The sequence below is a fragment of the Telmatherina bonti genome, assembly GCF_933228915.1.
Source record: "Telmatherina bonti genome assembly, chromosome: 10".
NCBI lineage: Eukaryota > Metazoa > Chordata > Actinopteri > Atheriniformes > Telmatherinidae > Telmatherina > Telmatherina bonti.
Window position 1 is genome coordinate 15,056,891 of NC_136628.1, and position 68,032 is coordinate 15,124,922.

At 38.6% G+C, this 68,032-nt stretch overlaps 2 protein-coding genes across 2 annotated transcripts in view; both read right to left on the reverse strand.

Annotated features, from left to right (window-relative positions):
* fnip1 (folliculin interacting protein 1) overlaps positions 1 to 16,306 on the reverse strand; it is a gene marked incomplete at its 5' end in the record, with an annotated part of 35,977 nt that extends 19,671 nt beyond the window's left edge. Inside the window, 4 exon segments of the mRNA XM_079247231.1 lie at positions 1,066 to 1,195; positions 5,723 to 5,814; positions 5,817 to 5,841; positions 16,215 to 16,306. Coding sequence (XP_079103357.1) covers positions 1,066 to 1,195; positions 5,723 to 5,814; positions 5,817 to 5,841; positions 16,215 to 16,306 — 339 coding nt within the window.
* An 8,741-nt stretch (positions 16,307 to 25,047) lies between these two features.
* Positions 25,048 to 60,468, reverse strand: acsl6 (acyl-CoA synthetase long chain family member 6; the record flags this gene model as incomplete). The annotated part of the gene is made up of 21 exons (XM_079248101.1): positions 25,048 to 25,188; positions 26,646 to 26,717; positions 26,802 to 26,903; positions 27,049 to 27,192; positions 27,285 to 27,401; positions 27,620 to 27,708; positions 30,380 to 30,452; positions 30,987 to 31,082; positions 31,553 to 31,687; positions 32,041 to 32,175; positions 35,034 to 35,111; positions 35,301 to 35,374; positions 39,216 to 39,267; positions 39,761 to 39,793; positions 42,268 to 42,446; positions 42,898 to 42,997; positions 43,159 to 43,260; positions 45,174 to 45,238; positions 46,342 to 46,456; positions 47,403 to 47,623; positions 60,423 to 60,468. 21 exons carry the CDS (start codon positions 60,466 to 60,468, stop codon positions 25,048 to 25,050), a joined length of 2,169 nt encoding a protein of 722 aa, XP_079104227.1.
* Positions 60,469 to 68,032: the final 7,564 nt, after the last annotated feature.

A 68,032-nucleotide genomic window follows, 5' to 3' on the forward strand; every position in this document is an offset into this window, starting at 1 on the left:
ATGCAACATGAGAGGACTTTTTTTAAGGATGAAACTAAATGAATCAGATAAAAACTCAACAAATAAGAGAAAATAAAGTGAGAGAGTGACAAGCCTGTCATGTGAGGATGAAAGAATGCTGCTTACACAACGGCCGTCAGCTGATGCTCTTAATATTAGAGATAATCGAGGCGCAGCAAACCGGTCAGGGTCAGACACCAACACACAGCAGGGTTAGGAAAACACTTCGCTTGTTATTCACAATAAAAAAAAAAAAAATTTTTTAAAAAGCGGCCAGGGGGGTTGGCAGTTTCACCAGTCAGGTGCGCTATGGGTGAGGCCAGGAAGCTGGCAGTCTTAAGACGAACTAGCTTATTGTTGCACATTTCCTGATAATGATGGCTACAACGTAATAAAAGTGTGTCATGCTTTCATCAACTCAAACAAACAACCTGCTAGACAAACTGGTAATATCTGTCTTCAGGCTTGCCCTGGGAAAAAAAATTATCACAAGATTTGGAGTAAGTAATCTTTACATAACTGATTACTCAACTGGTTTTTGTGGCTAACCCAGTTTTGGTCAGAAAAAAAAAAAAAAGAAAAAAAAAGAAAAAACTCTCACAAACTGGGCTAGTGCACATCCTAAACGGAATACCTCCTTGCATTACGGCTTTGACTCCACAGATGCTGTGCACAGTGGAGCAGAAAGGATTCCAGTGGGTTAAGGTGCAGCTTCTGTCCCGTGAACTTCAAGAATAAGGCACATGACGAGTTACATGCCACACCTCTGTAATGAGTCAAAGTCTGTCCCTCTTATCTCAGATCATCAGCTCTGACTGCCCAGAAGCATAAAAGGGAACAGATTCAGTAGATTATTCAATTAAAACGGACCATTTTAAAAAGATTACACGAGCCTGACCCAAACTAAAAAGAAACGGCACCATGAAAAAAAATTGAGACGATAAACAAGTTTACTGAAACAGGAAAGACAAAAAAAAAAAAAAAGCACATGAAATTAACCAAAGATGAACCTGAAAAAGACAAGATCCACACACAAAAAAACAAACAAAACAACAAAAGACTCACAGTAATGGGGGTTTCCTCTGTGCCCCTTTTCTTGGCATTGGAATCGAAGAGGACATTTCTGCCACGCCTCTCACAGTCCTGGTACACTATCAACCTGATCTGACTGGGCTCCAGCTGGGGAAGTGGCCAGCTAAATGGGAGGAATGGTGGACAGAGGGAAGGGGCATCACAGAGGAAAATAAAGGAGATGGATAAAGTCATGTTGAAAGATAAAAATGGAGGGAAAAGGATGGAAATGAGGAGAGACAAAAAAATTACATTAGCACATATAAACTATCAAGCTGTGCTGGTCAAACCATTCAACTGAATGGAAAAGTGACTATTTGAGCCAATATGGTCGTAGTTTAGTGACAAAACACATCCCAAAACAGATTCTGCATTTTTCTAATCAACAAGTAGAGCACAAAAATTATTAGTCCATTTTACTGACATTTTCCAAATATAGAGAAAAAAAAACATCAATTTTACTACAAGAGCTTGTAAGATGCAACGTTATCCCTAATAGACAAAAAAAAAAAAAAAAAAGACAAAAAGTAATGTTTTTTTAAATCAGTAATTGAATTTATTGTATCTAATATTTTTAAAGTTTCACGTCATAGTTCCTGCAGACTATGTATCATCAGCTCTGACTGCCCAGAAGCATATGTCGATATGGGCAAAAAACTTACAACAAAACTTTATCAGAAGAGAAATGAAACCTCAGGCAAGTGCAGTTGCCTTTGCTGACCATCTAAATATACCATAACTTAGATGAGTTGAATTTGCACAGATCCCAAGCATGAGGAGAAATGTAAATATGATGTACTTGCAAGCTTGTAATAAACACTATTTAAGCTGTCACCCATCCTGCCAGGCATGGCAGAGCTCGTATAGTCCATGCCGCAGCTGCCTTTCATCGGTTTCATACCTCAAACAGCAGGGAATTATAAAGCACGTCATAAAACTTGCTGCCCACCTGCCTCACATCTACAATACATCCAAAAGGCAAACAGTTACACAACTAAACCAATTTTTAAATTCATTCTCAATATCTTGGGATATTGGTCATAAGGCTTGCAGCTCCCCCCTCAACAAGCCATTTTACTGGATCTCCTGAGTCATCATTAAAAAATGTTCCTGAGTCACTGAGATTTAGGAAAGTTACAACTGTGGAGTGACTAAATAGTCATGAGCTTCATTTAAGTCATAGGTGGGGAAAACAAAGCTGGAATAAAGACAGTAAATTTAGCAAATATCCTGTGATGCTCTTCATTTCTAAGCTATTCAGCTCATCTTATTAGAAGTAAACATCCCAGATTATGCAGTAATGTTCCATATTTACACCTTACAGTGGGTATAAGTGGCTTTGCAGTGAACTCAGAGCCCTCATTGTGAGTAGAAGCTATATAAATGACAGAAGACTGGACAATAAAATGATGGTGAAGAATTTCTATCTGATCTGGCAGATAGCTGGGTTGGGCTGATGACACAGTACTGGACCTAAATATAGCCTTTTACTGGGGAGCTGGGAGCATCTCCAAACAAAAGGGTTATTAGTAAATGGGTTAGTGGGGAGCGGTCGAAAAAGAACGGTTAAGTCTCACATTTAAAAGCAGCATTTCAGCTGCTGGTCAGTAAACATTGTCTGCGATCGGTGCAGCAAGAGTGTATGTGAGAAGTTTCATGTGTATCACTCCAATGCATTGGAGTTTCTGTTTTCTAGGGTTGGGAAATCGACAATCGGGATTTTTTTTTTTTTACTTAACAATTTTAAAATAGATTTTTTTTTTTTTTTTTTTTAAATAATGTATTTTTCAAATAAATAAAAAGAATCCATTTTTGTCATTTTTATTTATGTTTTTACTTGTCTTCTTGGGCATTATAGCAGCAGAATGATGGTCTGGGTACTGTGTTGTTTTTTCCTAACTGAAATAAAGAAAAATTACAAGCAAAAATAATTTTGTACTTTCCTTTTGTTTTTAGTCTACAAAATTCAGCAATTTCAAAGAATTGTGACAATCTGCACCCAAAAAATTGGAAACGAATTGAATGGGGACGAAAGCATATGGTCACAGCCCCCACTGTTTACCAGACACTGGAGTCAAAGTATGACCCACTTTTTTATTTAATTCAGTCATGCCGGGGAGAAAAGATTGAAGGAGTAATAAAATACAATATTTGCCTTAAAAGATATCAAACTATTGTTCTGAGTGTGTTAAAGGGCAGACTCATTGTACAATGTTCAGTTAGGTGCCTCAGTCTTTATCATTCCCTACCTTTCAGTCTTGCAACATTTAAAGATCCTGCTTACCAATACAGAGCAAAAGAAAAAAACACCATAATGCAAATAAATGTAGTTTATTTAACATAAAAAAAACTGCATTTACCTTGCTATTGCTAAACTGTGTCCCTTTCTTCTAGTATAGTCTTCAAAATATTTTTTTTCTTTCAATTAAAACAAAGTCTTTCATCTTTGCATTGTTTTAAAATCAGAAAATGGTGAAACCATCTAAAAATGCATTACCTGAGTCTTTAGTAGCCAGTACATAAACTTTAACACTACTAAGAGTATTTCCACAACAGATGCCTAAATCTGCAATAAAATTACTTGACAGAAATGGTTAACAACTACCTATACTTTGCTTTTGGCATAAAAAAAAAAAAAGAATGTAAATTCAATGGCTAAATAAGATTATATCTGTTTTGTTTAGATGCACTTTCAGAAATATACTGGACTCAAGTCCTCTGCAGCTTGAAACACATTTTCCATCTATTCAGGGCCTTTCAAATGGCTCTACCCACTTCCACTGATGTTGAATTAAAGTGAGGTTTGGTTTCAAACTGGGGGGTGGGCGGGAACATCAACACCGATATTATCTTGGGGTCGTGGCTCAAAAGGTTTAAGAACCACTGGTTTTAGTAACCAAGTAATCACATGAGCACGCAGTACGCTATACCAAACATGGACTTCCTGAGCCAGTGTCCCGCAGGTTTTTTGAATGTGTTCCCCACTCCAACACACTTGACTCAAACTAAATGCAACCAACTGCCTGTGAAGTTCTGCACAGTGACTCATTAAGTAGTCACTTAATTAAGTGTGTTGGATCAGGGAAACTTTGAACCTGCAAGCAAACTATAGTTTGATAGAGTGTTTTTATTGAATTGCTAGACTATTTGAATTTCCCTTTGGGGGATGAATAAAGTTCTATCCATCCATCCATCTATCTATAAACCGAAAACGTCCCAATTTTTGTCTTCTTGGCAAGGAGTACTAACGTAATGCCTGCTGGGTTTACATAATGGGCTCAAATTGCATTGTGTAGAGTGGGGTCAATACTCAGATCACAGACTTGAGTGCTAGATTACACAGGTTGTTGTTAAAGTCTGTCACATGCCTCTCTGCAGATGGACGACTGTTTCTGATGAGTGGTTCATTTATGATATTGGCATTTGTTTGAATGTATTGAGCTTTTGTTGAAACTGCAAAACCACCACCTTAATTATTCAACAACTTAGATATAAAAATGCTGGTAACCAAAAAATGTTAATGTCTAAACCAAGCTGTAATGACTCAAATTCAATACTGCTCACACATTTCTTTTAGGTAACAAGTTTGTCTTTATAAAAAAGATAAAAATATGTTACACCTATCAAGTAAGATACGAGCCAAATAACTGGCAAGAAGTTCAATCTTCCCTTTGTTTTAAAGAAAAGTGAGAAAATACAAAGTGTAACAGAGGAAAGGAATGGAAATAAACAAGGCAAGAAACCAAGAAAAAAATGGGTAACAAAATGATAAATGTTTCATGGAGAGGAAGAAAGGACAATCCAAAAACAAAAATGGGATTCACAAAAAGAAAAGGAATGAGAAGCAAAGAACAAAAGAGAAACAAAACAACAATTTAAAAAAAAGCTAATCATTTTTTATTTAAAAAAAAAAAAAAAAGCCATAGGTTGTATTCAAATGATGGCGGAAGGTCAAAGATAAAAAATGTTAACAAATAACAAAGGCAGAGAAGATCAGAGAGAAAGATGAGGCGGAAGCAGAGTGGAGAAGGAAGTATCTATCGGTGAGCGTGTGACAGTCACAGCACTGACAGGGGAAAGAGGAGAGTCATTCATAAAAGCAGCACATGACTTCATGACTGTTACATACTTGTACCGGTCACATCTTGAACGCCTATGCGATACTGAGACAAGTTTTCTCACACAAAACAGGTATTAAAAAAAAAAAGTATTCATTTCCTTGTACAACCTGTTAACTAAAGAATAAAAAAGCTCCTGAGTTATATCAAAAGTCCCAACAAGGATCACGATTAAATGAATGACAACCAAAAGTTATGAAGTTTAACTGGAACAATTTGTAAAGCAGACTGAACTTAACTCCAACCAAACATGTATATATTGAAAACAAAAGCTAGGCTTCCCCACAACCCAAGTAATCCACATGACTGCAGCTGATAAAAACCAATCTCGACGTTCATCACGCTGCGGTTGACTGAAAACTGATGCGTTTCGCCTTCAAACTGTTTGTGCCGACCAGATTAATTAAGCTGCTAGCACTCAAAGAAAGTTCACATGTAAGACCGCAGTTACTATTTTCACACCTCCTTTCACCAACATATTACAGTGCCCGTTAAAATGCATGTAAGCCTGGTTAAACATTACAGACTCCTACCTGAGCATCACTGCGAGTTTGCCAGTCTTTCCCCAGCCCTCTCTCTCTCTCTCTTTCTCTATTCCTCTTGTCTCCTTCCTCCACTGCCAGCTAAAGCAGGGTCTAAGAATAGCGGTGAACTAAATTCACACAACATGAGACTATCAGGTGATCCCAGCAACAGTGTGTGTGCTGGACAGTACAGAGGCGGCAAGAGCAGCAAGACTGGACTGCTGACAGCCAGAAAGCACTGTGATAAGAGAGTGACAGTGGGGATTTGTTTGTGTTCTGTTTCTTAATCCCACTCTTTTTGCTCTCTCTCTCTCTCTCTCACTTGTGTTCCCTCTTCCCCTTCTTTCTGTGTTGCTTTGTCCGATATATGCAAATGCACAATTCATCCTCTCAACAAAGAATTGTTGGAAGACACTGATAAACAGAAGAGCTACAAGACAGTAAATCCTTAAAGAAAGAAAAAACCTTTCCAAGCTGTTGACTCATTAAAGACAACATTTTCTTTTGAAGGTTATTGTCATTTACTTATATCTGAAGGTGGTCATTGTGTGGATTTTTTAAAAACCACTTTTGCCATCAGTCAGCTTGATTTTATAGTCAAAATTAAGCGAATTCAGGGCTCTAGATAGACACAAATGATGTGTCAAAATGTTGCTTAAAATGTCTTAGAAGGCTGATAAATATAACACTGTTTTATGGAGTTGGACTGTTAAACAATTCCTCCATCTGTTTTCTGCCCGAGGACTTATGGTCAGGTTTAAACTTGTAAATCCATAGTGCAGGGAGTTGAGCAAAAGCTTCCCCAGCCCAAAATGTCATTTACTCCCACAACGCTCAGTTTTACACAAGCAAATGTGGCAAAAAAAAAAAAAAAAGCTAAATGTTTGACCTTCATCACATACACAACTGGCCTCATTTACACACACACACACACACACACACACACACACACACACACACACACACACACACACACACACACACACACACACACACACACACACACACACACACACACACACACACACACACACACAAGCAAATAGCCATCTAACTGATCGGTCTTCATTTTTAAAATGGGTCTTCCCTGGATGCCAGATTTACAGGACTTGGGCTGTCTATTTACACTGCAGGGGAATGCTTAGACCGTTTTTTATCTTCTACAGATACCTCAAAACATCATCACATTGTCTGACGTTCAAGAGAAATTCTATTCTTGTTTTATGGGAATGTAAAGAGCAGAACCAGGAACACACTCATTAAGAAACGAGAAAGTTAGTACACTAGAAAAGCAAACAATTACGTTACCTATGAGACTAAAAGCAGGAAAGCACCAACACCTGCTCCTGGCCACAGCATCATTTAACAAAGTTGGATACTAAACAAGTACAAGGACAAATTTTAAAAGAACAGCGAAATGATCATTTATAACTTATTCTTTCTATATCAGGCTATGTTTCTCATTAATTTCTCCTAGATATGTTCCATCACAGTCAATGTTAGTGATGCTTGTTGCCAAAGCCCTCAGCATGCAAGTTGTAGTCAGCTGTAGTAAAAGTACAGGTCAAACTCATTGTGCAGATATAGAGCGATATGAGAGGAGAGGGGATAATGTTTGCATTTCTTTTTTCTTTTTTTAAAATAACAGTTAAGCTTATTATGACACATGCAACAAAACAAACCTGTATTTGTTTTTGTTCCTCTGAAAAACAACAAAAATAAAATTTAAAAAAAAAAAAAAAGACAACACCACCAGATCAATAAACTGTATCAATAACAGTACCAATACGGCTAAAATCTAAAGAACCAACCACAGTGATAACAAAGCTGTCTAGTTTCCTAGACTGCTACAAGTCTGACATCAGCCTATACTGACCTCAAAGAGCCCTAGCTCCCTCTCCGCTGCCACTGAAACATCAGGGCGTGTGTGTGTGTGTGTGTATGTGTGTGTGTGTATGTGAGTGTGTGTTTGTGTCAGAGACAGAGGGACAGTTACATAAACATCAGCCCAAGCTGTGTGACGTTCTTCCGGCTGTATGACAGAGGACTCTGTTTGGTCCAGCGACTCAACATTTCTGCTGCAGAGGATCAACAATGTCCCAAAACTGATTTGCATTGAAAATAATCCAACTAATCATAAATGACTAAGACTAAATCTGAAATCTTCTGCAAGCTTTCCACAAGTGCAGACTCCATTATGAATAATATCTTCACACCTGTCACACAACAATATTTTCTAAGTACCATTTAGATTTCCTGGTAACCATTTAGCCACATCCTTGGTGCCTGTGCTTTGACAAACACATGCATCACATTTAATATACATGCACAAGTGTATAAGGAGCATGTGGTCACGTACATCCTAAAATGTGTAGAATGACTAATATTTCACATGGTAAGCTCAGTAACAGTCAATTGGTGGATCTGTGAAATACCATGCTTGCTAGAAATTACCCTGGAGAAGTTGGTTAATAATCAGAAGATTAATCAGCAAAAATTTGATGATCAAGCAATTATTTAGTCATTTTTTGAGGGAAGGATGGTTCGACCTTTCAGGATGGACCATTATAAGCTTGTTTTGGTGTAAACAAACTGTTCTTTTAGACTAAACATGACCTTTGAAGAAATTATTTGTGAAAAATCTTATATGTTGGAAATTTCAGACATTTTTCTAAGAAAAGGTTTATTAAATAAAAAAGAAAGTGGCACATCTGGTCTGTCTGCCTGCATTAAACACTGCTGCATTCCAGCAATCATATGACACTAAAAAGGTTGAGATGCTCTAACTGAAGTTAACATTGTCACACCTACAGTAACAATTCACTTATTCTTATAGCCAGCAGCGGTGAGCTGATATAATATTTAATCAATCATTCATTCATTGCTATGTGGCAGCTGCCAATTCAATAATGATTCGCAAATGTTACACAGCATTCAAGATCCTGACAAGTATTTAACAATCGGATCAAAGCATCTACGATCATAACTTTATTGAACTGTGAGGTACCAAACATAGCACCTCCCAAATAGCCAGAGGTTTATGTTGTCTGGGATCAATCTGTTCGCTTTTGGAGTCACCGTTTTTCTAAATAATAGGGCAAAAACAATTATTGCAGGTATTGAAATAAGAACACCGAACACATAGTTTTTAATATTAAAAATTTATAAATACTATATAAAGAAGTTCAAATCTAAGAAATGTTTTGCAGTAGATTTGAAAAGTCCATTATTCAGTTTCAAGATGAACATTTTTATTTTATCTGTGTCCCTACAGCCTTTTCCCACTTTATAACCATATCACCACTCAACTTTACTCTTTACCCAATAAGTGAAAATACACTTTTGTTTATTCATGTGTCATAACTTTTGAATAAGCAACTCATGACAGAGGAGTGACAGGAGTGCTGACAGTAAGAAGTCTGTCTCACACAATATCACATGAAAAAGTCATCAAATTCAAAAGGCATGATGACGCTGTGTTGATATTAGGAGATATGGAATATATATATATATATATATATATATATATACACACACACGTATATTTTCATTTTTTATTTAGTTTTTGTAAGTGAATGCATTTATTTTTGCGTGAGATGGAGGATTGCCACAAGATGAGATCAAACTACGAAAGCCTTTATATTCTAACACATGGACTACATAAAAGAATGGCTTCACTTATCAGAACGCAACCATGCCAAAAAACCCTGAAAGCTGATGGTTACATTTCCTCTAAAGCAGGTTCATCATTTGTCCTTCTTGTAAAAAACTAAACAGTTATATTTAGCCTATTTATACCACAGTGTGTCATTTCTCTCTACATGCTTTCTGTACTGCTTTCTGTACTGTTCCACCCCCGTGCCATACATGCAGAGATGTGCACGCACTCGCTGGTGATTAGGGCAAACAGAAAACGCACATCAGACAATATGTCGCTTCTGAAAGTCAGACATAAATTTGCATTTTCTTTTTTAACTTTCCCAAGGAGGTGAAGATGTCAAAACTATTGTGGCCTGATGTGCCATGTGAGCATAGAACTGGCACCTTTCACTTTCCATAAATGTCCACTTTCCATAAGAGTCAGCTTAATAAAAAAATAAGTTGTGATTTTGAGCATTACTACACCTTAGATGGATATACAATTCTTAGTAAGTTTGATTGACCTAAAACATGTAAACTAAGATCTGAACTTTGAAAGTATTTAGAGTGACGGTGCTCTACTCAGTAAACTGTCTTATCAGGACATGTCAGAAGTTGGACTGCATCTGTACTTGATGACTTGGTGAGGAATTTTGAAAATGCGTCAGGACTTGACAGCTGAGTGAAGCCATCACATGATGTTTGAATGACTGTAGAACAAGAAAAACGGGAATTACGACCAAAGAGAGTGGATTTATGAAGTGGTGGATGCTGCGGGTTTGAAACCAGTATCAGGCACTGTGTAATAGAAATGAATCGCTCTCCATTACGATCTGCCAACTGCAACATCTTTCATTGCTATTTTAATTTAAAAACAACTAATCATTCAGCCTTTAGCCCAAATCCTCAAATGTTAAATGTTACAGATTTTAAAAGAAAAAAAAAAGCTAAAACTTTCTTTTTTTAGTTATCAAAAGGACACATTGTATGACTGAAATGATTAACTGCCTGGCCTTGAAAAGAGGCACTAACACTGTCAGCTAGAACAAGCCTGTAACTGTGTCAAACCAGAGCTTAAACGTCACCCCACGTCATCTCGACAGGAGACTGAAAGCAGGCTAATTAGGTCATGTGACAGAGTCGACTTTTAGGCTTGATTTTTAGACTACAAGAGAGGCCTCATCAGAAATGTTCTCTGTAAAGGAGCCACTCATAAAAGGAGAGAAATGAGAAGAAAAGGTCGAAATGAGGGAAAGTAAGTGGTAAATCCTGTGACAAACCCTCCCCAGATCTTGGAACTTCAAATCATTAAGGCAGAAGAATAAATCTTGTCAAGCCAAATAATTCCATTTAAGTTGGTCAGAACTGGAGAAAATAATTTTGCCTTATACTCTGCATTTCCATTATTCCTTAGGAAGACGTGGACACGAAATTTATCACTTTGACTTAATTTTTTCTTTTAATCACGGTATTATTTTACATTATTTTTAAAAGGAACTTCCCAAAAGTCTGTGGAAAAACATTCTTCCTTTATTATAACGTATCATCAAAATACTTTTTTTTAAAAAAAGAAAATAAGTTTATTGATACATCAGCAGCAACAACTGAATTGATAACCTCAAAACAAAAGAAGACGTAGACTTATCCTTTATAAAGGCCAGTACACTCAGCTTTACAAGCATGCAACCAGGAAGTCACAGTTACTTTATTTCTCTATTAATCACACCAATAAAATGCCACAACCAATTAATTGTAAAGATTCCTCAATAGGTCAATCCCCAGCAAAGATAATGCCCCAAACTCAAAAGAAGAACAAGTATTACAACATCTGTGATTACCAGAGGTGTATAAAGTAGATGAAGTCAAAGTAAAGTCAAAGTCCTGCCATGTTTTTAATCTACGTGTGCATTAAACAGGTGTTGTCACTAACAGGCTCATCTACCTCACAGCGGAGCTGAGCTCATTAAATTCAGCTGGTTAAGTGACTGGTTGGAACAGCTGCCAGACAGGACTTTTACTTTACGGTACCTGGATTATACACCACTTGCGCTGCTTTATTTTTGCTTCATGTTAGTTATAGAAGAGGCACATTAGAAGGGGTAAATATGGAGGAGGAAGAGTTCTTTCCTCCTAACAAATGCATTAAGTTTTCCATGTCACATTTCTTTAGCTGTAGAAAAAAAATGACCAAGATGTCACTGTGAAGCTTCTCAGCCTGTAAAACAGCAATGAGGGAAAAAGAAAAAAAAAAAAAAGTTGCTGTCAAAAGGATCAAATGTGTTTCACTACGGGCCTGTGATGGACTGGAAATGCATGCTGAGGCCCGACTCTCACCTGCAAGTCACTGGGAATAGGCTGCAGCACCCTGCAACCCTGCATTGGAATAAGTTGGAATAAAAAAATGGATAGATGCTTCATGACCTGCAGGATAACCACCAGCTTTGTACGCCTATACAAGACTTCAATTAAATGCTACATAACTGCAGACAACTAACAGCACAATGTGGCAACTACATTAATTAAATGTTATGCAAATGAAAAAGGTAACTATGTCTCAAACTTTTTTTTTTTTTTTTGGATAGTTTCGCTAAAAGACAATTAACTAACTATTTATTTTTCATAATGTAGTTTACTGAAAGAACCCTAACATGTTCAGGTGGCGGTCATGTACAGTTTTGCTCCTGTTTTCTCTGAGAGAAAGACTGAATTTATTTCTAATATTTATGTTTGTTTCTAGAGCAGAAGAGATTTTGTTGAAATAGTTACTTTGTTGAAATGTCATCTAAAGATAGAAATAAACAGGACTTAAAGACCTATAAAAGGGCCGTTCCAACTGATTTTACACATTTATAATCCTATCAAATGAATTAATCCATAACAAACAGGACAATCATGACATCCCTATTTGTGCTGAGCTTCAACGTAAAACTATATTTTTACCATGACCCTGCAGTTCTGAGAAGCCCGTGTGGCCACTCGAAATATTCCTGATAGGAATCTGATGACAGCTGCAGTCTTTACAAACCCTTGTAGGGCCTGCAGATTTCACACACAAAGAAGCGTGTAATATAGAGCAAAAAAAAAAAAAAGCCAATAATTTTTGTGATCCTCACAGTGTGTCAGTGTGCACAATTAACTGGAAAGAAAGAAACATTTTGAGTTATTTTCATAACTTTTATGTGAATATCACTCAACATTTAAAGCACTTTATGATCACAGTTGAAAGATAGTTCACAAGTGTACTTTGTGTACATAAGAATCACTATGTTAAACTCACATCTAGATATTATGTTATGACAGGCGGCATTAATGAAACGATTGATGAAATTAAGAGGTTAAAATAAGATGGGAAACTAAAGGCTGTAACATACTTGGAGTTACCATAATGAATGTAAATTCATTTAAGATACAGCTGGTCCGTAGGTTTAAATTTGTTTGCTATATACAGAAATGTCTTTTTTTTTTCTTCATCCTCTTTACAGCTTTCTACCTGCGACAAAGTGTGCGGCCAAGTGATCCTTCCACAAACATGACGGCCTGAGATTAATGAAAGCCCCACATGACACACCACCTCCTAAAAGCATGCAGTGGAGGAAGGATGTCATGCCATTCAGGAACCTGAGCCACCCTTTTCTAGAACTGTCAAGAAGGAAGCAATTACTATCAATAAATCTGATGTGATATAAGATTTTGAAAATCAGCGTGTAATATCATGCATTGCTATAGTTTGGGTGTCTCCATGTCAATTTCCAAAGCCGAAATCACATCATATTTTACATTCACCAGCGTTTGAGCATCATTCCAGAGAGCTGATTATTGTGTACTGAATAGAAAAAACAGGCAAAAACCTGGGTTTAACTTATATTCACATACCATTGAAAAGCTTTATATATATAATATATATGAATAAATAAAAGGCATAAAAACATTACTCATGGTTAAAAAAAAAGTAAATAATAAAGAAATCAGCAACAAGCAAAGTCTCCTAAATGAATGCACCCTCACCCACACTTTTGTAACTACGTCTGAGGTTTAGATTTTACAAATTCCTTCCTTTGCATATCCCAGTGCAAACGTATTTATGCATCACCGTATCCCCCAGGTCAAGAAAGAAGTTTCCTCTGCAGGCTGCCAGGACAGGCAATCTGAGTGTGGGTGAGGAGGACAAAGCTATTGCCTGACGGGCTTGAGGATGAGCCAGAAGCTCTCAGTGTAATGTACTGTATGCTGTCCCAGTCAGGTGCTGCAGCCAGATAAACAGGAGAGGCTTTTTAGGCTTTCCTCCATGGGGTTAGCCAGCCTGCTGCCCTCTGTGGTATTCTGAAAGCCACAGAGATGTGCTCCGACAATGTTTTAGTTGGGTTGTGCATCATCATCATCATCATCAGTGCAACAGGACTGCAAAAGTACAACCTTTTTTTCCCCCCCCTTTTTAAATTTGCAGCTTGCAAAGTTTCTATAAGAGCTTCTGCAACAGAATTTCTTAATCTTACATCCTGAAATGTTAGATTTTCTTTACTTGAAAATTCAAATTATTCAGGTAAAAAATTAAAAAAAATAGAGATCCACTTTTGTCATCTAAATCGGGTAATTCTTTAATCTTCCCTCTCCTCTGTCTACCCTCCAACTTTGGAGGGTAGACAGTTCCTGACACTTAACTTTTTTCCATGATGACTTAGGTCATATTAGTCCCATATTTCACAAATTAAATCATTTACCATATTCCTCTCATCGTGAATCTTTTATCACTAAGTGACGCACTCTCGTCAATTCATGTTACTACCCAAGTATACTCCCCAACCATGTCTCCTCACAGATTTCCCTTCAGAGTTGTTTCATGCTTGTTGAATGCGGAGCTTATGCCAGAGGTATGAAGAGCACAGCTGACCACTGAGTTAACAGAAACGCCTGCTGCCTGCCCATTTGCTCTAGGACTGATGCCAACCAATCCCTCCCTCCATTAGCCCAAACACACACACAGCATTTATGTCACCGGGTACAGGCCACCTTTAAGGCCACAGAACGTGCTCTGGCACCAGTATGGGCAACCAGCACCACAAGGTGGTGAGCTTTCAAGTCTACTTTTAAATGTGTCCACCGACAGTACAAGGGTGGGATCAACATTTTCCAAAGAAAAGGCTATTTACAACTTAAAAAAAAAAAAAAAAAAAAAAAAAAAAAAAAAGACAGAATGTGTGCAAGAACATACCAATGAGCACAGAGACTACAAATTAACTAAGGGAGTATAAAGTTTGTCTGAAGAATGCAACTACTTCCAAGTGATTATACAGTTTGGTACTATTTAAGGACATGTTAAGTGTTGGTGTTGCTGCATGGACTAATTTGAAATAAAAATATTCTGACCTCAAAACAGTGTTTAAATATTCCACTAAAACATTGCAAAGTGATTTCTTAAGTGTCTTCTTTTCTGTTTTATTTTACAGAAATCAGCTTTTAAAAAAATACTCACTAGCAAAATGTTCTTAAATAGTCATCCAAAAAATAAGGATGCTACTTGTTACATTTTGTTGACTTATAGTCCAAGAGATGTTGAATTCATTGCATTTGTCAATTTATAAAAAAATAAAAAAAAAGTCTGTAACAGTTTATGATAATGAATGACAGTATTGTGTATGTATATATCATTGTAAAATATATTTTTAATTCCCATATTTCTACCTGATTTCAACAGGTACCAGTATAAAACATCTTTATTATTTGCCTAAAGCAAAATAGTACAGTATTACTGAAATGATAGTTTTCATTTGCAAGTCTTATTAATGTTATGTGCTAATTTCCACAGAAGTCAAATAGACAAGAAAAATGTGCCTGTTGATGAAAATCCAAGATCACATGTGCTCTAAATTCCTGAGAATTTCTACCTTTGAACAGCTGCAAGAAGTCCAGCAATCTTGCATCGTTTTAAGCATCACTTTAAATTTTACTATGCAGTGATACCTTCACACCAGAGAGCTGAACACATCAGGATGATGATCACCATGTTCTGTCCGCCCACATCGTGATGGACAGGACATAAAGTAAAACAATTAACCTCAACATAAAATCACAACTGATCTTATAAATTTTATTTTAGTGCCGTACATGTGTGGTATGGATGATTCAACAGCAGATGCCGGTTTGGCATTGATCTACCTAGATTAAAGTGATTAACTCAAGCAATTCCACGTTTCTCCAATACAGAGAGCACACAGTGTCCTACTCTGCTGACTGACCGCCCAGACAATACAACACTGTTGGCACGACGAAGACAAACCACACTTGTACTTTGCTCCAAGTTAAGCTAAAGATAAGCTGGGGGAGAGTGACTGCTGTGTGGTGCTTGCCCTGTTTCCTGACAACCATGCTTATCTGTCGCTGCTTGTAGCACAAGACTCAGAAACATGGGGTGAAAACAAAGGAAAGCGCTGAACGCGGCTTCTGCAACTTCTGAGCGGTCAAGTCTTATATGGAAACACTGCAAAACTAGGCGTTTACGATTTGGTTGTCATGGACAGTAAAAAAATAAATAAATAAATAAATATCTACAATGTGTATGTGTAAAACACAAAAGAGCGCTAATGAGGTAAGTCCCATCTAGAGAGCGCATGCAGCAGCCTCAATACTGGCTAGCACTAGCATGCTAGCTGACCGCACTAACAAGCACGTCTCCCACGTATCCCTTCACAGATACCAAATAACCCCAAACTACAAAGTGCTGACTTATAAAGTAACCTCATGCTCACAACATACATCATTCCAAAAGTCTGTCATGATTCCAGACAACACAGCGACAGGGATAGATAACGTTGACATACACAGCGTTACACGCAAACATGCACGCACGCACACGCGAAACACCTACCTGAAAGCTGGATCCTCTTTGCTACATCTTGGGGGCGGCGATGAAAGCGCATTTTTCTTGTTAAAAAGTTTCTGCAAGAGAGTAGGAGGCATTTTGTACCAAAGTAAATTCGGTACAGGTTTATTTTCCTTTTCAAATCCAGGAGCAAATCTTGTTCCTTGTAACTGTCTCCATGGGTGTCAGAGTCATATGACAGGCATTAGTCACAGGAGCTGCTTGGTAACCCGCTGCATTTTTCTTATTGGTTGAGCCAACGCGGCTGCTACAACGAATTACGTGATTGGTTGATATTTTTGGCCGGGAACCACGTGGTAGGCGCGTTAGCTGTGTTGATGTTTTGTCCGGAATCGTGACAGCATGTTATGCTTTTACAGAAATAATACAGATGGGATTTCTGACTGACTAGCTGACCATTAGTCGATATTTGTTAAAGACCAGTATATGGAAAAAAAAAAAAGGAAAATAGAGTTAAGGAGGAAACCCCTTTAAAGTAATGAAAGACTGCAACAATAGTTATTTTATTACATTTCTATTTATTAATTATGTTGCCTGGTGTGTTTACGTAAGTTTACTTTGAAGACAAACACAAATGTAAAAAAGAATAGCATCTTAAACTTTAAAGCACATTTGAAAATTACATCTAACTTAGACTTACAATAAAACAATGAGAATTACATGGCAAAATGATAAATACATTTTTTTTTTCTTATTCTGCACTCAAAATAGGAAAGGGAAAAAACAAAGACGAGAAAAAGTAATTGTCACGCAATAAACAAAATACAGATCTGCCATCTAGTGGTCATCTTCACCAGACACTGGTGCATTTAAGGACCATTGGTTCAGTTGCTCGCCACTAGAAAAAGGCAACCCTTTCAACTGGACATTGTTGATTTAAACAACGACATTCTGATCTGATTTTTTCTGTTTAAGGTAACAATTACGTGAAGAAAAAAAATCAAAGATGTATATATATTTAAATTAATCCTTTTTTGTGACTTACACTTTTCCTGAGACTTCTATGATAGCACTAATACATTCATAAATAGTGTACTACATTTGAATTGAATCAGCTTAAAATGAAGATAAACATTTATATTAGTTACCTCAGAGCACCTTTTGATCAAATCATCTCACCTTTCTGTGGTAGGTGCAGTAATTCATTCCCCCATCTTCCAATAACACATCAACTGCCCATCTAGTCTGCTGTTATTGGCTTATGCTTAAGAAATAAACACCTGTGTGCAAACCTGATGTCACAAAACAGAGGGTTCCTGTGCACCGAGCATGAAAGGAAATAAAACAGGATTTTTCAGTTTGTTGCATCGCTCTTTCATCCACTGAAAGTAGGCATCCTTTTCACTGTCACTGCCAAAGTCGAAGAACTTTGCTTTCACTGGACTGGTTTTAACTGGCCTTTTCAGCTTCACCATCAGCGGTAATGTTTCTTCTTTACACCCAATGTCACCACTTTTGGGTGGACCTGCATCTTGATCTGGTGTCACCTGCTTAGGGAGGTTTGAGAACTCACTGGTCGAGGATTGGATGGGTTTTGCTTCGAGGGTCTCACCAATAATGGGGCTTTTAAACCAAACCTTCTTCTTATACAAAATTGGCTTTCTCACAGTGAGCTACAGAGAAAATATACATTTCATTAGAAGTATTTAACAGGGACAAATGCATCAAACATTGCTTCATGAAATTATACAAAGTCCGTGCCAAAACAGCATTCTGGTAAACTATTAAATAGGTATGCAATAAGATTCGAGTTTCCAATATAAACATGAACACATTTGATGTTTTTGAAAACATTTCAACAGATATTCAGAGTTTTCTTACTCTTGGTGGCGTCATCCTTTGGAGGTCTTGTATACAAGAAATAGCACACACAAAAAGAAACAACCAAAAAAAAAAACACTAGAATAAGTTATATAGAAAATGTTTGATGAAGATAAGCGTGTTATGAATTTGTATATCTCACCTGATTTGAATAAGTCTGTCTGTATTTCACCACTGGGCACTGTTTTTTGGTGGTAGCTTGATAAAGAAAATACACAGAGTTCTGGTCAGTACACTGAAACACCTCTACTAATTGTTTCAATGACCAGCTTAGTAGTTTATTTTAAGAGTAATTCAGCTCATGCACTCACCTGCTAGAACAGTTCTTTTCAATAAGAATGGTAGAAGTATCTGCAATCAAATAAGTAGCTGTAATTATGTGGGAGTCAACAATTAAAAGATCCACATCAGCACAAATGACTTAATTCTCAATCGCAGTTTTCAAACCTTTAACCATAGTATTTTTACAATAACATTTTTATCTAATAAACCAAAACAATTACAAACATGCACTTCTCCTTCAGTATCACCTATGATGGCAGAAAGGTTGGGTGGTTGTTGCATCTGGATGTTCTTGGCATGGCTAACGTCCAGCAAGGTGGAGTTTTTATTGTAAAGATAGAGACTCAACTCCTCTTTACCAAAATAATTCGTAGATTTCTCTGTGAATAACAAATATATGCACACAATTATATATGCACACACTTAAAAAGACAAAATCAAGCAAATGAGCACAAACGCACCATTTTCTTTTCTGAAGATCTCTGGGGAAGGAAGACTACTCAGTGTTGCTGAGCCACAGGACAAACAGTTGCTGCTGTCATCATCTTTCTGATCTTCCTCAGAGCTTAAAGTCGTGTCTAGCTCCATGCTGCAAGATGCGGCACTTTGTGGACTATCACCATCTTTAAAGTCTTGAAGGATGGGTGTCTTCTGAGTGGTTGGATAAGATCCTTGTGACATTTTTTGGTGTCTAGTTTCTTCTTTAGCGAGTGTAACACATGAGGCCGTTTGGTTTATGGGGTTTTTAGTGAACGTATGATTGTTCAAGAGGGATGCAAACTCGCAGTTTGACACAGGTTCAACCTGTGAGTGTAAAGACTATGTATGGGAAGAAAGGAAGAAGGGAATGAAACCAATTATGGCACCACAACAACAATTTTCATTGTAAAAATTATCAAGTGATATTGAAACTTAAATATAATGGCTGAGTGTTAAGATTATCATTGCTTCAACCCAATGTTACTAGTCTTTAGCCTATAAACATGGTTCACAATGGTTTATAAGACTACATTCCTGTACTGATGATGATAAATACACTACTCACAAAAAGTTAGGGATATTCAGCCTTTGGGTGTATTTTCACAACAAGCCTAAAATGCATTCAAACCTGTACAGGTGAACTTAATGTGATCTTCTCTAAGCTTTTAAATGCACATGTCCAACTGTTAAATGTTTCAATAAATTTTGCACAAGTTGCTGTTCTCTAACAAGGAGCTTAACGGCAAAAATCACGGCAGGTGTGTGATCCTTGAATTGACCAATAAATGTCCTGGTTCAATTAGAGCTGGTGTTTAAACAGTTGTCCTCATCATGCTGTTCACATTTTGACATCATGAGACCAAGACGACACCTAACAATGGAACAACAGTCCCTTGCCATTGCGATGCTTCAAACAGGACGATCTCAGACAGAAGTGGTCACTGAGCTTGGAGTGTTACAGAGTGTCATCAGCAGGTTGCAACAGAGATAGAGAGACTGGAAGAGTCACAGAAAGGCCTAGAAGTGGACGTCCTTTGGCCACATCCCGTGCTGATGACTGCTACATTGTGAACACTGCCCTGAGAAACCGGATGATGAATGCCACTCAACTCCAGGCACGTTTAAGAGAGGTGAGAGGCACCCAAGTGTCACGTCAGACCATTCGAAACCGTTTCCATCAGCGTGGTCTGCGTGCTAGACGACCTGCACGGGTACCTGACCACACCACCAGGCACAGGCATCATCGTCTTGCATGGGCCAGGGAGCATTTACGCTGGACGAGGAACCAGTGGGCCTCAGTGCTGTTCTCTGATGAAAGTCGATTCACACTGAGCAGAAATGATGGCCGGCAACGATGTTGGAGACGTCAGGGAGAGCGCTATGCATCAGCCACTGTTGTCACCAGGCCAGCTTTTGGTGGTGGCGGTGTTACAGTGTGGGCAGGGGTGTCCACTTGGTACAGAACTGCCCTACACTTTGTGAATGGTACAGTGACAAGCCCATACTACCTGAATAACATCATTAATCCAGTGATTGTGCCCCTACATGAACAGCACAGGCCTAATTTCATCTTCATGGACGACAATGCTCCTGCTCATCGAGGCCGCATCATCAGGGAACGGCTGTTGGAGACTGGTGTACCTCAAATGGAATGGCCTGCACTCTCTCCAGACCTGAATCCCATTGAAAACCTGTGGGATCAGCTGAGCCGTCGTGTAGAGGCTCGAGACCCTGCACCCCAGAACCTCAATGACCTGAGGGCTGCCCTTCAAGAAGAGTGGGATGCCATGCCTCAGCAGGCAATAAGTTGCCTTGTGAACAGCATTAGACATCGTTGTCAAGCTGTAATTGATGCTCAAGGGCACATGACGAGATATTGAGACGTTCAAATTTTTTGTTGTGGTGTAACTACCATTGTTGTTACCTTTTGTGTTGAATGAATTTTTTGAGATGAGGAAATCAGTAGTGCATCCTTCTACTTAAATGTCTTACTTTTATGATATTATATCACTGTAGCATGAACATATTGCATTTTCCATAAATTTCACCTGAAAGCCAAATATCCCTAACTTTTTGTGAGTAGTGTATATGTAGGTACCAGAGTTTGTAAAGGATAAATAGTTAAAAACACATTTATTAATCATCCCACTCACACGCTCTAAGCTCGCTGGTTTCACGCAGAAGTCATTCATGTTTTCCTCCTCAGGTTCTTCTAGTAATGTGTTATAACGTTTTCTGGGCAGAAGTATCCTGTTTCCTTCAAGTTTATAAGCAGAAAAGCGGAGAAAGTCGTCATTCAAGCATTCAGTTAAAATTATAAGTTGACCTACATAATTTGGCTTGAAGGTATCTGAACCCTTTCTGTATCTGGTTGTCTGCTTCTTACCCCCTCGCCTCCTCTGCTGTGGTTTCACGGGTGTATCTCGCTTGTAGGGAAATCCGGTGTCCCGAAGGCGTCTAACTCGGAGCTTGTATCGATCCATTTGTATTTACACATTTAAAGATATTTCGTTTAATCTGTTTTAAATTAACCGGAACAACAAGTTAAAACTCACGACAGCACGCTGGTTGTACGTCTCTTCTTCTGGACAGGTGGAACAGGTGCCTAGCAACGGCGCGCAGCTGGGCCAATTAACTGCTAATGGCCGATTGGCTGTTTGCATTTCTTTCTTTCTTTCTTTTCTCTTTGTTTTTCTTTCTGTCTTTTCTCTTTCTGTCTGTCTGTCTGTCTTTCTTTCTAATCAATACAAAGCAGTAGCCTAAGCATGGCTAACCTTCCTTAGCCGAAATACAAATCAAAGAATATATTTGAGATATTGAGATTTTAAACCATTTATTTATGTTCATTCATTCATTTATTTGCATGCTTCTTTGTGCATTCCAGCACCATGTCAAGCAGAATGATGGTCTGACTGCTGGTTTGTGCCCTACTTTCTTTGTAAAAAGGTAGTCTTATGAATATATCGAAAATTAAGCTTGGTGGATGTGCTCCCTTTGAAATTTTAGTATTTTTTCTAACTTTTGTATATATTTCATTCCTAGCCTACACATTAATGCTGGACCTTACAGGACGGAGGGCAAAAAGAACATTACCACAAAAGGTGGAGAAAGACAAAAGATTAAAAGAACAGCAATCAAAACCCAGACAAAAATGACCATAAATCATCAGGAATACAGAGAAACACACTGAGAAAAGCACGAGAAATATTCCCCATACCAGGAACAATATGAAAACTGGAGCTTTTTGCAATTAAACCCTCAAGATAATGCAGGACATTTTATTTAAAAAAAGGATTTCCAGTTTCTTGTCCACAGTTAATAAGTATTTTTAAATACAAATTTACACAAAAACATGATCTGATATCATATACTAGACTAATTAAGGCAATGAATTCTTCGCAACAACTAAACTCTTGTTTTCTTACCCAAACTCCAAGACAAGTGGCTCCATGATGTGGCAAATGAAAGAAAAAAAAAATTTAAAAAAAAAATCCAATAAAATATTTCTGGTAGGGAAATCGTAGGCCAGTGAAACTGAACTATAGACCAACACGTGCCATCTGTCTTTTATAAAAGCCTGATATAGCATATCTCATTTTATAATATTTTCACACTATTGGCCACCAAACTATAACTCTAACTACAGTAGTCTAATGCATAGTTTTTCACTTTCATAATACTTTAATGTACCTTTATGTTTATGTAAATATGTGTGTTTTGGGAGACTGAAGCAGGCGTAAATATGCTTATGCTTCAACCTTCTCCGTTTTGGACATGTTGGGTTTATATTATTACTGTTTTCACCGTTTCATCTTATTTCTATATACATTTTTCCCTGCTTATTCTTTTGTGTTACTTGCACATACTAAAAAAAAGGCATTATTGCTGTTGACAATATTTCTATTACATGTTTATTTTTGTATAATGGTGACTGGTAAGGAAATTAGTATTCCTTTAGTTTGTCATGGCTTCTTCCACTTGGGTTGCTGTGGTTCAGGAGGAAGAGCAGTCCTCTACTATTCAGTATGGTGATGGTTCACATCAAAATTGAAAAAACGGCATACTCAGATCAACTAAAGCGTTGAAAGTATGATGGAGAGCAGGCACTGTATGGTTTAAAACAAAAACAGAGTAATAAGTGCTGTACAGATGTGTGTGCAAACAGGTTAATGTGGCTCATAGTGAAAAGCAGTTAAAGTGATTAATAAGATTAGACTCTATATGCAGTCCTTTTCCACACAAGACATTGAAAAAACAAGGAAAAAAAAGATACACCAGTATAAAATCATTCCAGAATGTCTTTTATTTCACTGCCCTTGACCTTTTCCCCACCCACCCTCCCTCTTCCTTTCTTTTTTGCTGCACTCAAGTCATTACAAGGATATGGTGCTGATTCCATTTACAGCAGAATAGATAAATAAATAAGTACAATTCGTCTTACTACACGCAAAAAGAGGAAAAAAAAAAAAAAAAAGTCCATTCAAACCGCTGATTTAATAAATATGCTTACATCTAGCTGTCCTCTATGTACATCCGCATTGTTTATGCCTTGGGACGGTAATCAACTTTAAAAGCTTATACATTACATCTACGTGTAAACCCCTTTAACAACAAAAGGTTTTTGTTTTAAAGTTGATGTTTGTTCTACTTGCCTTTATTAAGTGAGATTTATTATCGACTTAGCCTAAGTTACGCAGCCCTGCACTTGCAAATGTGGCTGTGTGTAAACAGCTTCCTTTTAATGGTCAAAGAGTTTGATTTCTGCCCCACTGCAAGTCAAATCCCCATGGTCCCAGCATTGCAGGGCAAACTGCATGCATTGCCCTGAGCCCCAGTTTAGCTTTTTTGTTTGTTTTTATTTCCTTCTTCTTCTAACCTGACATACTCTTTGTGCAAGGACGGGTTAAAAAAAAAAAAAAAGTAGTGATTGCACCAGCTGTAGAGTTTGATGACAGTTACTCTGGGCCAGTCTTTTACTAAACAAAGTGCATGCATGCTGAACATCTGACCACAACCATGTAGCGGTGACTTACTGCAATGAATGATCTCACGACATGAAGAGTGATTTTGTGGCTCAGGCATCGTGATATACCACATGAAACGGTGCAGACAAAATTATTCGAAAGGCAGAAGCTGCTGCTTTATCTTTATCATCTTAATCCTGACTCACACAGCAGGATGTACATTTTTTTTTGTCTAAGTGCACAACGTCGGGGGTTATACCAAAATTTCCTTAAATTCTTTTTTTTTTTTTTTTTTAGATCAGAAATATTCTTCCACTGGCGTCCATGTGAGAAGGTTTCTGATTGCATGAATCTCATTTTTGACTGGAGATGAAGACCACTGCTGTCCAACAGGGAGCACATTTAGAAAAGTCCTGAACTTGCACTACACACTACGACATCACACTTGCCATCATACAGCTGCACTTTACTAATGTCCACTTGTTGTTTGGCTTGTCACTTTAAACTGATGAGGAAGAGAGGAGAATGATGGGAAGTAGAGACGGTCTGCTCATGTTTTAGTTGTGTGACGATTTCTCTGCACGATGGAATTGAGCGATGATTTGTTTGGATGCACAGCAGAGAACAATGTTGGGAAGAGTTAACATGCCTAAATAAAAAACAAATCAAAAGATATTTTAAATACACGTAACAATACACATTGTTATATAAAAGATATTTCCTCTGTATGCACATTCACTGTGTTGGAAAGTATGAAAGTATCTGTTAAAAGGACAACCTATTTAGGTGGCTGAACTTTGAATGTCATCGTTACTCATTTTGGCAATGAAGATGTTTTACCTCCTTGTAGAAATCAGAGGAGCTGCCGTGTATCAGTTTGCAGGAATATGCTCTCCTCTGCTGGAGGACACAGAAATGCTCTGATCTACTTTGCTGTTAATTTTTGAATCAGATTTCTTGTTTTTAAAAAACACCCCAAAAAACATAAAGATCTATCCTTTTAACATACAATTTAATATTGTGACAGTAAACGGATCAATAAGATGGAAATACATATAACAATATGCACTGTGTTTTTTTTACTTTATTTCATTTTTTTGATTTGTTTTTAATAGCCATCTTAGTTCTTCCACAGCTTGGCCAGTTTTGGTTTACTTTCCCAAAGCATGTTCAGCCTCAACAGACACGTTTTAGACCCAGAGCGGCAGGTCACTGGTGAAAAGTAAATCTTTGTGTCAGGATGCTCGAGGGAAAATGAGGTCTGCTGGCCTTCACATGGAGATACTGCTATAGAGCTGGTCAATCTTTCCCTTGAAGAATTCCTTCAGTTCTGGTCTCTTGGCCTTTAGCGTTGGAGTCAGGAGGCCGTTCTCAATGGAGAACATCTCGTTATGGATGTAGATGTTCTTCACCTTTCAAAGGAAAACAGTCAAATATAAGTAAGATGTAGAATTGGACCCATATTACTGTCTGTGTACCCAGAGCTTACTGGGTTATGTTAAATCAAAAATACAGGAACATTCCTTGTTATTTTGTACAATGACTTTTCTACAAGAATATGTAAAGTTTTTAATCACTAGCCTGTAATATCCTAAATAAATCAAATCAAACTTCATTTATCAAGCACTTTTGATGCACAAAGCAACACAAAGTGCTGCTTAAAAATCTATTGAAATTTATACACACTTGGCAGATAATTATCAGTTAGTTATGTCATTCAGCTTTAGGTTACAGCTTAATCTATTGTTAGTAACAGCATAAATGATGATTTTTTTAAAGAGCTTTTAAAGTGTTACTGCCCAGATTTTTGTCAATTTCAAACCCATAATGTCAGCTATTTGTGATAATCAGCATCTATTGTTTATGTAACTGCTTGTTTAAACCATAAAAAATAGATACGTAAATAACTGGTATGACATTATATAACATGTATTACAGCTGCATGTTATAGCGTTTGTCTGCCACTTGGGGGCAGTGTCGTTACAATCCGAGCTGTGGGCTCCTCATACAGTGTCAGTGATGCTGTTCCTTACTCTAGATTTACTCTGCTGTGGAAAAGATAAAGGTCAAAATGGACAAAGATATTAGTTTCAAAGATTAGTTTCATGACTAAAACAAAGTGTTTAATGATTAACGTTGTCCAATGTATCCATGTCTCTGCTTTTCAATGGTGCTTCTCGTGACACTTCTTTCTTGTGACTTTTCTTCTTTTTTTTTTCTTTGTCTTGTTTTTAGGAAATTTTATCAATTCATGGTGTTATCTATTGAGCCTAAGAACTGTTTGGGGAACTATTCTAAAAAAAAAAAAAAAAAAAAAAAAGACCATCTATAGTATGAGTTTGCAGATGTACATGTCAGGTTTTTTTTTTGGTTTTTTTTTTACCTTTGTAGACAAAACAAAGGTCTACAGCTAAACCCTTCCTTTACTGTAGTTGCACTTATTCTTTTTTTATTTTAAAATCTCCCTGAAGCTAAGCAGGAAGCAAAGAATTTACACTTTTTTTTTACATTGCAATTTACATGACACACCATGTTGCACAGTGTTATATATAACTTGCACTGACATGTCATGCTGCACTCCTGTTGCCTGGTCTTGCAATTTGTCATTTTATTTTGTCATGCAGGGTACCTGTATGATTGGTCCCAAGATACATTTTCCCTTAAGGGACAATAAACTTTACGTAATGTTACATTATGTCATGTTAATGTTACTATCAGACTGATTTGCCCATTTTACAGGTATTTAGATGGCTGTGAGATTGGAGGCAAACAATGTGAAATCCACTTTTTAACAACTTGAAATCCGATTATTTTTCATACAAGTTTCCTGTTAATTTGGGGGAAAACATGGCTCCATATGTTTTCCTACCTGTTCAAAAGAATGGAGGCCACTGGCTTTGCCCAGACGAACCAAATCTTCAAGGATTGCCTTTTTTAATTCCTGTTAGTAACCAAGAAAAGTGTCACGATGATATCTACATTCCTCCATGTGTAAACTGGAGTGTTTCTGTCATGTTTTATTTACCGTGTTTTTACAAAGATCTTTGTAGGTACCCAAGATGCCTTTTTTCTTTGCCCATTCAGGCATGACTTCAGGGTCAGGAACCACAATTCCTACCAAACAGGACTGAAACAGCAGACAGCATAAAGCGCAGGTGAGGAACACGTCTGAGAGGACACAAATTCAATTCAGGCTACAGAGACGTACAGTCAAAGCAAGAGACCTGCTCCAAATTTAAGATTTGTTTGCCATCAAGACATTGGTTGATTACCTGGAGACTATCTCCATGAACATAGAGCTGTGACACTGGTTCACTCCTAATGTAGATGTTCTCAATCTTCTCAGGAGAGATGTACTCGCCCTGCGCCAACTTAAAGATGTGCTTTTTCCTGTCAATGATCTTCAATGTGCCGTTCTACAGGAGACAACAGATTTAAAAGATATAAAATGAGTGGAAATCAATGCCTTATTAAAAGTTTCACAATACTTTAAGTCTGGTTTACATACAGGCAGCCATTTGCCAATGTCTCCAGTATGGAGCCAGCCATCTGCATCCAGAGTCTCAGCCGTTCTCTCTGGGTCTTTGAGGTAGCCCTTAAACACGTTTGGTCCCTTCACGCAAACCTAGATGAAAGCGGAAAGGAGCGCATGGTGTTCAGGATGGCAGGTGGAGTCTACAGCATACATCATTTCCTATGGAGGCACCATGATGTTCAAACTCTGACAAGTTAGTTGCTTATCCTGATCATGAATATTGGTGTTTTAATAAATTGAATTAAACATTTCACACAGCTTAAATAAACACTTTGTAATCTTCTCAGTCCTGAGATCACTTTACTCACCTCTCCTTCTCCCTTAGAAGCAAAGTAGTTCTTCTCAGGAACATCCACCAGTTTGATGAGGTTACATGGCAGCGGGGCCCCAACATGACCTATTAGTGCAATTAGAAAAAAAAAAAGTTGGAGCTACCTTTTACTTTTTTGCTTTAAATGTGGAGTATGAACGATTTTCAATAGTTTCAAAATAAATTAACTAACAAAAATAACTGCAATCATAATGAGATATTTTTTTAAACATGTAGGTTCCAGTCTGTCCATATTTGATGCGTTATTAAATTACAAGTTTAATCAATGACAAAGACCCTTCTTAAATGTTTGCCTACCAGTAAAAAAAAAGTGCTTTTTGTCATTTGTCATTAATTAAACTTAATAACGCATCAAATATGGACAGACTGGAACCTACATGTTCAAAAAATCTATCTAATTATGATTGTAGTTATTTTATTAGTTAATTTATTTAGAAAATATTGAAAATCTTACATACTCCACCTTTAAATTTAAGCTTTTTTGGCTCACAGTTTGGTTTACTGTCCACTGTTTAACACAAGAGAGATGTTGGCGCTCATCACTTTCTAAATAAAGTCAACATTGACTGCATTCATGTTGTGCTCAATAAATCTGGTATGCAGGTTTGTTAAGTTAATTAAATTAATTTGATATTTTTTTTATATTAAATCTAAAAGAAAATCAACTGTTTCAAAAACACCTGAAATATAAAAAGTAAGCAGCAGGGGGCGATCCTAGTCTGCATTTTGATGACAGCATTTACAGTAAATGTTATGCAACATTCCCTAAATTACTGTCAGGTCGAGGATAAGCATAGACAGGACAGACAGGCATGGTGTCTTTTCTTCTGTTGTTTTTCAGCCTGAAACAGGCAAACAAATGGGAGAAAAGCTTTTAGTCAACTGAAAGCCTACTTTTCCCTGTTTATGTATTTCGCCATGTTTCAATGCACACTTATTATTACAGAGTTGTAAGTTTTATGTCAGTCTGATATTTAAGGAAACACTTCCAATGCCTTTCTCAGTAAAACGTACCATTTCATACATCTAACACGACAGGGAAACAAAACTGACTGCACTCAGCTTTTTCCAATAAAAAGTAAAAGTTATGACTAGATTTTATTGCATACGGCAACTTTGATTAGAAAGAGATTTTAAAAAATCTTGTTACTTTAAAGATGTCGTACTCTTTACCACAAGGCTTTACTGTATTGCAACTGGGATTATAAAAGAAAATAGGGTGATAATTGTGGAATAACCTCAGGACTTTCACTTTAATGAGAAACAAATATTTGACATTCTAAAAACAAATATTTCACATGAAGCAGAGCCCTGATTAACCAGAGTTATGTGCCAAATTCTGCTGTTTTGGAAACCTTGCACAAACTGTGTGAACTACAACCTCTCTTTATTTTCTGCTTCACTTAATGAGAGTTGATCTTTGCAGAGATAAAGTTCACATACTCTACTCTGACTTTATAGAGGATTCGACCTACTGCTGCATCACTGTCATGAGATATTCATATTCATCCAAAAGCGTTTCTTTTTTTGTTTGCCAACCGTTTTTATTTGAGCTGTGTGCCACTTTCATGTATTCCTCCCCAGGAATACTTATACTGATATTTATACAGCTTAAAATCTCACAAGTGGTTGCTTTATTATGACTCTAAAAACATTCAAACAGACTTTGTAGTAGAAGAAAAATATGGCGTTTTTAACCTTTTCATTACCACCCGGTTGCTGGTAATCCAGTAATAAACTTTATTCCCATCTAGTAGTAATGAAAAGGTTAAAAACAAAGCCAAAACATATACACAGAGCTCAAAGGGTTAATAAAAAGAAACAAAAGACTTTTAACAAAGACTTTAACTGATTCACATGTTGACTTTTACATTTACTACATCCCTAACTCAGCAGCTTAATCTACTCTGTATGTTCAGGAATGAAGTGGGTTTAGTTTACCATGTAATGAAGATCAAGATCGTCACTGTAAATAACCTAATAAACCCTTTTATATTTGATCACACCTTGTAGTTTTAATGCTCTGCAAACACTGTAGTGACTGTGAACCGAGTAGTTCAATAAAACACAATTCATTTTCACAGGAACATTGCAAAACTGAAGCTAAGAGCTCTTTCATGTGGGACTCCATCTGCAGTGAGTATCCAGCATTAATGTGTTTAGAGATACTCAGCCAGCTCTAATTATAGGCTCTGATCTGTGTATGCATTTGTCCAAGTTTACAAGCTGTTTTCCCCCCGCCTTTACTTCTAAAGCCTTATAATGCCAGAGAAATACAGACGGTATGAAATCAGAGTCAGACAGTTATCTATGGGCTTTAAGATCAGATGGCAGCATAGAAGCTTAAATCATTTCCTGGACATCAAACACCACACAAAAGGTAGTTTCACAGTTATCCAGCTTATTGAAATAGACAATGTCCTGAGCAGACTGCGCAGCTATCTATGTCTCAACCTTTGAGGCCTCTCAAGATTATTTTCCAGTAAATCTTGTCAAAAGAAGAAAAAAAAAAAAACTACCTGTAAATCATTCACTGGGAGCACATTATGACTCAATGTCTTCACTTTTAGACCTCTGAACATACAGTTGGCTCAAAAAAATAAGTCTGGTGATTTAAGCAGAGATAAGAATCAGTCTTTCCAAATTGTGCCACAAAAAAAAGAACACACACACACACACACACACACACACACACACACACACACACACACACACACACACACACACACACACTCACCTGGGGTCCAGTCTCCAGGTGTGGTGAAGGTGCAGCCTGCTGTGCACTCGGTCTGGCCATATGCCTCGTACACCTACACAGATGAGCACAATGCTGAAGGGAAGGCTGCTAACAACCTTATTGTTACTGTACTCAGTTAAGGAGCAGAAATGACAAGAAATGATGATCACAAGTAACTGTGTATGTTTTCTGTTTTGATGGTAGCAGTGTTTGTTTAAATAATGTAGACTGTATAAAATTGAGCGTTTTAACTGCAAAGTGGGTCAACCTTCAGCTTTAATCCTCTCCTAAGGAGAAATTATGTGTCCTTGGCAGCCAAAGGCACCTCTACTGTCACCGCTTTATCATTAAATCTGGGTTTTTCTCTGAAAGGAACTGCAGTGAACTGCTTGCTGAGACAAAAACCCACCCACAGCACTTAGAATTGAGTTGAAGTTGTGGGGCAGATGATTTAACATTACACTTTGAGTGTTGTAATATTAAAAGTTGAGTTTGGGGTAAGAGTACAGAAAGATTTTTACATTAAAGACGCTCCAAACAGGTATAGAAGCAGAACACATGCAGTCTCTGAGAGAGTATGCTTGGTATGAGTGGTAATGAGACTCACCTGGCAACCCAAAGCTGCTCTGAGGAATCCCAGTACAGTCGGTGAGGTAGGAGCGGCTCCTGTTATAATCATCCTTAGTCTTCCTCCCAGGCTGGCCTGTATGAAGTGGGAATGTAAAATTCAATAAGGGGATACTTTGTTTGAAATATTCCAGAAGGTTTTCTTCTTTTACTGATGAGAGCTGCAATAAAATCCAACCAAACCAAACTCACAGTAAAGAGGCAAATGAACCTCTTTAGTATATTTTTTCCTTTTATTTTACTATCTCTGTTGCCATTGATGCTGAATGTCATGAGGTAATACTTGAGGATCGTGTCTTAGAAAACTACAGCAAACGTTTTGACATCTATAAACATGTACTAACCATACTACAGGCTGATACACCAGTAGCTGTTAAAGCTTCTTGGACATTCAACACTCTGCTTACTGAACTGCTCCTGGACTTCATAACTGTGTTTTTTTTTTTTCCAGTTTCAGTCTTAGTCACACCGTGGTTAAGTCAAAGCGTGACTTGAGAGTGATGTCGGGTTTCCACATTTTTCTCAAGTGAAGGAAACCCTGTTTACCTGAATCTTACTGAAGAAGACTTTGTCCCACATGCTGTCACTGCGAATGATTCCTCTGCTCAGTTCAGCACCTTTTCTCTTTGCAGCAAAGTTTAGCAACCAACGCTTCAGGGGGGTGTTTGCCTGACTGAAGATCTGAGGAGGAGAAAAAGAGCAGACATGTCTTAGCTGGACACAAACCCTGCTTTTTTCCCTGCAGTTGAAAGCATTTAGCCTTGTTTATGTAAATTGCTTGAAATGACATGTCTTCTGAGGACTGATCAAAGTCCTAAACTGAGGTTTTAAAGAGCAAGGGAAGAATTTGAGGAAACTGCATATGTCACATAAACTACAGAGCTAGAATAGATCTAGAATTAGAATTTATTTCTATTATTGTAATTTGTTGCAGATCAGTTTCCAAAAACAGCACCAGTTTAAACTTAAGAAACTGGTATTGAACAGAACAAAGTGTGGGTTCATTACCAGCCTTCTGGGTTTGTTTATCTCACCTTGTCGTACATGCGATTGAGCAGTCGAGGCACCACGGGGAAAATAGTCGGCCGCAGGGCCTTCATGTCATCTGACAGGAGACGGATGTCACCCTGATAGAATCCGATTCGCCCTCCGTGGCAGTAGACCACAGACTGCATGAGAAGACACAAATAATAATAAATATGTGGTATTTATTACAAAAAGCCAGTTAAAAATGGACAGAAGTAAAACCTGATTTTTATATTCTTTGTTTAGAATAAATAACTCAAAAAGTTTGCAAATGAAATTTTTATTCATAGTGCGACACATGACCCGATGGGTAGGATTCTAATAAGCACTAGTCAGGGTTTCAATTGCAATACCAGCCTCTGTATGTTTCATCACACTTATCATAAATATCACGATTGTCGTTCTCACACAAGTCTCAGGGCATTTAGAAAAAAGTGGAACATTGCACATGTTTCAGTACTGTTTTTACATTTGTGTGTAAAAGACTTTTGTATTAAGATTGTCTGTCTTTACTGACACATAGACGTCATGCACATTATGATCTGCAAAGCTTTTAGCGTGCAAATTCAATCAACTTAAATAAAGTGTTGTGATTTTTCAACTTTCCATCTATTCACACCACTGTTACTTTGCACACACCGAGTTTTAAATATAAAAAGGGGAAATAGCTGCCCTGCATAAAAAATGTTCACGACTCACTCATATGATTGTCATCACAACTGGACAGATAAAAAAAAAGCTGCATATGCATTCATCTATTAACTTTAACAGGTTAAAGTGTAGTTAGCTAAAAGCAGCATTTAGTCAGTTTCTGAATCTGCAGCTCAGCCATCCAAAGCCGTCAAGAAAACCAAATGTAGAGGAAAGAAGACAAATTCTTGCTCTAAAACTGCACAGGAACACTAAAATAAACCAATGTAAACATCTACATAGATGTTATAATATCTTAAGCAGTTATTTTAGGTTTTACTTCCTGACTGCTGTGCAGCAAAGCGCCGTGCTGTATTTTGTGGAAAGACCTTCCATGAAACATTCATAAAGTTTGTGTGAGCAACTCTGACCCAAACTAGTGCAACTTCAGTGATTTAATGTGTTAAAAATTAAGACTGATAAAAACACTGTTAAAAAAAAAAAAAAAAAAAGACATCAGAAGAGTAATGAGCTTCAGAGAAAGGATTCCTCTATTCTTTGCTGGTATGGCTTGGCACGTATTTGTTCCTCACAAATACTACAGATACCTTTCAGAGGTTGAGGTCAAGGGCTGCTGTTGAGAAACTAAGCTAAAAAACAACCAACAAAAAAAAACAAAAAAAACCATCAGATGCAGTTTCCTTCCGGTTTTTCCAGCTATATAAGGTACAGCAAAGCACAAAACCTGCCCCATTTTTTTTTTCTTCTTCATTTGATGCGTCTCAAGTGTCAGACAAATAACTGTATGGAATTTAACTCCATTGTGGAGCTGGCTGCACCTCTTTCCTGGGAAGTTAGGTGGTTTCATGTGTTGTCTTACTTCTCCTGCTGTGGACTGTATGTAAACAAACCAAATTAGTTTCTACTGAGCACAGCGGAAACGATCAAACACATCTGGCACACCAAATAAAGATCCCTAAGTTTACCAAGCGTTAAAAAAAACAAAAACAAACAACAACAACAAAAAAAAAACATTTTGTAAAGTTCAAAGTTGTTTTAGGAGAGGAGAAAAGTAAAAGCAAGAGAAAAAAAAATACTGAAATACAAAACAAACTAATGAAAGCTGTTTAATATTTTATGTTGGGCTTTATAGCTTCATACTGATACCTATGTGTTTATATGTTAATATTGTCTTATTGATTGATTATCATCATAATCATTATTATCATTCTCTTTTTTGTTATTTTGTACTGAGGGGGTACTACTGAAATACTTTTTCCCACAGCTTAAAACTTTAATCTGTCCATTAAAACCTTTATTTTTTTCAGCTTTTGAGGTAACTAAAAGAAAAAAAAAAGGAACTTTGAGAGGTTAATTCTTCGTTATAATTTTATTTAATTATAATTATTCATTAATCTGAATTTAGGTTATTGATGCCTGCACCAAATGCATAATGTTGAATTAGATCTGAATGGGTTAAAATTGGATTTCTCTCCTTGTGTGTTTTTTGTGTTGTATTGGAGTAAAAACTATTCCACCAATCTTAAACAATATTTCATTCTTCCATCATAACAAACACCTCCCATCCAACACAGCTAAATGCAGAGATTTCAGTAATCAGAAACCTGGTTATTGCTGTGTTTTTGCACTAATCCAACATCTTAACACGCTGCAGTTTTTGTACAGAGGTGAAGGATCTCTGGAAAACATGTAGGCAGGCAGTTACTCATCTTCTGACTTTTTTATGCATGGTATGCCCATTACCATCACACCTGCAGGCAGGCAGTTGGATGGAAAATGTTTCCAGCTTTCCAACAATGCAACTCTGACTAAAAATGAAACTTAAAAATGTTTTCCAGCTTTCCAGTCTTGTGCAGCCAAGTCTTTGGCACCAACTGTGCATGCTCTCACCACAGAACCCCTCAGTTGAAAAATTCCCACCAAAAAACCCAAATCTTGCTGAAAGTAGAGTGGCAGAATGTAATGAAGGAATAAACTGGATGTAATACTGTAAACGGAATTTTTCCCTCCATGTAAAAGCTTTGTCTAATCCTCAGTCTCAACCTGATTGCTTTTAATTCTAAGTTTCTTGTAAACAACTGGAGCCTGTTTCACTGCCTGTGTTCTCCCTGAGGCTATGAAGTGAAGGGACACATCCACCGTTGGCTGTAGGTGTGGCTTTTATCTGGGAAACAAAACTGAAGAGAGGAATTCAAAAGTTAGAACAAGGTCTCTCTTCCTGCTGCTCACCCACTCATCAATTATCCCTCACCTTTAATGTCTTACTTCATGCACAAATTCTTCTTTCTGCCCACACTTAACATCCTGAAACTAACAAACACAGTCCTGTGTCCTGGCTCAGCCAGTTTACCTCGATGAGTCGCTCAAACATGTGAGCCAGCGGCAGGAAGGAAATGAGGCAATCGTCTTGGTTTGGAAAAATAACTTTCTGCAATTCACAAGGAAGAAAAAAAAAAATCAGATAACTTAAAATGATAAAGCCACATAGCAACATGAAATGCAAGCGGCTTCTTAAAGCAAACAGATCACTTGGGGGAGACATCTTTTTTTTAACTAATTTAAAACGATTAAAAAGGACAGACGTGAACGTAAAAAGGGAGAAGGGAGGACAACTCACATCTGTCACTTTGAGGAAGCCTGAGAAATCCGCCACCACGTTCCCATGGGTGAGCATGACTCCCTTTGGATTTCCTGAGAAGGCACACAAAAAAAGAAAAGCCCACAGAAATATCAGTCGGGTGATTTAGCTCTTGCCAGAGGTGCAAAAAGTCATCCAAGTTGGCATCGCAAGGAAAACACACATCCTGCAGGACATCTTCTTGAGAATTTCATTCACTTCATGTCTTCAAAAGTTCAGACTGATATAATGGGGGAGGGGGGGGGGGGGTTATGTTGCGTTTCTGGCTGTGTGCAGTACCAGCACCAGGTATGGAGTGTCTCAGGTGTGACACTTAAAAGTGTAAAGCAAAAATGAATGCTGCATTTATACAGTAAACAGATTAGAACAATCTCTGCAAGAAGTGTCGTAGTGTTTGACACGGAGGGGCTGCAACATTTGACCAACAAAAAAAACCTCATTAATGTGCTTCAAACTAAAACAGTTTTCTTTTTTAAAAAAAAATCTTTGAAGTGTTCGGCATTTACCTTAAAACACTAATAATGATTATCTACTCAATTGCTCGTCATTCAATAAGTTAGTCAAGGTAACTCAGCACTTTCCATTTTGGTTTTTGCAAAGCAATGAATCTTAAATTAAAGCTTCCTCTATTTTTAAAAATCTGCAACCCACAGCTGTAGGCAATCATGTCAGCCGAGAGCTGAGGAGATGTCGCAACAAAGACGTAGAGGATTCTCAAGAAATGCTGCTCGAGGTTGCACAATGAACCCTGGGCTGAAGGGGTTGCAGGGGTTTTCTCACGCCAGAAGGTGGCAGAATTGCCTGCTCATGACACTGTAAGCTGACACCAGCAGTCCTCAAATGACCTCACACTGTAAGCTGACACCAGCAGTCCTCAAATGACCTGCTTTTTGCTGCCCTGTGTGTTGGTTTCAGCGGCTGGCGCTCACGCAAAGATGACAACTTCCTTAAAAAGCAGAGCTGCTCTTTTGTTCCCATGAGTCTGACATGACAGAACATGTTGGAGTATCTGGAGTAAAGGGAGGGCTTACTATTAGGTCATTCTGCTTCTAATAACAGGAAAGATTTCCAGCAAATGCCTGTTTCCCTTCTCTGTTCTTTTATCAAAGCCTCAATTCCCCCCTAGAAATGTCTCAAAAAACATTTACTGCTAAGGAGGACGTAGTATTCTCTTGGTTTCTTCAATTTTATAATTATCTCTTTTTATTTCAACCTGAGTGATGGAAGTTCGGATTGGATGTTTGGCTGGTTCAGCAGTGTCACTGAAAGGCTGCTTCCACTAAGTCACATGTCTAGCATGTCGAAAAACAAAGGGTAGCTGGTTATTTTTTTGGCGCAAGCAATTTTCTGTTGGCGGCGACATGCAACATTAAGCAAAAAAGGTCCACAGTTTACACTGACTAACTCAGGGGTGTCCAAGTTCAGTCCCCAAGAGCAACTTTTACATTCATATCTTCTCCAACACACCTCCTGTGAATAAAATGGCTGAATTTCCTCATTCTTCATGTCATTCAGCTCTTCAGAGGCCTATTAATCTGTTCTGGGTGTGTTGTTGAAGAGATATGTACGTCAACTGTCAACTGTCCACAGAAGGTCTGGTGCTCATGAAACCACATTTTCATTTAGAATAATTGTGTTTTGTTGAAGATTGAAGTGGAAATCGCAAAACTGATGTCTGCAAAACTAAATTTAGAAGCATTTTTAAAAAGAAAAAATAAATCCTGAACATATAAAAATATTCAATAGAAGTTCTGCATGATGTGTCCAGATGCAGAGAAATGTTGACTTTTAGGTCACATGATCCGGCAAGGGTTATAAAAGGGTTATAAAATGTTTCTTATTCTATTACTAGTTAGAAAAAGAAACATAATTCTGTAATTTGGACACACAGTAAGGTCAGTTTTACCTTAACGCTCCATCATGTCTTCATTCCAACATAACACATTAAGTCATGATGTGTATGTAACATTGTCCAAGACAACATGTACGGTGAACAATTCTTCAAAAAGCATGCCGCATTTTAAAAAATATATTCTTTATTTTACATATGTGCTCCCATCTTTAAGAATCCTGGTGTAGGAGGGATTAAGATTGTTTTAGTTCACTGAGCAACTATTACATTTATTAATAATTCATCGGCTTCTTCCCCTGAAATGTTTTGTTGTGGTTAAAGACTTAATCCCACAGACAACTGGTCTGACTTTACTGCATTCATGATCTGCGACGGAGAAAAACCATAGACTGTATATAAAAAGATGGACGGAGCCTCCCTGACGCCACCCATAGGTTTCTGAAGAGCTGAATTGAAGCTCTGTGGGCGGTTCCTACCATCGCCATCTTGGCAGGGGCATGAGTGTCGTCTCGCCCAAAAAAATACAAATATGGGCAAACAGGTGGCGCTGAGAGGGGCGCTGTGAGCATCATGGTGGATGATTGATATCGAGCAAACTCCGAGCTTTCTGTAGCTAAGAGCTAACTGAGTTAACCCGTAGATAACAGGAGCTAACCAGCTAACGGAGGTAAGCGAGCAAAAGCTAAGTCACGTTGTTAACTGGCTAAAAACCGCTGTTGTTCTACGTTCTTCTTACTTGAAGCGGGAGATTTGGTACCTGTCAATCAAAAGGACACATCCCTAAATATGCAGAATTTTGAGATTAAATTACTTTTAAACGGGCGAGTTAGAAAAAAATTCACTCCCCCCCACAGTTGTCATGAAGTTAAACCTGACCTATTAAACCAAAAATGGATTTTTGAACCAGGTTGTAAACGTGTTTATTTCTGCTGTGAAGTTGGTCTTTCTAACATAGGAGTCTATGGGGATTCGCTCTGTTTTGGAGGCAGCCCCCAGTGGATGAAGGGGGAACTGCAGTTTTATGTACTTCCGCATAGGCTTCCCTTTTTACCGCCAGAGGTTGCTGCTTGAGAAAACCACTGATGGCTTTCCTTCCTGCACCACCTGATCCTTAAAAAAATGCAATTTTAAGTGTTCATTCTTTAGAATGAAGACTGGGGCTTTTTGTCACAAAAGGGATTTTAAAAATGATCATTCATACATTTACATCTAAGCAGAAAGAAAGGACAGCATGGCTCAAAATTGGGAACCAGTTTGCAAAATACTGTTGATATGTTTTGAGTAAGACCACAGAAAATGTTACATTTTAACACCTTTGAATGTCTCACTTTTGTCCACTGTCTGCTAAAGCTGGAAGAAGTGGCAAACACTGCTACAAAGCACTCAGGAGAACATGCACACACACTTTCTTGTTAACTTGGCACAGCTAAACATTTTTGAGAACATTGCACTTCATAATGGCAATGAAAACAAAGCAGTACTAAAGAAAGGAGGATAGTTCTGGCAGTGTGTTAATAAGCAATAACAAGTAGCATTTCTTTACTAAGGAGATCATCTAAGCCAGGGATCCCCAATGATACTCGAGGACCAGGATTGGGGATCCCTGATCTAAGCCATCTTGTTTTTGCCTACTTTTCCATTTTAACAAAGCACTTCAGATATGTGCTGCGCTATAATCTATACATCAAATATTCACTGCTTGACATGCAGCACTAAGAGCTGTCTTTATGTCGATTCAGAGTTTGCCACATTCATTATCAACAAATTACAAAATCCTGTCCATATTTTCTTTAAAGGTGTGGTATTAAGCTAATTATATAGTTGCAAACTGTCTCCTTTGATTTGGCAGTGTGTGAGATGTTACGTGGGAAATATTAAAGGGTTTACTTGTATTTAATTCTACTGTAGCTGATAGAGTTTAATGATTTTGACCGATTTTTAATTATTAATGGTTTGCTTCATCACCTGTACCTTAGAAGGATGCATCCTTCAAGCAGCTAACAGAAATGGTTGATGAATTGGTGAAAAATGACAACAGCTACCTGTGGTTCCACTGGTGAAACATACAATGGACAGGTCGTCTGGCGCTGGTGGCTGTGGAAAAAACAGTTGCATCAGTCAGAAAACATGCAGCTGTTAGAGATGGGACTTGAAGTTGGGAGATGAGCTGCAGATAAAGTCAGAAGTTCTCGCCCTTTTCAGTCATTTTACAAGTGGGAAAACAAAAGGGTTGAGGGAAACTGTTGACATACAGAAATGTGCATTAATTATGTGGCCTGTCAACACCAGCTGAAGCAGCTGTCACAAAAACATGTGCAGTGTTATGCTTTGATGTCATCTCTTCTCAAGATAATCTCTTAAATGCTTGAAGGACTTAATGAACATAGTTAACTTTATTGGTGTAACATTTTAGTAATGTTGGTGTTTTGTGCCAATTCTTTTTTTTTTTTTTTTTTTTTTTTTACAAACACAGAAAATAAAAGAAAATAAAATTGCATTTTATATTGTGTGTGAGGATTTGTATTGATGTACAATGAACATTAGCATTTGGTTATGTTAGCCAAGTTTCTTTTGAAGTCATACTTACTTTGGGTTTTCTGTGGTGCTCTCTGCCTAGAGCCTGGAAAGAGAAGAAAAATAACCATTACAAGTCAGTGTGACACTGAATATACAGTAACTAATAGTTTTGCCTTCTAAGATCTAACTTTTATGGCTCTACTTTGTTGCAAAGCAAACATTATCTTATGCTCTTCCAGGAAAGACAGATTCCTACTATTCCTATTCCTAGATATTACTTTAATGCATGATAATGTAAAACAACTCCCTTTGTGACTTTGACTCGGACGCCACCGTCTGCTGGAACAGTTTCTTTTGTCTGTTTGCAGTAATTGATTTTAATGAAGTATAAACACTGACTGGAAGTAAGAGCATAAACAGATTACTGTAAATGTGTAACCTCACACAAAGAGGCAACAGGCCTGTTTAATGCTGTGAAGCATTTCTCAGATTCTGTTGTGCAAAAAGACGAGCAGATAAAAATCTCCCCTTGCATGTGCACGTCTGTGAACAAATCTTATCATCGGTTTGTTATGACGGGCTGCGTATGGTATGTCGCTTTGTACGTAACTAGGACTGCTCTAATAATAGAGTGAAAAATTTATAAGGCTGCAGCAGCCATTAATGTGGTGAAGACGTTATAACGAAATGCTGTTTCACATGGTGTGTTTACATGGTCCTGAACAGTCAAGTAATAGAAAAATACAGTTTAAACATATGATTCAGCTGGATGTAAATTATAATCAAATAACAGAAACATAAGTATTTCCAAGATCTGTTCAATAAGAAAAGTAATATGTAAGTATAACCATGTTTAGATTTAATTAACCGTTGTTTTTCTTGTTTTTTTTCTGCCTACACATCAGATAAATAAAAGATTATGTGAAGGGTAAAAGCCAGAAGGTGGTAGTGTAGGTAAGTATGTGCTGCTGATACCAGCCTTTTTATTAAAAACATCATCAGGAATCAAACCAAGACATCATATTATTTTAAGTTTACAGTCTTTGTAACACAGAGAGCATCGATGCAAAAAAGTTATGTTTTTAAAACAGAGTGCGTCTAGTTGAGTCAAACTTTCATCTAAAGTGCAGGTGCATTCTGTCAATGTGGAGAAGTCTGGGTTAGTCTAATACTACTTATGACTACATCTGTCACCATTGAGGTGGGTGAGAAAGTTCTGTGCAATAAAGTAGCAGATTTATCAGAGTAAAATGTCTCGTGTAAACACCTCCGTCCAGTCAGACTGATCCAATTCAAATTACGTAGAAAGAACTTTTTAAATGTGACGGAAAAGTCTAAATGCTGTAGTTATCTCAGCAACATTGAAATGTTACTGCATACACATTTAATCTGACTCCCTATGTCGAGATGGAATAAATGTTGTTTACTGAGTATGCTCATAACATGAGGGGTAGAAAGATGACGGCAGGAAAAACAAACTTGTTTGTCACACTTTCCTGTTGGAGCCCTTATAAAAGTGAAGGTTTTCCTTATTGTCATGAAACCGTCTTATTTCTGATGCATACAGTAAATCCCTTAACCCTTTCATGCATGCATTACAAAAGAAACAATGCCACATTTTATTTTAAAATATAGTATTTTACTCCTACCAACTTATACAATACTGTTTGTTCGTAATATTTTGAATTTATTTGATTTATTTCAATGTCTTCTACATTATATATATAAATATAGCTGTATTATTTTCCGATTTGTCACAAAGGAAAACTTACGTAGTTACTATGTTTGCATTTATGTTCAGTTAAATCATATTTGTTCTTCAGTGAGTGGTAATATTTTGGATGATTCACTAACATCCACTGAGCGGTTTATTTAGAAAAAAATACCATCCTCATTCACGAACGTGAGCAAAAAGCTTGTAAATGGGTGTCCACTGCAGTGACCACGATACATGAAAGGGTTAAAACTGAGTCTGTGGTCTCCTGCTGCTGCTGGACGGGTCATAAAGTGGATCTGTAAATTGTCCACGCTTGGACTCTGCTGTTTCTAAGCAACAGGGACACATCAGTAAAATTACTGAAGTTTCAAAAAAGTTGGAAAATTTTTTTACCTTCTTCAGTCAAGTTTATTTATGTTTGAATCTCCGATCCAAATCATTACAAACTTGATTATGTTAGACTAACTAAATATTTCTCCATGAAAACATGACAAATAAAGGTGCCTGTCTGAGCCGAATCAATGTTAAGTTTAAAAAACTTTGTTTGTCCTTTATGGTGTTAATTTGGGTTGTTTTCTTTAGTTTTCTGGGTCTTTGCTTCAGGATGTTGGAGCGAGCACTTAATATTTTAAGCTAAAGAGCAGTCAGAGTTGTAAATATACAGTTAGTATGTGATGATAAGTGCAGATACGATGAAGTATGTGGCATAACACCAAAAAAAAACAAAAAACAAAAAAAAAAAACCAACAGCTGCTTCAGAAGTAAATATTTGACTATTTTCAAGCATCTGAAAAGTTAATTTCACTGTGAGCACTTCATAAATTCAGTTATATTATCTAAAACCCATTTGATGGTCATACCTCGACCTCCTGGAGAGCCTGCACATGGACACCACAGCTATTGCCGTGGTCCACGAGAGCAGAGTCAAAGGCATCCATCAGGATGATTCTCTGTAGGCGGGGAGTCTCTTTCCGCTCCACATTCTCCAAAAGGACCTGAGCTTTCTCCACTTTGTCGCAGATGACTGTAGAGATGTCGGCTGAAATGAAACAAGCACACAAGTGCACACACACCTTGTGTGAATATCAGCAAAATAAGAAATAAAGAGGAAAGACAAAAAAACATGTGGGGTTGAAATTGAGTTGATATTTGCACATTTATGACCTTTAAGGGTAAAAGTCCATTAAAAATCTCAAAATCAATAAAACAAACTAGTTCATCATATGCATTTTATTTAAAGAAAATCAAGTTAGAACATTTAAAGCACTTTGAGTCACCTTGTTGTTGAATTGTACTACAAAAACTTGTCTTGCCTTAAATGTCGCTGTCATTTGCTTTAGAGGCTTAATGAATGAAGTGAGGTCTGTTTTCACACATCAAACTCCAGAACAGATCCTCTGTACCACATGGGTTGTGTGTTGAGTATATTATGCTGCCATTTATGCACTGGTATGAGTTATTTGGTCACTAACTGACGTGTGTGCTCTTACCGGTGTTAATGATGAACCGTATGGCGTCTGCACCTAGTGTGTCATAAAGGGGAACCACCACCATGGAGTAGGTGTAGCAAGCCAGCTCTGAGATGATCCACTGCAAATCCCATACAGAGCAAGCTTAATACTTTATATACACAAACTCTGGACAGATCCTTTTACCTTTTTCTTACTTTATATTCAGAAAAGCTGAGAGATTATAAAACAAAGTACATTTAGGAGACAAATAGAAAGTAATGTTTAAAGGGATGAAGTTACCTCAGGCCTGTTCTGAGCAAACACACCGATGAACTGGCTGGAGTTGGGCTGGCAGCCCTGGTGAAGAAGGCCTGAGCCAAGATGCTCCGCCCGGGCTGTAACCTGTGGACCAAGCAGGACAGAACCAAACAAATACTGTGGTGAGTTCAACTTCCAAGTAGAGGGAGGGGGAGAAGGAGAGGGAGAGAGAAAGAGGGAGAGAGATGAAGAGTGTTGCTCAAACACTTCGCCTCTGCTTCTCTAATGCAATGGAAGCATAATTGTAAACCTGTTTGGAAACACCTACAGTCATGGAGGGCATTAAGAATCCATCTATTGCAATAACTGATGAACTTCACAAAGTTACAGTGATTGTGAACGAGATCAGAGAAAAGTTGGTTCAGACATGCTGCATTTCCACAGAGGTGTTGCGTCTTTTTTTCCCCCATCCTAAATTCATTGTTCACGAGTTTCCTTTTAAAAGGTTTTCCACTGAATGCAACTTCAAACCAGTCCAAAACAAACAGCTGAGAAAAAAAACCCAGACCAATTTAAACATAAAGCCACGTCATGATGAAGTAACACCTGGCACAACGGGAGGTTTTGTAAGATCCCAGTTTTTCACCTGATGATTCATTAGAAGCTCCTCCCTGGGCTGCTGTTTAGGAATTGGACAGAATTCCTTTGGTCTCTGCTGTCTTTCACATCTGCCTTCTTGTTCTGAATTTCCCCAGAATCTAACTGGGGCTCACTGCAGATGAGGGGCTAACATATTACTACTTACAGTCCTTAAAACTTTACACTTTCATCCACCCATCCATTCATTTTCTCTTGCTGAATTGTTTTTCTGCTGGTCGGAGTCGCGGGGGCAGCAGCCTAAGCAGAGAAGCCCAGACTTCCCTCTCCCCAGCCACATTTGCCACCTCTTCAGGGGGGATCCCAAGGCGCTCCCAGGCCAGCCGAGAGATATAATCCCTTCAGCGTGTCCTGGGTCTTCCCCGGGGTCTCCTCCCAGAGGGACGTGCCTGGAACACCTCACCAGGGAGGCGTCCAGGAGGCATCCTGACCAGATGCCTGAGCCACCTCAACCGGGTCCTTGCAATATGGAGGAGCAGCGGCTCTACTCTGAGCCCCTCCCAGATGACAAGTTTCTCATCCTATCTACAGGGAGAATCCGGTGGAGAAAACTCATTTCAGCCGCCTGTATATGCGATTTCACTCTTTGCATCACCATCTACAGCTCCAACCATAGGTCGCTCAGCTCATAGGTGGCTCAGCTCTTTCTTCACCACGACAAAAACTCCAAAGGCTCCTATGATGACAACAAACTCTGGCATAAAAGTTCCCTTGCCTGGATGCGGTTTATCGGGCCCCCCATCTGGAGCCAGGCCTGGAGGTGGGGCACGATGACGAGTGTCAGGTGGCTGGGCCTTTGCCCATGTGGCCTGGTCAGGTTCAGCCCGAAAGGGTTACATAGGCACCCCCCTCTGTGGTCTCACCACCTGCAGGGGGGGGCGGGGGCATCGGGGTTTTGTGTAATGTGAGCTGGACAGAGGTAGAAGGTGGGAACCCTGGCAGTCTGATACTCAGCTGCAGAAACTTTCTCTGCTTTCATTGCGTATATTTACATCATTACCATCTCAGTCAAAACCATGTCTGCATGTGGACTCATTACCAACCAGTTTATTTATTATTTTAACCCATAAGAATCCAGCGTGACCAATATGATTCATCCAGTCTCAGACACTTGGCATCATTTTAATGGTACAAACTTTGATTTTTAATCATCTGCCTCTAAATGGACAGAAGAAAGCAGAATATTACACTATAAAAATTGACATATCACATAGTAATTAACAATAAATATCCTTTTTACATTTTTTAAAGGGACAAATAAAGACTCCATATTTTAAAAATTTGACTTATTAGATCATTTTTTCATGGGCTGGGTCTTTATGGGTTAAAGTTATGCATCATTTTCTTATCTCTCTTGGCAGCTGTAGATTGAAAGAGAAACTGTCATGAACGGCACTAACCTCCTTATAGGACATCCACTTGTATGGCTGGTTTGGGAGCCGAGAGCCTAAGCAAGGCCCATCGCCTGTTAAGCACACAAGAAAATAAAATCATTACTCACTTTTGGCCTTTTTCTTTCTAATCAAAGCCTTATCAAACATCACTGGACATCGTAAGGATATGTAGCACCCTGGGGGTTTAAACTGCACAGGATAGAATAAAAAGACCCTTAATATTTAGTAGCAACAACAACTTGAGCAGTCAAACTGGGTAAAACAATATGGTCCGTTTCTGTCTTTTCTAGCTCACTTCATGAGTTAAATAAGAAGCTGGAAAATCACCATAAAACACTCAGCCTTTTAAAAGCAAATGTTTGTCTTTGTTTATGGCCTGGCTTCAGTCTTAACCAGCTAATCAGTCAATTTCCTGTCATATTTTTTAGGTTTCCCCAATTCTGATTAACTTCATTTAAAAATAAATAAATAAAAGGTTGAAAAAAGAAAAAAAAAAAGGTAAAACGCGAGTCAGGTCAAAACACGCAGAAGAGCTACTGGAGCTTGAGAGTTGATAAAAATATCAGACAAACAGTCAGACCAACAAAGATGACCATCACCTTGGCAACCAGAGAAGTTATTTTATCTCCAGCAGCAGACAGATAATTGCAGGAATCACAGTGAGTTTATGAGACTGTCAGACCATCTCTGTTTGCATGTGTGCAACCAAGACTGCAAGGGAAATCTCAAAGAATTACTGAACATGTGGGTGTCTTTTCACTGCCTTGTATTTACTGGTTATTTTATTCCTTCTGACTGGGTGGGTTGGAGGGTTTCAATACTCGTGTCTGCCATTCTTATCTCGTTTCACTTCATGCTTGGAGCATTATAGGTCCTAATTTTAATTTCCTTTACAACATGCTTGGTTATTCTTGAAAGATATAGACATGATCTAATTATCTGTTGCCAAGATACAGTATTAACTTTTTGTCCATATTGGTGAAACAATGTCTGTAAAACTTGACTTGATGGATTAAAACACCGGTACGAGAAAGTGGTCTGAAAAAGTAAGTGCAAGAAAGCACTTCCTGGGGAAAGCTTTCCAAGTGGAAAAGAGACTACAGTAACAAAAATCCTGCACGACTCAGGTATTTGTATTGTGGAGTTTGGAATTTTTCTGTCACATCCAACCAACCAGATATGTGAAGGCCTCTCTGGAAGACCTCATACATGGTCCTTGCATCGTCATGGTAATGACTGAGCAGTTTGGAGGGATCACCCATCATGGATCGCCGACCTCCATCTTCATTCTGGCACAATGAGAAAGAAAACAGCACAGAGACATAACCTCAACACCTTGTTCTCTAAACTCAAGAGCAATTGGATGCAATTTAATTTTTCCATCATAAAATATCATTTGATAGTTAGCCAAACTTGGCAGGGAGTTAAGTAAATGTTTTTCAGATGTACCAAATAATGATTCATGTCCGTTGCCATCAGTTCTAAAACAGCAATAAAATGTTAAAACAGAGGTTTACTTTGTATGCTAGTGCATACTCTGGGGTAGGAGGTCTGAGCCTTGCAAGTTGTTAAACTCCTAACAGTCCTTAGACATTGTGATTCAGTTTACAACTGCCGTCACAGCACAGTCTCAGACTAAAATGTGCTTTAAATAAAGCTCTCGAGCTAACCTCCCACTACATAAATGACTCCCAAAATGCTGTCAGCCTCACGTGTCTCTAACAGTTTGTGGTATGCAGACAAGAAAAAAAAAAGAAGAGGTAGTTTTGGTTTGGTTAGGGCTGTGTTTTAGTTAAACTAGGACTGAAATTTTTAACCACAACTAACAACTAATTCCATAAAGTTTTAATGGATTTACAGAGAAAGGAACTGCTATTAATTTATAAGAATCCTTGAACTGGAGAAAGTAGAACACACTGAAAATCCAATTCAGTGTGGTTTTTTATTATGTCTTTGGCTCTTGGATGAACTTTTGATGGTCAGGTTTTTAGATATTTTGATAGCGTGAATGTGTTTGTGAGGCATTATTCATGTAAAGTGTTGAATAAGTTTAAGAGGTGGACAAGAAAATCAGATGTATTAAAAACAACCCTCCCACTCAGGATGCTTCTTCCTGTGAGTCATTGAGAGAGCCACGATTGAACCCTTTCCTGTGCAGGGAGGAGGACGAAAATATGATTGCAAATATCTGCAAGATGCGTGCGTTATTGTATTCAGCAAATATGGTCACCTCACCGGCACTTCCTCAGACTGGTGCAGCAGGCTGCAAGGAGGCTTGATGGGACGAGGTCTGGTTGCAAACCAGTATGCTAGCACGGCCGTCAAGGCGCCAATGCCCACCAGAGTAGACGTTGGCAGAGAGCGGAAGAAATGGCCAAGCTCATCCATCTCTGGTATCCTCAGGCCACTCATCATCTCCTGGGCCTGCATCTTCTCCATCAGGGTGGAACTCAGCTCTGCAGAGAAACACGGGACAATCGGTCACTTAAGATTTCAGAGGAAAATTAGTAAATGTCGTCATAGTAATCTGAATAATTTCATCTCCCACACTAATTAGACTTGTGAATATGCATCTCACATGAACTTTGATTGAACTGTGATGTTTGACAGGAACAAAGAATCATTGTCAAATAAATAAGTTGTTAAACTGACTTCTGCGCTGGCAGACGTTTAGAAAGCTCATCCAAGGCACTGAAGCTACTGCTAACGGATTATAAAAAGGGAATCTGAACATACGCAGATAATATTTAAACCAATTCACAGCTTTGGCAAAGCAACAGTGCTGCAGTTTCCAGTTTGGTCAATCTGCATATTTTTGCAGCGTGGCAGGAAACCCACATCTTCAATTTTCACAGATGCTGTTAAGGTTTGAAAAAGGAAAAAACAAACAAACAAAAAGAAGTAAAAGAGGAAGAATTGAAATCAACAAAACCCGGATGTCTGGAACATGACAGTTCCAGACTAGGTTTTCCATCATTAAACTCGTATTAAACTACTGTAATATATAAAATGATTCAAGTACAAATAACTACAACAGCACTATGACTGACTACAGGAATTCGTGCAAGCATAAGAAGAAAATATGTGACTATTAAATGCGTCAATTAAAAAATGGTTTTGCAACATGTTGAGAGAGCTGCAGAAACACAAATAACACATTAGTTACATTTGTGGTGACTCAAAAACAACTTTTAGCCAGGAAATCGTAAAGATGCACCCCTTAACACTTCCACTAATGTGAAGAGGCTGGCCTATAACACACACACACACACACACACACACACACACACACACACACACACACACACACACACACACTTGACCCCACAGCTACTCCACTCTAGTTCCTGTCTAAAAAAAATCGGATGGGTGACAGCCCCCACCCCCAGCACTGAGAACTGGTGGGAACAAAGAAGATAAAACACACACCTACACATACACACGCGTAGCGCTCATCAGGGCTTAGCTTTTGTCTTACACATGCACGAACACACACACACACACACTGCAAGATGCATAATTTAGTTGAGCGGCAATGGACTGCACTGCTTACTAGAGGGTTTCCTTCCCTCCCTCAGGAAATGAGTCACAGACAGCACCACCTGATCAGACGAATAGAGCAGAGGCACTGCTGCAGCTCACAGCCAATCAGAATCACTTCCTCATTCTGCCGCATACACGCACACGTGCGCGCGCACACACACACACACACACACACACACACACACACACACAAATAAAGTCAGACTAAAATATGATGAGGGTGAAATTTATAAATATCCATGGCCATGGGAACGCTGACTTCTTGACTTCATTGTTACCTGCTGCTCTGAATAAAAGCAGCAGATTCTTTCATATAGTCTCTTCACTTGAGGAGAAATTCAACAATATGAATACCCCCCCCCCCCCCCGGAAGGACAGGAGGAAATTACTTTTAAAACACAATGAATTTAAATTCAAGACCGGTTTAAGGAAGAAGACAACACACAAGCATGGTCTTTCCTAAAGATCCACACCAAACAAGGGCAGTGTTTCAGTGGGTTGCATGAAGCAAAGGTTAATAAACTAAGCCGCCAACAGTTTCTACTTTTTACAGACTGAGTTTACGTTGAGGGCCTTTCCCTTTGAGAGTTTTCATAAGGAAACAAAATTAAATAGTCTGTAGCCTGTTTATGCCTCAACAGCAAGAGACTCTAAATGGTGCTGAAGATAACTGAGATGTTGCATGTGTCCCAAAATTATTTCTGTAATCAACTTTATATAAACTCGCTTAATTCCTGAACCTTTCATGAAAGTATCAATTCTTAAGACTTTAATAAAAGGCAGCTGGACCTCTCTTGTCTTATCTACCAAAAGGCCGCTTCAGTTCTCCACTTTTAGCTGAGAGGTGAAAGACCTTCAAGAACCAAGAAAAAAGGAGTTCAGTTAATCGTATTCAAGCTCTTCAGATCACCAAGTCATGGATGACTGAGAATCTACATCAAAAGTTAAATGTCAGAACTTGACTTCTCTGTGGCTATTTAACCATAAATTCTTGTTAAATTAAGTTATTATCCTGTTATTTATTCTAAATTACCCTGACCCAATTTTTGATCATTAAAAAAAAGAAAAACTGTGCCAAAACCCTTCCACACAAGGAGAGCTGTTGATATTATTACAAATAAAAACACTATTAAATTTGTTTGGGATGTTTTCCTGTTTAATTGAGATTAAAGTCATGCTAACTTTGCAATAAGTGGGTTTAATATGGGCTGACTTCTTTCCACTCCCTTCAGAAAAAGTCTTTTTGTTTCTCTTGTATATTCCTTTGGATTTGTTTTTCCTGTTTTTAATTTATCTTCATGTTTAAATAAACTTTTAATTCAATCCCTTTGCATCGTGGTGCAAAACATTATTCTACAAAATGTCAAAATAACCAAGGAATGCTGCTTATTGCTTGCTTATTTTGACAAATGCTCAATAAACATTTGTTTATATGAATTATCTTGTGTTTACACTTAAGAAATACATTTACTTCCTCATGCAAAGCTGTGAGCCTGGGCTGCATAAAATAATTTCAAGCCTCTAAAGACATTGAAAAGACTAAAATGCAGCTTGAGTAAAAAAAATAAAAAAATAAAAACAAAAGCAAAACAAAAACATTTTAAAAATAATTATCCAATTGCAGAATTTTCAAACTACATTCATGAACAGAAACATTTCTATTTGATCATAATATATGTGATCCACTGGGCATGCCCCATCACTGCTGTGAAATTCATCATTACAGCAGAAAAAACCCTTCACAAACACACATGCTATTAGTAATAAGATGGGTCATCATCTGCAGTCATTTGTGAAGCAGCACAGACACATGACACCACACTGACATACCGTAATATAGCATTGGTATTGCTCATCAGCTCTTCTCCTTTGCCTCCATTTCACAATACCTTAAGGCGCTCAGTTGTGCATTCCCGGATTCTGCTTCCTCAAACATCTTTCAGGTCAAAATTTTCATCACTTCTCGTATGATAGAAACTATCACTTGAGACAGAAAAACCACTGTATTCCTCTCATGTGTCTGAAAACAGCTTCAGGACTTCCTCTCAGTTGCGCTGGTGGTCAGATAGTTCCTCATTCATTTGATCCTTTTCTGACTTTCTGGAGTTTCAGTCATGAAATCAGGAAATTAGAGTAGCTCAAATGCCAGGAAATGTTTGTTTGGGTTTAAATGAAAAAGCAACATTTCTCGATTTTGTAATTTATGACTAAAACAGTTATGTTAAAGTAAACTTAGTTAAATGTCCTTGTCTGATGAATACAAACAGGTGCCAAATGTGTGCATCTGAAGTCTGTTCAGTATAATGTCATTAAAGACTAAATAAATGAAACATTAATCTGAATAAGCATCCTGAGTTTATGGAAAAATAATCAAAGGCATAACATCTAAAAAGGTGAAAAAGAAAATCTCATTCAACACTATGGCATAATTGCACAATATTTACTAACCTATAGTAACATGTAATCTTTAATTCCACTGCATTTATTTATTTTCTAATAACTAAACTAGAAACTTCACAACACTGAAATCTGCTAGCTAAAAGGAAGTTAGCTTTATCTTAATTTGAGGATAATGAAACAGATGGCAAACTCTAAATACAGACACATTTGAAGCAAACTGACACATAACTATCTATTTTATGATAAAAATCTACAACTTTAACATCTTACTTACAGAGCAAGATTGACTTTTTGGGAAACAACCTTTCTTCTGTGAAAGAGATGATAAGGAAGATAAATTAGCCTAGCTTAGTTTAGGTAGCCAGAGCTAAGCTAAGCTAGCTTAGCACAAAGAAAAAGCTCAACACCTAGCTTGGCATCATCCACTCATTAAAAGCGACCACCAATCCATTTATACTACTTCTATTTTCATCCCATTTCTTTATTCTGTTCATGTACAATATAAAAGAATAAATAAATAAATAAAACAAATATTCCAAATGATCAAAATCGATAGCAGAAATGGTTTCCTTAAAATGATAAAGTGCTACTTTCTACACATAAAAAATATAAATTACAAAATGGGAGCTTTACTGTGCCAACATGAAAAACACAAAACTCAGTAGCATCTATAAATGGTTAATCCATTTAAACTGATATTACAATTGCATTTGATACCAACAGCCAAGTGAACCCTTGCTCATTCTTACTCAGTGTCTCTTGCCAAAAAAAAGCCCCTGATGTCAGTTTTGACCTGGTTTTGACACAGAACTGCAGCTAAGTTGTTAATATCTTTTATGGCAGAACAACAGGACCAATTGGTTATGCATTAAAAACCATTTGACTGCAAAAAGCTTCACCAACATTTTCGGCTTTACCATTTTCACCATGACTGTTAATTTACCACCACTGGAAAAGCACCTACACAAAAATAGTTCTATTACATCATTAAAAAAAAAGTTTCACTTTGTTTTTGTTTAGAAATCACTTGTGATTGTTTGTCTAGTGTAAGTCACAAGTGAAGTGGTGCAATTGAGTGACCAATAATGGCTTAGATGATTGACTCAATTGGTCAATAGAAACTTTCTCTTAAATATTTATATGAACGCTGTGAACGCATACGGCTAAAACAATTGAGTCTTTTTGAGATGCTTTCAAAGTATCATTATTATGCTGTGTCCACTGGGTAATGTGTTTTGGCTGCAGTGGTGGCTGAGCCATAGTGGATTAGTTGGTGCTTAAAAAGAGAGGAAGAGGAGGAGAGACGGCACTGGACCAGTTCTAAATATAGACAGACTCCATAACCCACTGACACCACTGTGCAGACAGCTGGAATAAAGAAGAGTGCAGCTGGTTACAAAAGCATCTATGTGCTCTAGTGCACACATTCACACACTCCATCTCAATCTGAAAACAGAGAAAAGGGGGGAAATAGAGCAGAGGTCAGACCCAGCATTGATAAAAAATAATAATCTTACTTTTACACTCCAGCATCTGCTCATTCTTTAAGGCTATTCAGCTAGCATTATGTATACATGTTAAAATAAATAAAAACATAAATAAATGGTCTACTGATGACGAAGGGATCCCACACTTGCTGATTATGCTCTTTCTGCAACTTTGCATATTTTTTGTGTAAATTACATACTAAAGAAAAGAAAAACCTAAATGTCTAATAAATATAATTTTCACACTGATAACAAATATTACTCGAAGTGGGTCTTCAGTGTTGAAAACCAGACCGGGACTGACAGATTATTCATAATATATTTTATATATATATGTTTATATATATATATTAGATTATATATTATATTTAGTTATTTTTGACTGCACTACTTAGTCTTGTTTTTCACATTTGGGTTAACACAAATGCAATAACATCATTTTCAAAAATGTACATATGAAAATGAAGACTTAACATACATTTTGACCTTTAAATAAAACTCGTATTGTGCAAAACCAGCAGGTGTCACACAAATAAAATCCTTACTGCAACAAAACCTTGTAAATTATTTCTGTGCAATGCTAGATGCAGATATTAGTCTGTTAGCATTTGTGGGATACAAGACTACATCTGCAAATATTCCACATCTGCTCATTGTTTTTGAACACCCATTTTCTGCACCTGTATGAAACGGCACAAACTCTCATTCAGAGCTACACCAGTGAACCACATCTTTCTGCCCCAAAATAGCCTGACAGCAGCAGAAGACCAGCAGTCTATCAAGACCCATAATTGGCCTCCAGGAAGGACACAAAATATCTGCTTGCCCAACACTATTTCTGCCTCTCTTTGGACTGCTGTTGTACGCTTTCTCCTGTCTGACCACTGATTAAAAAAAAAAAAAAAAAAAAAAAAGCAAAAAGTGATGACAAACTAAAAACTTGAAATGTTTGCTGCACTGATGCGAGGCATTAAGTATGGCCTTCCAATTTGTGGTGCAGCTTTTTCCTATTTCAGGGACTGACTTGCAGAAGTCATGAGACTTAACTGGAGTACGTTTCTATATGGTATCTTTGGCATGAGGTGAATTTTCAGCATGTAAACTGGAAGGGGTTCAACCTGAGAGGCAACATCTAAAAATCACACACTGACGTGTAGAAGTCCTTCACAGCCCTCTCAGAACGAGGTTGCGTGCTTAAATTTACATCATTACACTGCATGAACAGAGTAGTCTCTCCGCTCAGTCAAAAATTCTGCATGGTGTCCTGTCCTTTGTTCCATAATAACCCCAATAGCGCGCGCACACGCACGCACACACACACACACACACACACACACACACACACACACACACACACACACACACACACACACACACACACACACACACACACACACACACACACACACACACACACACACACACACACACACACACACACACACGTCTTTAAGTTCATTCCTGCTGCAGCCTTCAAAGACTGTTGCTTCAGCTGGAGTGACAAAGGAACAGCGGCCCAGCAGTAATCCCCTTAGCAACAACAAGACCTTGGTATAAAATTTCAGACAGTTTTTGTTTTTTGAGAAATGATGCATAAATCACACCATAAACTCATGAAAGTAACCTTGATTGCACATGGACTTGGTAGCAGAGTTGGTGTTTTACTGAGAGAGATATAGATGAATAAGTAGTGCGCACTAAAAGTTTCGCACAGTCTCTGCCTACACATTCTGCAGCTTGTTAAAGGAGAATTTTAACCAAAGTTGGACAACATACTGACAGCAGCCTCTCACTTTGGCTTACATCCCTTTTTGCATAGATTGTGCCTTTTGCTTATGTGGGTCACGTGACTGGAAAGCAACCTCTTTCATTGGCTTTGATCACTGAGAATCAGTGAAGCACACAAGGGTGCGGGGTACTGTACATGCCATTCACTACAGACGAAACAGGGCTGAATATACACATCTTTGACATGCAGACAGTGTAATACGACAGCCAGACATAAAATTGGGATGGAGTTGCTGAGCGAATGTCCAAGTGAGAAGAAGAGGTGGAACTTGGGGCATTGTTAACTTATTTAATGTACTATTTTAATAGTATTCAACAAGCTGGTCCACAGGTCTGGACAAACATCCATCCACTTTCTATAACAAAACACAGTAAATCTTCATATTGGGGAACGTAAGGGTCCTGTTTCACAGCAAGCTGTGTGTTGTGCCATCTTTGGAAATCCAAATCAACCCTATCAAACACGACGTCAACGCTTGAACTGAAAACTTAACAGAACTATCTAGTATAAGAGAACATGCAAATCTTTTTCATGTTACATAACTGAAAGCTCCACCTGCAAGCACATAACTGACCCACTTACACCCTTTGTGGACCCAAATATCTCATCCCTGGCTGGAGGTATGCAAGCTCATGTTGGTTGTTTCCCTAAGTAAAATTGTAACTTATTGTTCTGGTGTCCATGTCTGCACATGTCTGGTGGTAGGAAAAGGGGAGGGTGAGGTGCATCTTCTCTTATAGAAAAAACTGTGACGACTCCCAGGACAATACATAGCAACCTACTCTTATACACAGTAACACAGTTTTAGTAGAATGTGACATTGGATATTGATATAAAGAAGAGTCTGCAAAGAAAACAACCTTGTTGTCCTAATTATATTGCACAGAGCTACATTCAGAACCAGAGATGCATTGCAGATACCAGTACTGGTCCAATGCTTTGTGGGTGAAGTCGTACTAGATATTTATTAGTTTTCTGATATGACAGAACCCGATAGCAATCTGTATTTAGTATTATTTCAGCAAGAGAAACTAAATTTGAGCATTTAGCTGTGTTGTCAAAGTGGTGAACCAAATCCACCAAAAACCACTTTCATCCATCCTTCCATTTTCTTAAACACTGAGTCCAGACAGGGTTTCGGAAAGCTGGAGTCCATCCCAGCAATCATTGAACAAGAGGAAGGGTACAGCCTGGACAAATTTCAAGTCCATCACAGGGCCTAAAAACCACTTTATTCTCCTTTTTTATGAAGATTTGTATCATTTTCAAGCTGTACATTGAGAGGATGGCCGCAGGATGACTCGTATGATAAAATCACACAGACGTTGCATCTGACATCCAGACTCTTAACCAAGGGACTGTACTGGTACTCAGTATCAGCTACTACTGAAATGTTAATAGCTGTACCTTTTGCATTGTTCATACTGTTCCAAGGATTTCCTTGATATATTCAATGAGACCATCTGCCATAAAGTGTGTTTGGAAAAGCAGCAGCAGGACAGGATCGGTATCAGCTAACACTGAAATTCAATCTAAGATATGTCTCTACGGGCAAGTAGAGTAATTTATCAGATTAAAAGTAGCTAAGCTAAAATGTTGGGAACATTTGGTGAAGGAACAACAGTGAGGAGTTTTGGGTGACTAGACTTGCTGTACACTCGGCTGAGAGCTGAACAGACGTGCACAGTCAAAGACACAGTTCAGCAGGAACTTTATGCAGACTCATATCAGTTACCAAACATCGAGTACACGTACTGTGAATGAACAAGTTGGGAAAAAGAAAACAAACATTTCATTCTTTCAAACATGCTAGTGGATAAATGAATGGGCCTCAGCATCAAACAAGCCTTTACAGCTGTTTATGTGGTTAATTTAGATTTGTCAGTTAAATTTATTTAACCAAAACAATTGCAATGCATGACTTAATAAAATAAATAGTAATAAATAAAATAATAAATAAATAAATAAAAGATAAATATTATAATAATAAAAATAATAAATAAATAAAAATAAAATAAACCAATAAAAGTAAAGAGTCAGTGCAGTATAGTAGGCTGGAAAATTTCATGGAGCAAAGAGAACTAGACTGACATCTTAGACATGCTGGTTACACGCAGGATACTGAACAGCTGAATAGTAGCCTGAATAGTTGCCTTCATGTAAAATGCTGCAGGAGCATGACAAATGCAAAAAAGTATGTTACCTCCAAAACAAGATACAGATTATATACAGTTTGAGCATAAAATTAGAAAATCTGCACACACAGAAGCTTGTTTAAAGCATCGGCTCTTCGTTTCATGCCGCCTGGATGTTTCCTCTTCTCTGAGGAAGAATCCACTTAGCAAGGATTTTGCTGCAGCATGAGTAAACTGCAAGCTAGGCAATGGAGAGGGCTTGTGAATGGACCAAACACACTTCCTGTGTCCTCTAAGGCTTAAAGCAGAGGAAACTCAACCTGTCGCCCTTAAGCCCCGCCCCATCGGCCCATCAGAGGGCCGTCACCAATGATTAGAGTCCAGCGTGGGGAGATTACAACCTATTAGCACAGAGGCAAATGGCCAGTATTAACCTCGCTACAGCCTTCATATACATTATTTATCTAAAGACGCCCTGTTCAGCTTTTTTTTGGAAGCATTTCCCCTGTTTTGCAGCCTCACTTGTATCAGCGCAGCGTCTCTTCTTTATCAAAGCGGCCTTTTTAAACAGTCATTATCTCTCGCTGCCATCCCTGTACTTAGACCACCCTAAAGGGTTTGAACCACCATTTTTCTGTCACCATCTCTGTGGGATAATCGTACAGTCTTGCAGGCAGGCAAGAACACCACCACATCCCCTCCAGGACTAAGATGAAGCACAACAGATAACTGCTGTAATTCATTCAATGAAAGCCGCTAAAGACACAAGCATGAGAAAAGAGAATGAACTATTAAAGAGTTCTACTGTGCAGACATAAAGAAGAACAAAAAAAAAAAAAAAAAAACTATATAAAAGAGATATTAAGAGCTAAGAAACTAAAAAGCAAAGCAAGCCGGAGATCTAAACTGTAACTGCAGTGCAGAAACATACAGCTGTGGTTTAGGCAGCGGCACTTACAAAGGCGTTCGGTAGCTGATGAGGCGCGATGTGTGTCTGTGTAGGTGTGTGTGCGTGTACGTGTGTGTGTGTGGTGTGCCAAGGGGCATCAGGCGGATATCACATAGCCCTATGCAAACTAGTGATTACCTTCCCACTGGCACCAGCCAGATTAAGCTGAGGCAAGCAAGAGAAGAGCAGTGAGAAGCGTTTTGGCCTAGTTTGGGCCTTGCTGGCTTCCGTATCACACCACCCTGAGCTCAACAGACGCTGCACACTCTCACCACACCCACCCCTCCCTTCCTCCTTCCACTCTCCCTATCTCTGACGCTCTGCACCCATGCTCATCCTCTTCTTCCACACAACAGGCAGCAGCATGTAGCAACAGAGGAAACAGATCCATGTGGAGGCACACACGTATGCAAATACACCTGCACTCACAGCGCTGAGGCTTTAGCATTTACACAAACTGCAGAGTGCTATGTCAGCTGAGGATGTGCTCACTTTGATTTGACTATCAAAGTGGGAGAAAAAGATGGCCTTACAATCTCAGTTTGGGTGATTAGGACAAAAAGAAACAGGACTATTAGTTTTTTGGGGTTTTTTTTTAAACACGAATATAAATCTATTTTTGTGTTATCTTGAAGCAAAAACTAATTCACCACTGTGCACATGCACATAAGCCAAAAAGGAAATGTAACAAAGTTGCATATTTCTACTTCTGTATACAAGTATATTCCTCTTTTTGCTAATTTGTTGTCAAAATGAGGAAATAAATGTTGGCTTCCACGTCAGACAATCTTTTTTTAAGCATCTTACAGCCATTCAGAAAGAAGCGTTTTGCACGGCAATGGCTATAAAATCACCCCAAGCAATTCCTATATTCCACACTGTGAAAGTCAGGCAAATGTGCTTCAGCACTTTAGCCTGAGAGATTAAACCAGCATCCCACTAAATGAGAAATAGTGCGTACAGAATTCTGAAGCAGCAATAAAGCTCTCAGACGGAGAGCCTCTACATGACTTAGAGCACCTTTACTCAGCAATATTAAATTATTCTAACTGAGAAATGGTTCATTTGTACAGGGCATCTTTCTTCCAACAGGACAAACCAAGACAAAGCATGACCTCTCCAGCTGCATTTACATCACTAGTTCTCATGCAATGGACAGTCACTGGCATTTATTATTCAGCAAAAAAAAGAGTGCTTTCAAATACTGTGCAGTCATGCGAAGCGTCTTTTATATCTATAGAAGTCAGGGTTTCTAAAGCCCAACACAATATTTCCTATAGTTTAAACTTAATTAAAATGGCTATACTAGCACGGTCTCGCGAAAGAAGACAATGTTATATGATTATGGGTATGTTTTTCTTTGGCAAGTATTAAAGTAAGGTTAAACGTGTGATTATTTGAAAACTATTGACTAGTTCCTGTCAAAATGTACAGTAAAGCCACTCCCAACTTAATTAAATATTAAGAAAGGGAAAAAAAGAATAGGTTGTGAAGGGCTACAATAGCTGGAGATCACAATGAATTATTTAAACTGGGGAGCAGCAGGGTGTAAGGATGTAACAGGTGAAAGATGTCATGAATCCTCCCCAGAGGCCTCTCAGCTTCACTTCACAGAATATTTCTTAGTTAAACCATTCAGCTCCTAACAAAAGTGGGTCCTTTGTCGTTACAGGGTTGCAGGTGGGGCTTATTTAATAAGCAATGCAGCCAATGAGAGCACATTTTAATATTAATGCGATTGCAATGCAAAATACCAGCTCGTTCCTTAGCAACAGTGTAGTGGAAACCTACACTGTACGGGAGGATTACCATTAAAACAAAACCATTGTGTCCATTTGAATCAGACTATGTGCGGTTCCTTTGATGATTCCATCGATGGGAATTTAGTAAAGCATCACACCTTTCAGAAATCTCATCAGGTATAATATAGGTCCACAACTGGTCTATGCTAAGCTCCACAGCCCCCCTTACAAGTCGTTTTGCGTTAACCAGGGTGGGGGTGGTGTCAGCTAAAGCCTGAGCATGCCGAGCAGTTCGGTTTGCCGGTAGGCCGCAGGATTTCAGCACCCATAGCTCCTGGACAGCTCCGTCCAATCAGCTGCGCGCTCCGAAGCGCGTCATCCTTCCTCATCCTCCCTCCCTCCATAACTGCTGGGGCATGGCGGAGGACATCTCAGGCAAAATGCTGACTTTACCAACCGGTTTCTAGGCTCAAAAGAACCGTGTTGTAGTAAATACAAACCCGAGATGGGGACCTTTGACGTGATGCCCCGTTTGACGTGAAGCACGCTGCAGCAGATGCGAAAAGACGTGACAGGGGGGGGTTTAAATGACGTGTGTCCGGTTTCTACGCACAATGTCACACGACCTTAGCAGCTGGCAGGCCTTTAATGCACACGTTTATCCCATTTGCCTCGAAATAAGAGCAACCCTTGGTGTAAAAAGCTGGATTTCAGCGTTAAACGCTGTCAAACTATGACAGGATGAGTTAAATTACTCATCTCATAGATGTCCGCATGGAAACAGCCGCATGGCAGCTTGTCCTGCCCATGCACCTGATCAGAGATAGCCACGTACTGCCAACCTGAGAAAAAAAAAACTCCCTTGATCTTACACAATTTGTCGACGCAGCTTTAAGGCAGAAACGCAAAGCTTACACCGTCCTGCGTAAATGATGTATCAACGCACGTGTAGGCAGCCTTTCCTGCTTTTTTCTTTTTTTCTTTCAATGCCACCGGCGTCGTTGTGGTGCAGACGAAGCATCAGTGTACAGAAATCAGCCTAAAATAATGAAAGATGGCTGGGAAAGAACAGAAACATCGCCGTCTGTGTGAAGTGAAAAAGCCGGCAGTGAGACAATACCAGAGGCAGGTGCATGGCGTTTAGCTCCAGCCCGGCTAAGCTAACTCCCCGAAATGAATGAAAACAGCCAAAAGGATGTCTGAAACTCACCTAATATAATCCAGAGCGACCCAGAGACCAAAACGAATGCGAGCATGTCTTTCTCATTGAGTCAGGTGTCCCGGTGCAGGAGCGGCTCAGAGCTGCAGCATTGACTGCAGAAAGTCGCCGACAATCTGGGAGATTAAGGAGGGAGGGGGGGTTGTAGGGAGGAGGGGGATGACAATATATCTAAGACAGACCACAGTAGGGGAGCCGACTATGTCCAGCAGGTCTTACTGTGCAGATTTTGCCCGACAAGCAGAGACTTGACGAGCTGTCTGTAGGAACAAAGTCAGATAAAGCATCCTTCCTCCTTCTGGATTTTCCACCTTCACCTATTTGGCTGCTGCGCAATGGAAGACAAGCTGACATCAACACGCCTGGATGTCACACGGTCGACATCAAGGTTATTTGGATGAGATGCCTTTTTTATGTTAAAATATGAACCTCACATTTAATATCAACTGAACGCGTTCATTTGGGCTTTTACATTAAAGTCTGCTTGAAACGTAAAGGGGAGTAAAAAAAAAAAAAAAAAAAAAAAAACCCAGTTCATCTGCTGTTACGTAAAACGTGAATCAGGGTGTATAAACAGACTTTCCCCCCAATTTTTTCATTATTGATTTGTTTCAAGGGGGGCTGCTCGGTCGGGTACATCACGCCATTCCTGCCGTCGCGCGCACAGTGACACCGAGTAACCTTGCATCAGAATCACGTGGTACAGTAAGACACTCCCAATGAACTAAAGTAACCTTGAGACAGCCTGACACACAGACACGGTGGATGTGTGGCATGATTTGACACAGATGCAGAAAATTAGAATTACATATATATTTTTTTTTTTTAAATGACTGGACTGTTATTTAAACACGTTAACATGTGCACGTGCCACTCATGTAGCTGCTCCGCCTTTCTGCTAAATTCAGTCCTTGCAGGTGTGGGCATTGGTAAACGGGATGCTACCATCATGTTGTTATGCTACCAAGAAACATACCTTCTAAAATAGGTGACACATTTGGACCAAGGGACCTGTCTCTTTTTGATAGCATTGTAGACAAAAATAGAAGAAAAAAAAGAGAAAAAATCGAGACAGTACGCTAAAATAGCTGTTTGAGCAGGAAATAGACAGGCAAACTTACCAATCTGGTTACAGACAGGGAAGGTTGCAAGGAAATTTTAAAATCTTAATGAACTTACCTGTAATTAGACAGAATGATGTAAAGAGAGGGAAAGCAACTGAGTTTGGTGACAGAAGATTTGCTTAATTTGTTTATTTTGCACAGAGATCAAAGTACTAACAAAGGAAAATACTAGAAAAATCCTATGTTCAGTATAACAGAATTCTCAAATGTTATGATAATAACAGTGGTTCACAAATAAGGGGGGGGGGTTAAATAAAACTTGTGAGTTTTGGCACTGGACAAATTTGTAAAAGCATTATGATGAATCAACAAGAGAGGCCTCAAGTTATTGAAAAAAAGGGAAGAAAATATGATGAAGCATATATGCCCCTGCTTGACCAGTAATAATAATAATAATAATCAGTGGTGGGTGATAAAGAGACCACAGTCTTTGGCATGTATTAAAATATAATCTTGACATTATTGCCATAGATGAAAAGTGGGCTCTGTAAAAAAAAGTTTTTTAATCAGATGGATTGATGGATGGGTGGATGGCGGTATGGGAAAAGTGTCAAATCATTGGCATGCATCAAGCAGAGAAAACACTCGAGAAGATGGGTTGAGAACTGTCTGTGCCTTATCAAAAACTGGAAAGATAGTGGGGAACTCTTGTGTTCCAGGAAGAAATGCAGTTGGAAAAAAATCCTGTATGATGGTGATCCGCCATCACTTAAATATTTGTAATTCCTTTTTGAAAAAAAGGAAAGAAAAAAAAAGCTTGAGAACTCAGGCCTGTGTTTAATAAGTGAAAGTATAAACATTTTCTACACACACAATGCAAAAAGAACTCAAGGGATTGGGACCGAACAACTGTGTAGTGACAAGAAAACCACTTACCAGCTAACCGAAGAAAAAAGGCTACATTTTGCCAGGAAGTGTAAAGATTTTACTCTGGCGCAATGGAAGAAGGCAATGTGATGGGATTCCAGAGTGACGGGAGCATCAGGGTAAAAACAGAGGCGGATAATGTGATGCAATTGGTCAGAACTAGGTTCAACAACATTATGTGTGCAAAGAAGGAGGTCAGCTGATACATGAGCAGGTCATCCTCCCTGATGGCACGGCCAAGATTACAATGCCAAGATTCATCAGGCTCAAATTGTTAAAGTGAAGTTCAGGGAGCATGACACATCGCGTACACATGGACTTACCCCCACTGACATCAGACCTGGACCCCAGTGAGAATATTTGGGACGTGCTGGAGAAGACTTTGCTCAGTGGTTGGACTGTCCCATTACCAATACAAGATTACGGTGACGTGATAGCATCACAAAATTGCTGAACCTTTGTCAGCTGTATATCCACAATGAGAATTTAAAGGGGTCCTATTATGGTATTTTGAGTTTTCTGAGCTTTCTACAGTGTTACAGCGTTGAATCCTCATCAGACATGTGAACGACACTGTATTTTATCAGCTAAACGCATGTTTGAGTTTGGGTTTGAGTTCCAGCACGCTCTCCATTTGGTTTCCATGGTGACAAAAAACGCATCGTTTTAGAGAGTTTTTTCTACTTCGAAATTCTTGTGACGTCCCGGGGGAGAAGGTTCGGTGATTGGTTACCTTCTACTGGTTAACAAGGGCATGTACAAATACATCAGGCGGGTGGAAAACGTGGGATAAAGTTATTTCCAACGATGGCTGGTGAGTTTACCAAAGAGAGACATCCTGCTGCATTCGTTGCTGTGGGTTGCTGTTTTCCACTTCGTTTTCAGGGTCTGATTCAGGTTCCAACATGTAGGGCTGTATGCTATGTGTTGACATGGTATTTTGTTTTTTTTTAATAAGTTCATATTAGCCTAATCCTTCTGTTTATGAGATGTTATAATGACGGCGAAAGCAGGTGCGGTGCGCGCTCCCAATGTAGTGCAGTGGCGGGAGGCGGGGCTTAATGCGGAAGAGTCTCTCTTCCGCATTAAGTCTCTCTTCTGTGGGCAAAACGAGTGGACTCGTTTTGCCCACAGGTTGATCTGACAGCCTACGGAGAGGGTCGGTCTGAAGTAAATACAGCCATTTGTGACAATAACTCAATCAATCCCAGCCCTTCTGGGCTCAGAAATAAAAATAAATTAGCCTGAAATGCACATAATAGTTCCACTTTAAGCTTTGTGACATGGTGCTTTGTCATGCTGGAAGCAGCCATCAGAAGAGGCTACACTGTGTTAAAAAAGAGATGGCGTGGTCAGCAACAATACTCAGGTGGATTGTGGTGATTGAATAATATTCAGTTATAATATTCAAGCAGGGCCAAGAAAACATCCTAAAGACGAATACACCATCAACATCCAGAATTGTTGATGTAAAACAGGATGGACCAATTCTTTCATGTTCTTGATGTCAAATTCTAACCCAACTATCTGAACGTTGCATCTGAAATGGAAGTTCAATGGGCCAGACCAAATCTTTCCAGGTTGGTTCAGCTGGCAGGAGCACCTTGTTTTGTCATCTGCTGCTGCAACCTATCTGCTTCAAGGCTGGAGATGTTGTGCATTCAGAAATGCTGTTGGATACCTTGGTTGTAATGGGTGTTTATTTGAGCTACAGTTGCCTGTGTATCATCTCAGACAGTACCCATTCTCCTCTGACCATTCTCTGTGAACCCTTAGAGATGGTTTTGGTTCCTGAAATACATAGACCAACCTAAATGACATGAACAGGCATGTCATGTTAAAAGTCACCGCTGTTTGAGCTTATTGATGCTCTGTGATTGGCTGAGAAGCTGTTTGTGTTAGCTACCAGTTGAACAGGTGGCCCTAACAAAGTGGCCAGTGAGTGCATATGGAAGGTGGTGTTCATGAACGTTGTCACAAGATATAGAAGAAATGGCAGGTATTAACTTCCCATATACACAACGTGCAAAGGTTTGGCATCCTGTAAATATTTCCATCCATATGTATAAAAGTCAGCACAATGTCTATTCAGGATGAAATAAAAAAAGGAGGACTTCTTATGAATGTTGGCATCCTTAGAGATAAGGGGTCTAAAACATATCTGATGAATCGAATGACGCTTTTACCAGTCTAAATTACTAGCCTGGCAAGCCAGTCTCTCTCGCTGTACCAGCGTATAGTCTGGGGACTCTCTCGCATCAACGGATTTCTAGGGGCGACAAACAAGTGCAGAGTAAACCAATCAGAACAATTTCAGACCTGACGTCAGTAAAGCAGCAGCCTACAATGTCCGGAAGTGTTCAGTAGAGCGAATGCAACAGAAGAAAATAAATATGGCGTGCAGTACAGAAGACATAAATGGCCTGGGTAGCTTTTGCTGTAAAAACCTTAGGCTACATGGCATCATTGGCAACTCTGTGTTGCTTTTTTAAACTTTTTGTAAGTCAGAAACTGAGGCAAAAAGAAACAATAATCCCTGGCTGCAGCCTGGAGAATGGGGCGGGGCTGGATGCCCAATGGGCTTGGTTGGATGTAAAATGGGTGTGACTGGATAACAAATGGGGGGAGTTGGATGTCAAATGGGCGTGAGGTTAGGGTAAGGGTCAGAGTCATAGACTGTATATATAAAGAGATGGACGGAGCCTCTGTGACGTCACCCGTAGGTTTCTGAAGAGCTAAATTGAAGCTCGTGGGCGGTTCCTACTGTCACCATGTTGACAGCGCCATGCGCGTCGTCTCGCCCAGAAAATACAAATATGGGCAAAGAGGTGGAGCTGAGAGGGCAGCCATGAGTGTCATGGTTGATGATTGACATCGAGCAAACTCCGAGCTTTCTGTAGCTAAGAGCTAACCGAACTAATCCGGAGATCACAGGAGCTAACCAGCTAACGGAGGTAAGTGGGCTAAAGCTAAGTCACATTGTTAACAGGCTAAAAACCATGGTTGTTCTACGTTCTTCTGACTTGAAGCGGGAGATCGGGTACCTGTCAATCAAAAGGACACGCTCCTAAATTTGCTGAACTTTGTGATTAAATGACTTCAAACAGGCAAGTTAGAAAAAAATTCACTGCCCTCACAGTTGTCATGAAGGTAAACCTGACCTATAAACCGAAAGTGGATTTTTGAAGCAGGCTGTAAACATGTTAATTTCTGATGTGAAGTTGGCCTTTTTAACATGGGAGTCTTTTGGGATTTGAACTTGATTTGTTTGGGATTTGATTTGTTTTGGAGCCAGCCCCTAGTGGATGAAGGGGGAACTGCAGTTTTATGCACTTATGCACATAGGCTTCACTTTTAACCTCCGGAGGTTGCCGCTCGGTCAGAGTTAGGGTTAATCAAAATGTTGAGGGAGGGTTTGACATCCAACCCCGCCCAATTTCCGGCCCCGCCTCATTCTTCAGGCTGCAGCCAGGACCATCTCAAAAGAAACGAACTCCCGCTATGTCAATGCGCCATCTTGAATGTTTTTAAGAATACATGGTGACGCAAGGGAAGAGACAAGAGTCTCCTCAGATCAACCAATCAGAGCAGCTGATTTGTTTAAGACCGACGCAAATCTCCATGAAGGGGAGGGACTCTAGACTAAGTCGCTCTGTATTGAATGTTTAGATCACTCCAGTCTGGCGTGCCAGACTACTAAATCTCTGGGTAAATTTACAAATATGTCTATATTCTGACAACAGTTTGATTAGGATCTAAGTGTGACCAAGTCACAGCCAGAGATGTATATTATATAGACTTGTTTACATCTTAATCAAAAAGCTTTGCTTTAGGTATTAGATCAGATTCAGTTCAATTTTGTTTGTATAAAATCAATTCACAACTAAAGGCATCTCAAGTCACTTTTACAGATGAAGTCCTTCGTTTTTGTTAAAATCCTCACGAGTTAGATTTAATAATTGTATTCATATGATGCTGATTTGAGACAAGTTTCCTAGCGTAGGAAACCAGTGGACTGCATCAAATCTCCCGAGTTGGAAATAGAAAACTGGATAGACATGTTTTGGGTGACAAATAAACTTTAATAATTCTTGAGTTTTTAAGGATATGATTGTAACAGTGGATGGTAACAAACAATGCAATTACAAGGAAAATGTAATATGTGTGAGAGGTATTAATCATTTTATAATGTGTAATACATAAACCAGATTATGACTGGATGATCCAGTTTGCAAGCAAACTTCCTCCTGGGAATATTCTCTTATTGAAAGTCAGTAGCTTGCTGTGCTTGTGTGGGAAAAAAAACTGAAGCCTTTTATCACTCCTCATATGTTGACCAAACAGTCAATAACAGTGTTGTTTTTCTGACAGTAGAAACTTTCTGTCAGCCTTTTTTTTTTTTTTTAAAAGAAACTGTCCGTCCCCCAAGTCACAATAAAGCTAACAGAAAACATCATGTGTTTTCCGTTGCTGTTTTCTCATCTGAACTTACAGAAAATAGTAATTAACAGGAACAGCAGATAAGATCAGATCTGTGGGACTCATTTTGAGGTCAGAAACTACTTGTGGGAGTACGATAAAGACAAATCAAAGCCCCTGATTGTCTGCAAAATGCCCTCAGAAACAAATAACAGTCTGGTTTAACACGTAGAAATACCTTCCCACACATGGCCTTCATGGATGATTCATCAAAAGAAAAGACTTCCTGCTAGCTCAACATCAAACTATGTGTCTGAACTTTGCGAATAAGCAGCGAAAGAAGCCTGATGCATTTTGGAAATAAGTCCTGCGAATGAACTAAATTAAATTTCACATATTTAAGCAATTTTAAAGGCACTACTCATCCTTTGTTAAGCATGCTAGACTGCTCAGCCTCTGGACTGACGCTGACGTTTTAATGTGGGGAGCATATTTTTGTTTTTGGAAACACACCAGAGACTGGGCATTTAACAATGACAGACTTTCTGGGAACAATTATTGTTAAAGAAATTATCACAAAATGTACAATTATTTGTGCTAATTCATTTCACAACACAATAAATATCCAGTGTCACATGCAATGAATAAAAGTGTACAATTATTTGAGCATATTCCTGTGAAATTCTGAGCCAACTGGAATAACTGAAGTCGTGTCTGCAGGACTTTTGTGGCTCTTAAACTACAACAATAAAGACAGAAAATGCAGAAACAACGTTTTCAATTTCTTTATCATAAACTCACTGAATTAACTATGGTACACAATAAAAGTTTTTTCTCCTCAATAATGTCACTTTTGTGAGTTGCTGTGTGTGTGTGTGTGTGCATTTTCTAAGTTTTTATAGGTTGTGTACACACAGTGTGTGGGTGTGTACATGTACCTGTATGTATGTGTATGGGTGTATGTATATGGTGGTGATGGTGGAGGGGTTTCTAAAAGTGTAAAGTGCTTTTCAAGATTTAATTTAATTTAATTTAATTTAATTAAGATCTTTTAATTTGATTTGATTTGATTTGATTTGATTTGATTTGATTTGATTTGATTTGATTTGATTTGATTTGATTTGGTCGGACACTGAACAAGCAATGCTCCAATCTCATTGGATGGGCTTTTTAATTAGCCGTTCTCCCTTG